Source organism: Acipenser ruthenus, chromosome 24 (genome assembly GCF_902713425.1).
Source record: "Acipenser ruthenus chromosome 24, fAciRut3.2 maternal haplotype, whole genome shotgun sequence".
NCBI lineage: Eukaryota > Metazoa > Chordata > Actinopteri > Acipenseriformes > Acipenseridae > Acipenser > Acipenser ruthenus.
This window is the reverse complement of record NC_081212.1, coordinates 16,390,747-16,462,835: the sequence shown is the minus strand read 5'-3', so window position 1 is coordinate 16,462,835 and position 72,089 is coordinate 16,390,747. Positions and strand designations below refer to the sequence as shown.

General features: G+C 37.1%; 2 protein-coding genes across 2 annotated transcripts in view; both read left to right on the top strand.

Annotated features, from left to right (window-relative positions):
- The window catches only part of LOC117429660 (neuronal acetylcholine receptor subunit alpha-5-like), a 25,728-nt gene extending 18,884 nt beyond the window's left edge, over positions 1 to 6,844 (top strand). Inside the window, exons 4-6 of the mRNA XM_034049435.3 lie at positions 29 to 138; positions 3,257 to 4,085; positions 4,468 to 6,844. Of these exons, the coding sequence (XP_033905326.1) occupies positions 29 to 138; positions 3,257 to 4,085; positions 4,468 to 4,626 (1,098 nt within the window). The 3' untranslated portion in view covers positions 4,627 to 6,844. The remainder of the gene's footprint in view (positions 1 to 28; positions 139 to 3,256; positions 4,086 to 4,467) is intronic.
- A 21,005-nt stretch (positions 6,845 to 27,849) lies between these two features.
- Positions 27,850 to 65,756, top strand: LOC117429659 (neuronal acetylcholine receptor subunit alpha-7-like). Its single transcript, XM_034049434.3, has 10 exons — positions 27,850 to 28,394; positions 32,646 to 32,785; positions 35,189 to 35,233; positions 40,579 to 40,688; positions 41,272 to 41,351; positions 44,034 to 44,201; positions 44,797 to 44,991; positions 56,262 to 56,348; positions 59,352 to 59,461; positions 61,320 to 65,756. The coding sequence occupies exons 1-10, from the start codon at positions 28,340 to 28,342 to the stop codon at positions 61,830 to 61,832; spliced, it is 1,503 nt and encodes a 500-aa protein (XP_033905325.1). The 5' UTR covers positions 27,850 to 28,339; the 3' UTR covers positions 61,833 to 65,756.
- The last annotated feature ends 6,333 nt before the right edge of the window (positions 65,757 to 72,089 follow it).

Genomic DNA, 72,089 nt, shown 5'->3' with positions numbered 1-72,089 from the left:
AGTTTGTCTTGTTGTTTCTGGTGCTCAGGTGTGGGTGGATGTGAAGCTAAGATGGAATCCAGATGACTATCTGGGAATAACGTCTATCAGGGTCCCCTCGGACACAATATGGATCCCAGACATTGTTCTCTATGACAAGTGAGTAACAAGTGTGCCACCTAGTGATTCAAAGCCACATATCAGATCATCTTTTTCTTTCTGGTGCGCTACAATTAGCTGGACCAAGAAAAATATATGAGGTCTGAGGTTTAGAAAGGAACAAGGAACTACAGCTCTGTGCCCTATACAGTGCAAAAGAATGGGGTGTTCAATTAACTGTAAACACAGGGCTTGATGCTCAAAGCTATTTGCTTGAATGGTCATTAGTAAGATTTTTTCAGAAAATAAAAAGTATAAAGTTATCAAATCAGCTCTACAAAACTCAGACATTTAATTCTAAATTGTTCCATATTCATTTTAGAATTGTTTCAGGCAAAAACAGGGATGTAAATAAGACTCCCATTGCAGAGAAGTTTGATCTGTTCCTGGTTTTACTATGAATTTATTAAGACACAAGTCAGCTTGTTACCTATACATTGGGGCTAATCAAGCACGTATTAAAACCTGGGATGGGTGAAGTCTTATTTTCATCTCTGCAAAAATATGAGCTTTGAGAATCTGTCTGCTCTTGTTATTATGAGCCATTCAATATAATTGATTGTATTGGGACAAGGTGTCACAGAAGTTACAGGGCATGTAGTTTTAAAGCTCATAGCGTTTATGCCATAACATACCACTATTTTAACAGTAACAAACGTTCACTTTAAGATGATGCATATAAAGATAAAGAAGACTTCTGTCTATTTTTTGCTGCCAGCAAGTGTCCTACTGTTTAACACTGCCAGAACTCTGTCACAAACTAGAGAGCCTATCTGTGGTGTGTCCTACCCAATGCTTTTTAACTATCCCCACTGGCATGTCACCCTTTAGAATTGTGCATATATGTCATACTTACGTTTTTACATCTGAAGAACCACTTGGTAAGGACCTTTAACCGCTATAAGGCTGGTTTCACATACCCTGATTAGCACTAGTCTTGGAGTACTGTACCTAAAATAACATTAGGTTGTCCAAGACTTGTTGTGATCGGGGTTTGTGAAACCAGACCACAGAGTGTATCAGAATCAGGGGATATATGGAAATTGTCTGTCTGTTCAACCATTGGTCTGCATATATCTACATAACCACTCTTTCAAGTGTTATGAAACGTGCTAAGGACATTCTTTAGCACAAGGTACTGCATGTCAGTTTGTCACATTTCTACCCATATCTACACAACCACTTATCCAAATGTGAAGTGTGAAAAAAAGCACTGAAAGGACATTAGAGTCTGGGGGTATATGGAGGCATCTCTTTGTATAACACGCTTCTATTTATAGATGTGGATATAGATCATAGTGGCCTTCTGTTCTTGTTTCTAAAGCGGTGGCAGGTGGGGTATGTCACAGTCAACATTATGGATGCTGGAGAAGTCTCCTGGAAAAGAGTGGATTTCTTACCCTAAATCATTTTTCTGTAGACATCTCCAGCATCTTGGTTGTCCATCTTTCAAGAAAACCACCTACAGCAAAAGAACGGTTCTAATGATATTTCAATTTAAGAAAGATATATTCACAACCTTATTTGGGAGGGATCTGTTAATCGTTCCAGAAAATAAAATGTCATTAAATGAATGTTATCTAACAAATGCAAATCAACTGTTTACATGGGATGAGCTTTGAATGTTCCTTTTACACCGTGTTTTAAAATCTGTGGTTCATTGAGTTATATGCATTTTTCTATAGATATTTCTAATCCCGGAAACAACAATACAATAATAAAAAAAATCACAATTTGCATTGGTCTTGTGATGCAGAGCTATGCTGGTACATTGCTAAGCTTATTCTATCTAATATAAAATCCAAGGTTATATCTCCAGGGATGAAAAAGCTGTACCCTTTGAAGCAATTCACAAGTGGCTAGTTCAATTAACAGGTATAATTAGGAACAGCATGGTCAGCTGTTAAACTGCAAGAGCTTCATATGCTCTAACATGTTTACATAATTAATTTTCACTAATTATTAAAATAAGCAAATGAGTCCTAATGGGTGACATTGGCTCTCATAATGAACCTGGAAGAGGACCCCTACCACATTTTTCAAGTTTTGGTTCTTGCCTTTCCAATAGACAGCATAGCGAAGCAAACCTTTTCCCCCTTTGTTAAAGGAGTAAAACTATACAAAACTTAGTTAGTTAAAAAGGGTAACAAACAATCTTTTTAAAATAATTACACAACAACAATTATGGAAGCAAAATCCTGCGAAAACACTATACAGGCTGGGCTCTTAAAACATTCACTACAATGTAGACAAACAGCAAGCACATTAATTTAAAGCCTGTTGAGGGGTGAGCTTGCAATGCACTACAGAGGCAGTTACAGTGATGCAAGCTTTGGGCGTACAGTAACAAGAAAATGGCAACACTGGCTGTCACACTGAAAAAGCAGTAATACTGTTTACACAACCTCCAAGCATCCGTTTTGCTTTATTATTCATTAATCAATGGAATTAACAACACATTGCTTGTGTCTCCTTGTGAGTTACACAGCCACAGCCACAGAGACGTATTCATAGTAAACGTGAGCACTATCACTCAGACACACCATATTTCTGACAAGCCAACTGGGATCTTAAGTATTAGAGGGAGGGGAGTCTGATTCTGCTTCCAATTTTATTAACTTATAAACTGAGCAACGTGCAAGACACATGGCAGTTTCTGAAGGACCCCTAAACCGTTTGCTAAGTAATATAACTGTCAGCACTAAAAGCTTTAGGGAGCAAAGTTAGAATGCCATAATACAAGTGTCAACAGCGGAAATGTATATTTAGACTAATACAAATGTAACAGGAAAATCTACTTGCGGTATAAAAATAACTCTTCATGAATGCTCATGGAGTATCCTCAATTGTTATTTTTTTAAATTAAAAAACCTAGATAATACCCCTTTGGCATAGCACCATAGCAGAACCTCCAGTTTAGAAGCGGCTACGGTTGGCATCTCTGCCAAAGACAGATAATGTAGGAGACCCTATGTTTAATTATTGAATTAGTGACATCATGGAGAGGTCAACTTTTTCTCATGTGGCTACATTGATAGGGACTGTCAACCACTACAAGACACATAGTTTTGGGCAGCTGTATTCTCAAATGATATATGTTTTCTTTATCTCTGCAAAGTGCCGATGGAAGGTTTGAAGGATCAGTCACCAAGACGGTGGTGAAGTACGACGGCACGATTACGTGGATCCCCCCGGCCAACTACAAGTCTTCGTGCACCATCGATGTCACCTTCTTTCCATTTGACCTGCAGAACTGCTCCATGAAATTTGGCTCCTGGACCTATGACGGCTCGCAAGTGGACATCACACTGGAGGACTTCCATGTGGACATGCGGGACTATTTCGACAATGGGGAGTGGCAGATTGTCACAGCCACTGGTAGCAGGGGAGTGAGGACTGATGGCTGCTGTTTCTTCCCCTTTGTCAACTACTCCTTTGTCATCCGCCGGCTCCCCCTATTCTACACTCTGTTCCTTATCATCCCCTGCATTGGGTTGTCCTTCCTGACCATCCTGGTTTTCTACCTACCTTCCAATGGCGGGGAGAAGATCTCACTGTGCACCTCGGTTTTGGTGTCCCTCACTGTCTTCCTCCTGGTCATTGAGGAGATTATACCCTCCTCCTCCAAGGTGATCCCTCTGATAGGGGAGTACCTGGTTTTCACCATGATCTTCGTCACCCTCTCCATCGTGATCACCGTCTTTGCCATCAACATCCACCATCGCTCCTCCTCCACCCACCACGGTATGGCTCCATGGGTCCGGCGCATCTTCTTACACCAGCTGCCCAAGCTCCTGTGCATGCGCAGCCATGTTGACCGATATGTCCCCCCTAATGGCGGGAGCAAGGGAGCTGACACTACATCTTCCAGGAACAGCCTGCAGGCGGCGCTGGATTCTATCCGCTACATCACTCTGCACGTGGTGAAGGAGAACGAGGTCCGCGAGGTAGGTGACACCAGAGAAGATGCTTGTTCAGTAAATGAATACATACATCATTACAACATTCAAATTGAGGGACATTCTTATTTACTCCATGTTAATGTTGATGAGGGATAGGTCAAAATGAGGAACAGTCACTCCTATAGATTGACATTTTCTTTTCAGTGTATTATAACAGTAGCCACAAAACAAAAGTATATCCACAAGGAATGTGAAATCTGTATATTCCTCTGTCTTCAGAATGTATTGCAATGGATGTGTTTACTTTTAAGACCCCAATGCTGTTCTCAATACTTTATTGAATTAGTGTAGTCTAGATAGTGTACTACTGCATTCGCTGGCTATTAAACCAGTGATATCTGACACTATTTGAATTGTGTTATTCTAGGTTGTTGAAGACTGGAAGTTTGTGGCTCAGGTGCTGGATCGGGTTTTTCTGTGGACGTTTCTTCTGGTCTCAGTCTTGGGGTCTGTACTTCTGTTCATCCCAGTCATTTATAATTGGGCCAACATTACTGTCCCAGCTTACGTGGGGAACACTGGCTGACCCCTTATTATGTGGATACCACCTATCATCAGAGTGGACATTACTGCAAGTGCTGAGTGACTTTTCACAGAAGGGAGTACATTCCAAAAGACACTGAAAAGAGACATCTTTCAAAACCACCATTTTATGAAAAGAGGAGACTTTTATTCTACACTTCATACATTATTATTAACAACTGGAGACAAGCTTTGAAAGCTGGTTTGGTGATATCTCAGTGGATAGTCTAAAATTCAACTGAGCAAAATTCAGATTTTACTATAATTGCTATTGCTGCTACAGTGGTTAAAATCAACTGGATTGTAATCCTAAAAATGAAACACATTGCAGTGTATAGAGGTAGGCATGGGTATGAAATCTGGGTATCCATTCTGGTAATGTTATGTCATCATCTTGTCGTGTTAAATTCAGGTTATTATCTTCATTTTGTGCCTGGTGTCTGAATTTCATATTTGCTGCACGTCTTTTCCCCTCAACATATTCCGTATTGTTTTCATATTCTTTTATTCACACATCATAGAGTAGGTAAATCCAATAGGGAATATGTTTTTTTCTCTAAACATCGTAGTGTATGCAGACAATGCAGGTGCTCTGATTAAAATGAGTGGCACAGTGCAGGAACAGGAAACAAGCATTGTTGTAGGAGGGACTGCGATACACTACAATCCCTAGAAAAAAAAAAGATTCTCCTGGCAAACTCTCCTGAGTAAATGTATTGCCCAGTTCACTTATGATGTGTGATTTAAAATTTTAGTCAGCAATACAGATTGTTATAAGTGCGATATGAACAATAGGGGGCACAGCAAAGGTAATGCAACTTGGGTAATGTTTCTCATAACCTTGCAAGGTGTTTGCAGACAAAAGTATTGGCACCCTAAGCTTATTATACCACAATTCAAGGTAACAGATTAAGAACAAGCATTTAGTCAATTTTAACAGGTTTTTAATAAAACAAATAACAAAATAAATTTTCTGGTAATATAACAAATACTCTTCATTAAAAATAATAATTCTTAACCAGTATGTTAGACCTTATATTTCTTTTAGCTCAGGATACACAATGCTTGGCTACAGCTTTTTGCAGATCAGTCCAAAGCATTTCTATTGGACTGAGATCTGGTGATTGCGAAGGCCATTCCGGAACTTTTATCTTCGTTTTCTTCAAGAATACCAGGGTTGACTTAGCTGTATGCTTTGGGTCATTGTCGTGTTGGAAGATGAACTGTCTGCCAATCATCCTCCGAGCAGATGGTATCATTGTACTTTGAGGAATGTTTTGATACAAGGCTGCATTCATTCGATCTTCAATCACAGAAATGTCTCCAGTCCCTGAACGCCATGTTTAACTGTAAGTACAAGGTTTTCTTCATTGAAGGTTTTCCCATTTTTTCTGCAAACGTACTGTGGTCCATTTTAGTCTCATCAGTCCAGAGAATTTTGTTAAATGCCTTAGATACCTGTTCATATTTCTTGGCAAATTTTAGACAGTTTCTTCTTTGGACATCTACTTCTTTCAAGAGTTTCAGTTGAATCTGTTCTCTAGTCATTTTCTTTGTTGTAGTTTGCTACGAGTGCTTTTCTCAAACATGAACTTTCTCAAACATGAACTCCTTTGTTTAGCATTATTACCAAATAATGCTAAACATTATTGCCAACATGTTCGCCTTCAAAAGATGTTGGAAATAATGACCACTTTTTCTGGCTGTTGACTTTATAATGCAGCTTAATTACGTGTAATGGTTTTCAATCAATTAATATATATTTTTATTAAAGAAATATTTGAAATTGCTAAACTGCTTTTGTTTTTTTTATAAAGATTGTTAAACTGTGAGAAAATGTCTTTGTCATATTAATTTGTGGCAAATGTTCACTGAATGCTTGTATTTAACATGTTTTATTGAATTATCTGATATTAACTGTAGGGTGCAAATACTTTTGTCTGCGACTATATATAATTTAATAGAACTGGTTAATGTGTTTTAAAAGCTAGTGGTAATTCTGACTATTAACAGTTTGAAGAAGTTAGAAATTCAGTTCTGTTCTGAAAAATGTGACTATCCCTTACAGAAAAATATATAATTTCTAATATATGGGCACATAATATAGTTTTGCTTTAACTAAATGTATTTCCTGCTATGTTTTGCCAAATCTGTTACCAGCTTTAATGCATATTAATCACAGCTTTATTTTATGTTTCATAGTGAAATCTGTAGTGCAATGCAGAATATATCAATATATTTAGCTATATAATAACATAATATATGATGCTTCTAACATATATATATATATATATATATATATATATATATATATATATATATATATATATATCTGCACATTACACAGTATTTTTCAATATATGGCAACATATTTTTATAATTAATAACTGGGTAGGAAAAATAAGGCCAGGACTACTTTGGTTTTACAAGCCGGTATCCAGATTTTCAGGTCCTTTGCCAACCAAGTGTATATCTCCTTTCATTAAATAAAACTTAACACTAAAAGTAAACACATCAACACTATGTGAACTTAAGAGAACTATATGATTGATCAAAAATATAACTGGCAAACTCCAGCAATAGAAAAATGCTGTACCTCTGTTGTGATTAGCTGTATATATGCTGTAGCAGGTTCTATAAACACATCAATCATTTTCTTTGATAAATGAATGAAAGCAATTGTAGAGAGAGATATTCAACTTCTTGTGGGAACAGGGGTCTGATGGTTGGAGTTATCCAGTTTGAATTGGTTTGAATTAATGTCCATGCTGTATACTAGTGCCAGTCAATTGTGTGTGCCCTAGCTTTTAATAATCTGCTGCACTGTCATTGCTGAAATGCTTTTTATTGTAGGTTACTGCAAACTTAATTGGACTGAATGGACCTGCATAGATGATTTTAAGAAATACATTTTAAAAAACGGTTGACCTTTTATCTATTTTCTTTTTAAAGCATTGTGTGTTTCGTGTTTCTATTTTCTTGAGAAAATAAAGTATTGTCAGAATTCTGTAGCAGCCGTTCTTCCTAAAGTTTAACACATTCTGGTGTTTTTTTTTTGTTTTTTTTGTTTTTTTTACCAAATCTTTTACCAAATTTGTTTAATGTTTAAAAATTTGAATGAACAAACAGAGATTGCACTGAGGTGCTGATATGGTAGAACACTGATATGGTACTATTGTCCTGAAGTGTATTACCAGAGTGAATTGGTTCATACTACAGTGCTACCAGTGGTAATCAGGGATGTAGTTAAGATTTCAAATAGTGGGGAATTCCAAGGAGATGGGGAACCTTATTTTAGGGCTGGGGATCTGTTTCTGGTCATCAATGCTCATTTATAGTACCATTGGACCAATGTAATTAGTGATGACACCTGCAGAGATGCCTTCAATGGTAGAGTGTGCTTTAATCATAGCTTCATCAGTGGATTTTTTATAGTGCAGGTTTGTACATCTCATGGTTTTTTTTATTGTCATGTTGATATGGACATGAAGCTCCCTTAGCAGCAAGCAACAAAACTACAATTTTTCAGTAAGGGATTTTTCCCGTTTTTTGAGCAGCAACCAGTAAGGCATAAGAGAAAGCACACTTTCTATAGGTTATCTGTCAATCTGTTTAATTGTATTTAGGTAAGGTTGATAGATACTTATTTCAAGATTTATTTAAACACCTTCATTTCATTAAATCTTGTTAGTTAGGGCCTGGGAGTCTAAATTTTTTTTTTAACATTTGACTGGTGATGTCATCAGTAGTGTGATTATCACTGGTCAAATGTCGGGCTCCTGGAAATATAGTGTTCTTGATTTGAAGGCTTTGTAAATGTTCCACAAAGCAGCCTTTTAGTTTCCCCAGTGTACAGTTTGTTGCATTTCTTGCAGATCATGCAGTATACTATATTCCTTTAGAGGTGCATGTGAAAGGTCCATGGATGTTGAATGATGATTTAGTGCCTAGTGATGATTTGGGTGTTAATGTATTTACATGTACAGGGTTTTCAAAATAAGATGGCGAATGGCAGAGACAACGTAACCCTAAACTTCCACAGATGACCTTGAAATTCTAATGGAGGAGGTTGTCTCAAATTATAATACCTTGTTTAGTCCAGCCTCCTCCAAAACAGCTGCTTCCAGAAAGCAGGCAATATGGGCAGGTATACAAGAGAAGGGCAATGCCCTGGGCCACAGTCAAAGGCCCATAGATAGGCTAAAAAAATGGATTGCGCTTCAAAGAAAAACTAAAGAACTGGTCTGGGGCTACAGGCCCAGGAGGAGGACCAGAAAGACAGATGGAACTGAACAGCCTGGAAAGGAGAATTGAAAGCATCCTCTCCCCAGAACAACTGCAAGGTGTGCAGGGTGTCGTAACACCTCAAGACTTGTGGATGATTCACAACCTACAGGTAAATTACATGGGACACAAACCACTTCACTACTTTTCAAAGTGCATTTCATAATTATACAACATATAACATCTTCATGTAAAACTTGTACCAATGTAATGAAATAATATTACAAAAATTCTAAAAATATCTAACATTCATTAACATTTATGGCTGTTGTTAGTCCTTAAATCTTAACATGACCTCTTATTTATCACTGAAGTAAGTTAATACCAAAACATAGTAAACTTATAATTAAATTGAAATGTAATTATATTAGAGGTGTAATTATATTGACAGACAACATTCAGAGGGTGTGTACAAGAACTGAGATTTTCTTTCATCAAGCAGAAAAAAGATAAAACACATGAATACTGTATTTCCATATTTTCCGGTGGGTTCATTTGGAACAGTGATTCAACTTGTTTGAAAGGTAACATTCAAGGTCCTTTAGCAGAGATTAAGGACCTCATATTGACCAATCAAGTCAAAGGAATCTCCAAACCATTATCAGGCATTGACTTTATCATCGCCATCAATAAAACCTAGAAACGATTGTCTCTTTATACTGTAATATATTTTACTTCACAACTCTAAAATGGTTTCATCTGAGCACTTCACTAGAAAAAACAAAAATCTGCCTCAAATGATATCCGGTTGGTGTTGCATTAGTTCCCTCTGATGGTCACTTCCGATATTGCACTTTAAAGACTTGTGCTGCTACCACCAGCCAGTAAATTTAAAGCAAAGGATGTCACCATTTCAGTTGAGTTTTACCAATGGCATAGTATTTATTTTATTACGAGGCAGTATTCACAGCTCTGACTGGTTTAACTATCACCTACCGGCAGACAGATGGGACAGAATACATCAGTTATTTGCAGGATATTCAGCTGGATTCATAGCTTATTTATTCATAATTCATATTTTTTATTCATTTATCACACTTTCATTTAATGAGTGATTCATTTTTCCTTAATGTATTCTTTGGTTTTGGTATTTTGTCAGTTCCCTGGTGAGCAAGAGTGCACACTCACTATATACACAAGCAAAATACAATTAATATATGAGCAAACACATTAATGAAGTGAATCATAATGATATACTGTATATTAATGTGCAAGGCCAGCAAGCTGTCAGTTTGCTACATATGGATAAATGTATTTCAATACCATGCATTTTGAAAGTATACATACTAATACTTTTTAAATTAAATCTAATTCAAATGGATGGTCATGTTGCTTAGTTTCCTGCTGCTTTCCTTTCTTCACCTATAAAATAATACCTTCCAAAGGGATGTTCTGCAACATGTGCTGTATTTTAAACATCCTTACAACACGGCTTGGAAAAATGAATGGTTAAACAGCATCACATGACCGTGCGTATATATGGCGTATAGGATGGCTTGCATACTAATGAGCCGCTTCACACTGAATAAATCACTACGCACCACTACATTCTGAATTCCATGACAAACTGCCATTTTGTTATTAGTTACAAAACCACAGCCAAAAATGAGTGGCATTTCACTTTAAATATATCATATCCTGCATTTACACAAATTCATTCCATTTTTTGTGAGATTGGTTTTATGGTGTTTTCACCTGAGTTCAGGAATTGTGATTTATGCTAGATCAGCCAAATTGTCTTCAAGAAGAAAGAACTAGCGCCATCTAGTGATCTGACAGTTTGGACCGAGTTTCATTAAGTTTTGCTGGGAATACACTGCTGTGCATTTGATGGGACTGACACTCACTAATACTAATCTAGCCTAAGTTATATATGTCTGGTTGGCAAGCAGAACTGAAGAGCAGCTTTTGAACTCCAAGTAAAAGCATTTTATGACATGTCTTCCTCTCTCTTCAAATGGCATCTCATTGATTGTGCAGAAAATGGACCAGATGGGAGTAGATGGATGATTTGAAGACAGATGCTCTATCACAGCTGAACCAGAGAGTGATGTTGTCAGGATCCTGGAGTCATGAAGGGTGGAACTTTACATTTTACCACAATACACAGATTTAATGTTATCACAAGGTTCAGTAAAATGGGATCTTAGTTGTTCTTAAATATGCGCATGAGCTAAAGTCAGCTGCACAGTCAAGGGCATTACAGAAACAAATCCATATCCTCAATGTTGCTTTTATTTCTCAGTTCTATTTGTTCTACATTCCAGTGGCTTGAAAAATGTTACCCTTTATAGCTTAGAGAGTCTGTGTAGCTGTGATGGATCTGATTGTCTGAAAGATAAAACAACGTCTTGTCCAGGAAAGATATGGAGCTATGTTAAGCAGTTCAGCAGTTCTTACAAGACCTGGATCCCTTTCTCTGACACTCCATGGTATATTGTATTTGATTCTCAAGGATTCTATATTAGGATTTGAAATCTGATCAAATCAGGTGGACACAGACTGCTACAGTAAATGTTTAATATATATATATATATATATATATATATATATATATATATATATATATATATATATATATATATATATATATAGACGTGCTCAAATTTGTTGGTACCCTTACAGCTCATTGAAATAATGCTTTATTCCTCCTGAAAAGTGATGAAATTAAAAGCTATTTTATCATGTATACTTGCATGCCTTTGGTATGTCATAGAATAAAGCAAAGAAGCTGTGAAAAGAGATTAATTATTGCTTATTCTACAAAGATATTCTAAAATGGCCTGGACACATTTGTTGGTACCCCTTAGAAAAGATAATAAATAATTGGATTATAGTGATATTTCAAACTAATTAGTTTCTTTAATTAGTATCACACATGTCTCCAATCTTGTAATCAGTCATTCAGCCTATTTAAATGGGTAAAAGTAGTCACTGTGCTGTTTGGTATCATTGTGTGCACCACACTGAACATGGACCAGAGAAAGCAAAGGAGAGAGTTGTCTGAGGAGATCAGAAAGAAAATAATAGACAAGCATGGTAAAGGTAAAGGCTACAAGACCATCTCCAAGCAGCTTGATGTTCCTGTGACAACAGTTGCAAATATTATTAAGAAGTTTAAGGTCCATGGAACTGTAGCCAACCTCCCTGGGCGCGGCCGCAAGAGGAAAATCGACCCCAGATTGAACAGAAGGATAGAAAAAGAACCAAGGATAACTGCCAAAGAGATACAAGCTGAACTCCGAGGTGAAGGTACGTCAGTTTCTGATCGCACCATCCGTCGCTTTTTGAGCAAAAGTGGGCTCCATGGAAGAAGACCAAGGAGGACTCCACTTTTGAAAGAAACATAAAAAAGCCAGACTGGAATTTGCTAAAATGCATATTGACAAGCAACAATCCTTCTGGGAGAATGTCCTTTGGACAGATGAGTCAAAACTGGAGCTTTTTGGCAATGTCACGTTTTCACTTTTCACGTTCTCTTTTATTATATTATTCGCTCTGCACACACTCTTAACTCAGGGGAGACGTTAAGGAGGACAGAGATGTTTAAAACTCCTAGTGGTTTATGTTCGAGCACTGGACGAGCGGTGTGTCCTTAAAACCTTTTTATTTAATCAAGAAAATCACTCAGACTCATTTATTCAAAGTTTTACGAATCAGAGCAACATCAGCGCTCCTTCGTTTTATTAAAATGCCTTCAATATTGGTTTAGTAGTTTGCGCATACTACCAAAACCCGAAAACATGTAACAATAATTAGCAATCCTAAGTTTATTACAAGCTTCAGCATTTAATACTTCAATAACATAATACAATTAGATGTATTCAGTGCAGCCCTCAGGCTGGTTAAGCACAAAGCCTACAAGCACCCACTGCTATGTTTTAGCACATTCAATATAACACTCTTAATACTAAAACATTGTTTCAAAACCTCATAGCAATATAACCAATAAATGCGAGATACAATAATACCATTAATATGCTTACCTCCTATTATAAGGAAGAGTAGCGTGAACAAAAGAGAAGGACTGTTCTGTAGAGATCTGCAAAGGATGGACCACATAGCTCTGCCCAGCTTGATTGTGGTACTCTAGTGTGATCAGTTCAGGGTTTTTATACAATTTTGTCCCATTGCGAGCAATGAGAGGCCCCAATTAGTCCAAATCATCAATCCCCATGGACAGTCCTTATCTCTTAGCAAACAGTAATCTATAAGGAATTCAACCAACTTTTCAGTCCCACTCATATACCAATAAATCAACACTGGCCCATGATCTCACCCACTCATCCTTGCCCCCTCCTTTATCCGAAGAATTCAGGTAAAGCAGAGTTCACAAAATCCTTGTTGTTTTGATTCACTACTTAATATGTGTGTATTACAAAAATAAGTGGTGTTTTAAATATATGCAACACCAATATAGGAAAAGTGGTGTTTTTGAATATATGCAACACCAACAGTTTATAATATAGCAGTTTATAGTTTATAATGGTTATAATTGAGTATATAAACTTGGCTTTCAGAAATATATTCCTTCATGTCAGCTCACTCAAATTAGTTTCCTTCTTTCCTTACTGGTGTACATTTAGCCGGTATTATAGGGAACTTTTATTCTATATCCCTTCTAGTATAGAGTTTTTTCCTTTTATGAAAAACCCAACTATTTTACTAAGCTGTGAAGTTGTAATGCCTTTTTCTCCTATGGGCCCCAATTGCCTGAACTCAATTGACACTTAGATGACCCTGTATTTTTCAGCTATATTCATACTGGCTAAATCCAGTTCGTTAAAGACATCTCCTCCCTTGCCAAGTTTGGTATTGATGGATGTTTCTATAAGTCTATACCTATAGCTCATATGCCGCCTTTTGCCCTTCGACTAGTTATTTTAGGTGTTAAGACCATCCATTCTAACTCCCCACATGTGCAGTCAGGCCTTCAGTACTATAATCCTTCTGATAAGAAAATTCCGGCTTCCTCCCACCAAAAAGGCCTTCCAGCAGCTAATATTAATCTCTCCAAGGGCAGGCTGATAGAGAGTTCAAGAAGACAGGTCACATAGTTTATTCTTCTAAAACCTATCTCCTGCTTTTTATTCTTCATTATTTATTCAATCCTTTTATTTTGTATGTTCTACCACAACTTTTCTTTATGCTGCATCTTTTAACTTCAAAGTCAAACTAGTACGTTACTTCTTATAGCATATGGCTGCTAACCTTATTTCTTTCTGCTAGCAGCAGTATATCAGCAATTTTACAATAGGTTCTTATTCAATTTCCCTACTCTCTATTTATTTGTCATCTTCTGACAATGCTTATTTTCTTAAGTTAGAGTCTACTTTTACTCTAGGTTGTTCTTACTCACCTACTTATTTTAAAACTAAATTACAAACAGAAACCTACTCAAAGCGAGGTCTTTTAATCCTTTTCTGTTTTTCTCTTTCCCTTAAGAATACTCCTAACTCCTTTTCCCTTTATATTCAGAAGTTATAATTCTTGAATGTAAGCACACAGTAATTCTTTTCATTGAATTAGGACTCAGTTTTTAACTATGCTCATCTTGATGGAAAACAGCTTCAGGTATGCTATCATATTAAGCAAAGTGAATCATATGATCTTATACATAAAAATTGTTCATAGTATTTCATACTAACAATAATTATCACTACCTATGATTATATGTTACCACAGGAATCTATACCATTTAAAACAAGCATATTAACATACATCTATTAGTACAGCATTATTCTGTAGTCAAGCTGAAAAGTCTTAACAGAGATTTCAGCACTAAATTCTGGGAATCGTGCCAATTTTAATAAGAGACTGCTCAAGGCCGGCCAGTGTATCAAGTTGTACCAGATTCTGTTATACGGTCTTACAGAGAGAGCACTTTACAGTATTTGTTACAGACTAAAGATTATTCAAACATTACAAATGGTTACAGCACATATCATCTCATTAATACATTTCATTTTTAAATCATCCAGTCCATGTCCAATGTTTCAGCTCGTTCCCAGCAGGACTCCACTTCTGTCTTGGGTTCAGCTCGGGTCGGCTCTGCAAACACCACAATACCTATTTTGCTCTACATTATTAGTGGGCAGACTTAATACAACTGAATCTGAATCAATCGAGGAGCCGTGAACTCTAGCCACTGAAATTCTCCATGCAAAGGAATCCAATTTCTTACTACACATAATAACTGGTTCGGGGTCACCCATGACAGCAAGTCACATCAGCTCTATGTTCACAGACGAAAAAATGAAGCTTTCAAAGAAAAGAACACCATACCTACAGTGAAACATGGAGGAGGCTCGGTTATGTTTTGGGGCTGCTTTGCTGCGCCTGGCACAGGGTGCCTTGAATCTGTGCAGGGCACAATGAAATCTCAAGACTATCAAGGCATTCTGGAGCGAAACATACTGCCCAGTGTCAGAAAGCTCTGTCTCAGTCGCAGGTCATGGGTCCTCCAACAGGATAATGACCCAAAACACACAGCTAAAAGCACCCAAGAATGGATAAGAACAAAACATTGGACTATTCTGAAGTGGCCTTCTATGAGTCCTGATCTGAATCCTATCGAACATCTATGGAAATAGCTGAAACTTGCAGTCTGGAGAAGGCACCCATCCAACCTGAGACAGCTGGAGCAGTTTGCTCAGGAAGAGTGGGTCAAACTACCTGTTAACAGGTGCAGAAGTCTCATTGAGAGCTACAGAAAACATTTGATTGCAGTGATTGCCTCTAAAGGTTGTGCAACAAAATATTAGGTTAGCGGTCCCATCATTTTTGTCCATGCCATTTTCATTTGTTTTATTATTTACAATATTATGTTGAATAAAAAATCAAAAGCAAAGTCTGATTTCTATTAAATATGGAATAAACAATGGTGGATGCCAATTACTTTTGTCAGTTTCAAGTTATTTCAGAGAAAATTGTGCATTCTTCATTTTTTGTGGAGGGGTACCAACAAATTTGAGCACGTCTGTATATATATATATATATATATATATATATATATATATATATATATTGCGACAAAGCACAACTCACTCGGGTTCGTTGCCCCTTTAAAAATACGACCCAGAACAATGAAATGGATTTTTAAGCGCTGGTGCGCTATTTTTAATAAACACAAAAAATCAAACACACACCTAGCTCTTATCGAGCACTAACTACACACACAGGAACCTAACTAACACAGGACGGCTAAGCCGTTTCCCTGCCCCAAAACTTAATTAAACCACACAGGTTTGACACAGCACTTACTTCTGTCTGACTGCTTGGAGACAGAGCACACTATCTGCCTCCTTCCATACAACAGCCTAGAACAGACTGGCTGCTCTCTTTAAATACCCTGCACCTGGCTCTGATTTACAATGATCACCAGGTGCAGGGGATAATTAAATAATAAAACAAAACAATTACATCAACCAATGTGCATTTGCACATGTTTTCTGCAGGGAGGATTTAACCCCCTCCCTGCTGTCTCACAATATATATATATATATATATATATATATATATATATATATATATATATATATATATATATATATTCATATATAATTATTTTTCTATATTAACCTAATTGCTGCTCCAGTATTACATTTTTAGACTCACCTTTTACAGCTGTGCGAGCTTCCCAGCTGGGCTAGTTCAGTTAATTGCTGCTGATTCCTATGAGTTTAGTGGGTTTTCTTTCATTACAGGGAAGCTCACATGGGTGTCGATGGTGAGAGTAATAATCAAATGTGTCACACTCTCTTTAGTCTTACATTGAGGATGCTCACATGCTTTGTGGACCCTCTCCAGAACCAGTCAATTATTAAATGTTTATTCACACACACATTGTGTAAGAGTCCAATGGGATCCCTGTGAAACTCCTGGGTTTAAAGGGGTGATTGACTTGGGGGTCGGAGGACTCTCTCGGACCTTCACTCCTCTTGAGTGGTTGTTGTTGGTAGTTGCTGCAATGAGGGCACATAATTGAACATTCTTATTTGGGGAGAAATTGGGCACTCTAAATCTTTTTCAATTCACAGCTAGAACTTTAGCATAAAGTTGATCTGATCAGTCGTGAATCACCTGCAAAAGCAGCTGCGTATTTTGGTCCACATCTTTTCCGACTGTACAACTTTCACCAGAGGTGGCAGTATGGTGGGCAGCTCTTCATCACCCTTGGCCACCGACTGATGGCTTCTGCTTGGTTGTTTTCTTTCTTTTACCATGTCCCTGGTATGCTTTATTTAAATCACTCTGCTGGGTGTCTAAAGTAACCTTTTAAGTATCTATGTTTTAATTCTGGCACTGCTGGGTGAGAGATTAGGTCTAAATAGATACACTAGACCAACTGGACCACTAAGTCACTATGTGTGATATGAATCCTCTGCATGTTACTAATTTCAAATGGTTTATTTGTAAGAAACTAATAAATAACATTGCAATGCAGAACAGTGCCAGGTTGCTGCCAATAACAGCTGAATGTGACTAGATCATGCTTTGCCGTATTGGGAGTTCTCTGTATTCACTCTTTGAACAGTTTGAACAGATGCTACTGCCTCAGTCAGTAGTTTTAGTTCCCTCTTCTTTCCAGTTGGTGTCAGTATTATTTAAGGATAGTGTAAAGAAAAAACATCAATTCAGTCGGCCCAGCTTGTAGTTGTGTTTCAGCTGGTCCCACAAAAAGGAAAGGTGTGGGTGAATAAATTGCCTTGTGTTATCTGCATTTACTATAATTCTCCCATGTTTAATATGCTTTACAATGTTTACGTATGCTTTACCATGCTTTCATGCTTCTTTATCACACTGTGCCAAGCTTTACTATAGTAAACGTTTGTAAGCATGATAACTGTTTAAAAAAAAAGAATACTAATGGAAAAACTTTAAATGGTATTGCAGTTTGAAAAAATAAATCAAAAAGTCTTTTGGTTGGGAAATGTTTAAAAGTAAAACCCAACATAGATGTAAGCAAAATAATTGAAAAACAGATTACAATTGTATCTATTTTACAAAACAATAAACAGACAGCAGCAGGCTGCATTATCAGTCGCATCTATGCTCTGAGGAATGCAAATTTCATCTTTTCACAGATATCATCGACTAGTAAACTTCTAAAGTTCTCATCACCTAAAGGGTTGTCTTTCTTGGAGAAAGATGTGGGCAAATCTCACATTACCCAGCTTTGTATTCACATACAAACAGGCTGAAATCCATGAACTGTTACAGTGTGGGTTAGCTCAGTCTGAGTAGTCCAAAAAGAGGGGCGACAGACAGGTATATATTATTGCAACCACAAGTGGGCAATGTTGGGTTTAGTTCATCCCTAAATTGTTAGTACTGTAAAACAGTGTGAATATTGAAATTTAACAGCTCTGTTTACAAAAGAAATACTGTGAAGTATTGTTAAAATAAAATACAACCATATCCCAATACTAAGTTGTGATACCCCCATCGCTATAGGCAAGTAGTTCAGTTTTTCAAATGTGGACTTATCGTCTGTTGGTGTGTAAGTGTAGATATCTTCCAAACAAGATAATGCTTTATGGTAACCAGGCGATAATTACTTGTTTTATCATATAAGATATAAGACGGTGGAAATGACTGCCCCACTTTCTTTAGTACATAATTGAAATACCCTGCGATAAACCAGATGTCATAAAGGCTTCTTAAACCTCAGCACCACTCCAGCACTGAATGAAACCGACAGCGGCCTGTAGTTTCAAAGCAGCTGTCAACATCATTTTGAAATCATAATAATAATACATACCTGTACCTGGTTATATCTGGACACTGTACTGGTACTTCCACTTGGGAGTCTTTTATTTCCTTGTACACAACCAACTTGAAAGTAATCGTTTCAATATTACCCTGATGGGCAGACATGATGCGGTGAAGTGGAGAACCTTTAACCCTTTATATCATGTTATATCATGTCAACCCATCCCCTAAAACGCAGCAAACCAATCAGAGAGCAGGAGTTTTCCAAGCAGATTTATAATGATTATTACTGTAGCATGACCCAAAACTATAAACCAGTCTTAAGATAATCAAAAAAGCATATCTTTACACAGGGTTTCCAAATGTGTATCTTTGTTACATTGCTGATTGCACTGCTCTGTATGTGGAATCAATTGAATTGTTACAAGAATTACAATCAGTATTAACTATTAACTTTTCAATGGGGCCCTATACATTTAGTATGAATAGTATGTTTGTGTGAGCTCACATATGTATGAAAATTGCAGCTTGAATTTTAGTGTTTGATTCCAGCACCTCCTTCTTAAAGAAAGGCAGCTAAACCACCTAAAACCAGCTATTGAGACTAAGCTATCCAGCAGTGACATACTGCATGGAATATATCTGATGACCTTGAGTTAGCAGGACTGTTCTTTTAGCCGCACAGTAAGAATCTTGTTTGGGTGCTGAGCTCAGTCCCCACTATCGGTACTTTGCATCCTCATTTAATAAGCATTTCCAGACCAGAGTAAGAGAACACAATAGTGTCATTAATCATGGTGATGCTAATAATCCAGTCACTGTACTTAGAAACAACACATATTGGAATATACTATTACTGCTTCAACATCAATTGATTTTACAATCAGTAATCACCCAGACGAAAACCAATTAACTGTGCATGATATATGTATTATATATGTATGTGTCAGAATATACTATCACACAATATGTCTCGAGGTGGGCTGTTGCTCCACTCATGTGTTACCAGTCCAGAACCTTTTTGTTTCAGAGTTATTATCATTCCATTTCTTTATTTCAAGTGTACTTTTTTAAAGTAGCTTACTGTGCTTCCAACATAAGTGAAAAATGGTTTGTTTATAGAAGCTTTATGATGTAAAAAGGGTTATATTAGAGGATTATATATGAACAATTCTAAAAGCAGCTTGTATCTTACAACAACCTATACAATATTTTGATATATCTGATAAAAAGTCATTTCAGATGGCAGTAGTTGGCTATATACTGTGTGTATATATATATATATATATATATATATATATATATATATATATATATATATATACACATTACTATTACTGGCATACTGGAACAGGGTATCTTTTAAGTCACAAGGTATCCTTTAAGTGAGGCATCATAGGGTTAATGAATACTTATACTCAAATGAATGGTCACTCGATTTAACAGAGAACATCCTCAGCATAATAATCTGCATAATATACAGTATCTTTGGAACACCCTGTATATTAAATAAGAGTGCTGTAATTAATTGTTATAGGGTTGATAAACAGGCTGTAGTTTCTTATGCCTCAATTTAGTGTGATGGTAATTGCCTCAGTGTAGTTTGATGGTGATTTTAAAATAATATAGTTTGCAGTAGACATGATATATTCCAATCTCTATATCACTGTTGGGCAAATGTAACCTGGGGATTTCATTTTAATTATATCTCTTAAAGAAGCAAACAAGAAAACAAACAGATGTGGTAAAGATAATTCATTACTCGTTAGGGGGCATTTTAGCAGTGTTGGCATTAAATAATTGCTAACGGTTGTCCTAGTTTTTTAATTTTATAAATATAGCTGTATCATAATTTAAAATGTAGTCCACATTCTCAGATCATGTAACAATGCAAATTTCATTAAAACAAAGATAAAGTGAGGCTCCCAAGTAGCGCATCCAATAAAGGCACTCCGTGTGGAGTGAAGGATGCGCCCTATAGCCTGGAGGTCGCCGGTTCAGGTTCAGGCTATTCCACTGCCGGCCGTGGACAAGGGCCGCCCAAGGCGGGGAGGGCTTAGGTCGTCCAGGCTGTCCTCGGCTCACCGCGCACCAGCAACCCCTGTAGACTGGCCGGGCACCTGCGGGTCTGCCTGCAAGCGGCCCACAGCTGCATGGTCCTCCGACTCTGTAGCTCTGAAGGTAGCTGCATGTTGGGCTTGCAGAGTGAAAAAGAAGTTGACGGCTGAGGGCACACGTTTCAGAGGATGTGTGTGCTCGTCTTCATCTCTCCCGAGTCAGCGCGGGGGTTGCAGCGGTGAGCCAGGCTTAAAATTGGGCATTTCAAATTGAGGAGAAAATGGGGTAAAAAACCCAAACAATTGCCGATTCCAAACTGGACAAAGCAAAGGTAGTGTAACGTCTTCCTTGTACACTTTGCAGGCTGTTCTGTAACACTTTCAGCAGTTCATTATCTATTGTAATAATTCAACAAGAAGCACTAGTGGACATGACATTCCGGATATGTCTAGACACAGTAACTTCGTTTCAATATTATAGACTTCATTTGCTGCATAAATTGATAACTAGGATTATGACTACGTAAGCAATGTTACTTCAACCAGGCAATAGCTGCAATGTAGTGTGAGTATTTAAAAAATATAACCCTGCTGTCATTGAAAGCAAAATGAGACATTCACTGCTTTAATTCTTCCAGGAACAGCCAGGCTGCTTGATAAGCAGTGCATGTGATAACCAATGAGTCATTATTGTGGTGCAGTAACTAAAGTAACAATTATTCTGAACAAAAACCATTCCATCTTTAACTCTTTCCTCTTCCAATGCAACTTGTAAATGTATCTCTTGTGGGGGCAGCATTGTGGAGTAGTGGTTAGGGCTCTGGACTCTTGACCGGAGGGTCGTGGGTTCAATCCCCGGTGGAGGACACTGCTGCTGTACCCTTGAGCAAGGTACTTTACCCAGATTGCTCCAGTAAAAACCCAGCTGTATAAATGGGTAATTGTATGTAAAAAATAATGTGTAAAAAATAATGTAATTGAATGTAAAAAATAATGTGATATCTTGTAACAATTGTAAGTCGCCCTGGATAAGGGCATCTGCTAAGAAATAAATAATAATAATAATAATCTCTTGCTTGTATTTAATCACCAGTGTTAATTTCGTCAATGGAAATATTCGTGGGTAAGGTGTTTTAATTTAATCAACAGTGACAACGAGAGGATGACAATAGATGGCTAAGACGAGGATGAAGAGCCAGCGACTAAGACTAAGACTAAACGAAAACCATTTAACTGCGCTTGATGAAGACAGCAAAGCATGATGGGAGACTGGTGATGACTAACACAGCAGTACATTGACAAAGACAAAAAATAGCAATTAATTGAAGTAAAAAAATGACACTGTGTATTGATTCGCTGATCTCTGACAAAAGAAATATTGTGCACGCCCCGTGGATACCATTCTTAACTACACATGACAACGAAAATGCTTTCAGTTAAAATCTGCTTTCTGGCAGCTCTTCTCTTTCAATAAACAAAATCATTTGTAAAATAATTATTGAAGGTAGAGGAAGAATGTCGCTAACAGGAACAAAATAAAACCTGAGGCACCATTTAACTCAGTGGCATGCAGGTGTTGCAAAATTAGAATTATCTTTGAAATGAATTCAGATTTAGCACATACATATTGACATATAAAGGGTGAAACACAACCAAACCATGTAGATTTGGGTCAAGCTAGCAGTTAAATAAAGAAGGATTTGCAGAAACTGAAGTTTTTTTGTTAAATCCTAAAAGACATCTAAACACCTATTAGTGTACAACAACTTTTACACTTATAAATTGTTTCAAAGCTATTTTTCAAAATGGCCGCTCTAGTGCACTGATAGTGTAAGGATTATTGTCCACATTGTCAAACAGGTAACAGCAATAACGATCCATGATGTGGTAGGGAACAGAAAAGCCAGAGCACTTGTTATGTTTTTTTGCTTTTAGAGTTCAGAGTTTACTACAGCGGCCATTTTGAAAAGAGCTTTGAAACTGAGTTTAGTTATAAGTGTAAAAAGTTGTCAGGATGTTAACAATTATTATTATTTTATTATTATTATTTATTTCTTAGCAGACACCCTTATCCAGGGCGACTTACAATTGTTACAAGATATCACATTATACCGATATCACATTTTTTTTACATACAATTACCCATTTATGCAGTTGGGTTTTTACTGGCGCAATCTAGGTAAAGTACCTTGCTCAAGGGTACAGCAGCAGTGTCCCCCATCGGGGATTGAACCCACGACTCTCCAGTGAAGAGTCCAGAGCCCTAACCACTACTCCACACTGCTGTGAAAAGAAAATTACAGGTACATTATTTAAACAGTTGTAGCAACAAGTGGGGACGTGTAACACTATATTTTTCGGAACCTCACTACTTACTCTTTAAGCATTCCTCACAGAATTTAGTATCACTATTTATTTTTGGGATGTACTTGTTAAATGTCATTGCAATGCCTGCATTGCTATTTGAAAGTATAGTTCAACACTAGTACATCATTAAAAGCTTGCCTGTTCATACATGTCTTTGGAAATATTGGAGTACACAATTGCAATATAAATTGCTTCAAATGCAAACAGAAATCATTTCAACCTTCTTAAAGCTTGGATTAATAAGACAAGCATGAGCAGCTATCTTTGTAGCACATGTGTTTCTGTATTAAATGTGCCCTCCCCCAGGCCAGGCATCTTATTGGTTTGTGTAGATAACCAGACGAGTCTGTGCCACTGGATTGGCTGGCGATTGCGTTAGTTATGCAACCTGTGCCACTCAAGCTTAAGTAACACCTTCTAGTTTTGGCTCATGAAAACACTTCTAGGCGCACAATGTAGGTACGTACAATATATGTTTAAACCAAGTTGCATCTGAAATACTTCATAGACTGTTGTGAACTGCAGTGACTCATAAGGGAATTCCATAGGGTTTTTAGAAACCAGTACTGTGTTCTACAATAAGATATTATCTTTAAAAATGCTGATTTTCAGCTCCTACAACACACCACTAATTTGAATCAGATCAACCAACATTGTTGAAGGGTGGACCATGAACTAAATACACTGCAGTGCTTGGCAAACGTTTCTGAGTAGAAGTTGAAAAAGTAATTCATTAGTTTATTTACCTATGCTGTGTGAAGAAAAAAAAAGATAGAAATGATCAGGAATAGTTTAATTGTTATCCATCTGTGTGTATTATGTTACTGCACTGACGAAGGCCAGTGGCCGCAACGCGTCTGCATGAATTCGCTTCATTGTTTTTTCATAATGATGTTATAATAAGAAATATATAAGCTTAACAGCAGATACCTGGTGAGTGCTTGACTTTTTATGATATCCATTTGTGTGCACATGGCTTATTTATCTTATACTCGGTTTCGAATTAATATCACTCAATTTGCATATCTTGCTCATTATCGCTCCAGCTGGTTTGATTAACTGTCTGATTGCTCTGTGTCCATCTGTCTTTGGGCCTGTTTGTCCGTCTTTTAATATATATTTGCATAAAACAAAGCAAGTTTGATTGATCCAGTGGTTTTGTACAAATAAAAGCCCTACTATGAGTCAGCTTGGCAATTAACTCAATAATACATTGATGTATGTGGTAGATTGCAAACATTAATACCCTCCACAGTTTAGATTAAAAAAAAAGCTTGTGCAGTTTCCAAATGAAAAACCTAAGCACTTAAAGTGCTAATGAAAAAGTTATAGCAAAACACATTGCTTATTTTATTTCCCAGATGGCACCTAATTTCAAACAATTCTAAAAGATGAAATACCTCTTTACATCAAAACACGGCCTAAAATGTTCTTGATAGGAGTTTGTATTAAATGTCGGATGAGAGGCAGCACAGGTTTGTTTTTTTAAATTTAAAATAACATTTGTTGTTCATAAACACAAACTGTGCTCCTCCTTCACACATTGTGTTGGTAAACATGTGGTTTGAGTACTGTACAAGTACTGACACAGTGCTGGGATACAGGGTGTGCAATGCTTGTTTGAGGGTAGTATATATACGTACAGGGATGGAAAAAAGATTGGAAATTGTTCCATATTAGACTAGAAGATGTAGGGCTATGTGGGCGGCCAGTGGCATGTCTTCAAGGTGTTTAAATTGCTGTGAGGGGATATAAGAGCATTGTTTTGGCCAGTCATGGAAGCACTTCTGAACCAAAGCACCTATAGCACAATCAACCCTCAGGTGTACTGTCTGCTCTATCATAACTAATGCTGACTGGAGGTGTGGATTTGTATAATTCACAAAACATTTTCATTTGCCCACCCCTGTGTCAGCCTGTATTCTTTAGTATACAACAGGAAAGATACCCTTGTGTAGTGACCTCCATATATCTTGTTTCCTACAGAATTGTATGTAATCTATATATTTCTATAAATCTTTAGCAACCGTTTTACAGAATCAATGGGGTTCTATCGATAACTAGCTGCCGTTTTCTTTTGCCAATTTTAGAAGTCCATACATCATTTTTATGAGGAGTGTAACTCTTCCTATCTATAACACTGTGCAATACATTTGTTTGCCTACAAATCCAGCTGTCAGCCTCTGAGCTGTGGAATAATATGATATGAACTGAATCAGACATATTGATCTCTCAAACTATCGACTCACGTGTTTAATTCATAAGAATCTTTATTGAACACATGCATTCGATTTTACAAGGCAGTGTTCCTTGGTTGTAGTTGGATATTGCAATAGATGTATATTAAGATCTAAATGAGATGTGGACTTGACCCTGTCTGCTGTAATTTGCAGGCCAGTTTTTACTTAATGTTTAGACCCTGAGGGTTAAGAATCGAGGGGCATGCTTGGCCGAAATATGATAAATGACATCGCGTTGACTGCAAAATAAAAAATAAATTAAAAAAAACTTAAAAGATCTTATTTTGTAGTCAATTAAGTTTAATTTCTACTTTGTTTATAGTCACACACACACACACTCATATATATATATAGAATAATAGATGAGTTACAGGAAAATAATTTCATCTAGGGTTTCTGTGACGTCATAAATTATGTGACTGAAGGTGACATTTTGTGTTTGAATTGAAGTGATGGTCTCGTGGAGTCCAATGGGTCAAAGTTCAAGTATATTTTCCTCTAGAGGAATTATCACTTTTTGACGTCACTACTGTGGTATTATATATATATATATATATATATATATATATATATATATATATATATATATATATATATATATATATACACACTACCTGTCAAAAGTTTTAGAACACCTCAATTATTCCAGTTTTTATTGAAATTTATGCAGTTTAATGTCTCAATGTACTCTGAAATTAAAGCATAGAACAAATAAACAATTGGAGATAAAAAAAGAAATCTTGGAATCGTTTTGTTTAACAAAATTTAATCTAAATTTTTTACTCAAAGTAGCCACCTTTTGCAGATATAACAGCCGAGCACACTCGTGGCATTCTTTCTACAATGGAAATCAAATATTGTTCGGAAAGTTCTTCCCAACACTGTTGCAGAAGTTCCCACAAATGTGTTGCACTTGTAGGTTGCTTTGCTTTCACCCTTCTGTCCAGTTCATCCCAAACCAGCTCGATGGGGTTTAAGTCTGGAGACTGTGCTGGCCATTCCATGATTTGAAGCCTACCGTCTTGATCTTTTCTTCTAAAGTAATTCTGACATAGCCTGGAGGTAGCCTGCGTGATGAACCGAAGGGTCCATAAGACCTTCTTCCAGTCTTCAGTAGTCCACTGGCGGTGCTTCATGGCCCAGGCAAGCCTCTTTTTCTTATTTTGCCATCTTAGCAATGGCTTTCTTACTGCCACTCGACCTGTCAAACCTGCAGCTCGAAGTCTTCTCTTCACAGTTGAAACTGAGACTTGCTTACTTCGACCAGTGTTAAGCTGTGCTTGAAGCTGTTGTCCTGTGAGCCGCCTATCACGCAAGCTGTTGACTCTCAGAAAAACTTGTCTTCTGATTCTGTTGTGGCTTTGGGTCTGCCAGACCTCTTCCTGTCAGAGTTTTCTCCAGTTTCCAAGTGCTTTTTGATGGTGTAGGAAACTGTACTCACTGACACCTTGGCTTTCTTTGCAATTTCTCTAAAGGAAAGACCTACACTTTTAAGGGTTATAATGGTCTGTCTGTCTTCCTTTGTTAATTGCCTTTTTCTCGTCATTATGAGAGCAATATACTACTTCCTGCAGTACAATACTGTCCAAATAATGCTTAAGAGGGTGTAGTAACACAGTCTGTTCCAACACTGCTTTTATACAGGCAGAGGGTTTGTAAGTAATCAACAAAAGTTGGGACACCTGTAGGAATTGTTAGCATCAACTTTCAAGGCTTAATTTACTTCCATTGCTGCTTGTTCCCTGAAAAAGGCCTTTTTGTATAACTCTGAAATGTACATTATTTTTCAGTTTTTAGTAACCTAAACTTTTTTTTTTAACCTCTGGCAGTTTACTGCTTACCTTTGTACCATTTCAGGTTATTCACTGGACTTGAACTGCTTAAATTTCAATAAAAACTATAAAACTATAATAAAAAATTGGGGTGTTCTAAATCTTTTGACCGGTAGTATATATATATATATATATATATATATATATATATATATATATATATATATATATATATATATATATATAATGTTCAAATGATATATTCAATATTTTAAGCACTAGATTTCATATTTGCATCTGGAACTTTAATAACCACCAGGACCCTGCACTCCTCCATCACTTCCACCCTGTCTGGTGTTTATCACATTTTCACTTCATGGTGATGCTCTTTAATTAAGGTAGCTAATGTCATTGCTCATATTTTGATAGTGTTGACCCCATTTTAGATCACTTTGTTTTGTGCACAAATATATTTAAATAATTGAACTCCTCTTTTGTTTTAACCTATGCTTACACCATGTTTATGTGCGTTTTTTGAGGTTGTCTGGTATTCCAAAAAGTCTGTATTCTGGCCAGACAACGTTAAAAAAAACACTGCACAGTAACAAAAAACAGGGGCAGAAAACAGCTAGGTGGCCCGATCAACATAACTGCCAGGAATATGAGGGTTCAGCGCTGGGGTGAAGTGCGCTTGATTTGGATTGGGGATTGCTTTCTCCGTGGGGAGGGGAGGAGGAATGTGGTGACGCAGGGGTTAATGTCGTCTACTCTGCTTGTGTGGTGTCGGTTTTTTATTTGTGGCAGCAGGCTTGATAGCAGTGTGACTGAGAAGACCTATTTCTCTTTCGATTTGGTTTTGTAATAATAATAATAATAAAAAAGTATATTTTCATTGTCTAGAGTTCTAACTGTATTTAATCTGTACAATAATTACCATATTTTGCCAGAGAAGACGGACGTCTCTGTTGTGTTCAAAAACATATGGTCGTACCACCGCTGTCTCTTTTTTGAACGTTTGAAGGAAGGTGTGGGGAATACTCTCTGTCCATCTTTACCTCACTCTCGATTTCCTTGTCTCGTCTCGGCTTTATTGGACCTCAAAACGGCGCTCACACAAGCACACTCACGAACACAAAAGTGAATCTGATGACAGACTAGCAGATTTTACCTGGCTAGCTCCATAATAATGCCTTTTTGACCGAGACTTTATTTAAAACGCAGAGGTCTGGATACGGGATTATAACTTCAGAGGAAGAAGATATCATTTATATTTATTTTTAACAATGTGGACTCCGGATTTGAACCTATCAGTAATTGGTATCCTCTGTTTGGTGAATGGTAAGTGGTTTATGTGTTTAGACTCTCCTGCGTTTATTTAAATTAAGTAAAATGCCCATAACTTTTTCTTTATTCACAGCAGGTCCATTGGGCATAAATATTTTCTTACCAGTTATTGTAAGTCATTGAACCTGCGTCCTGTTCCTCAGGTAGTCTCTACAGGTAGTTGGGTTGACGTGGTGATTTGGTTTTATTTTATTTAAGACTATTCTGTATTATCAAAACCAAACTATAATGGATGTACAGTAGTTATGTTGATAATTGAAGATGCAGTCCACTCCTTCCCTGCCTTAGACTATCCGTAACAGTGTCGATTGTTGGTAAGTGTACAGTGATGGTTGTTTTGTGGCATCGTTCTTCCCAGTAGTCCCGAGTTTACTAACTGTCTACGGTGCAGTACTCTTTTCTCCTGTTTTATCATTCGAAATCCAAAACAAAAACAGGTAGGCTACCAAGCCTCGATTGTGTGTTCTATTTCAATCAGTACGTTCTTCTTCTTCTTCTTCTTCTTCTTCTTCTTCTTCTTCTTCTTCTTCTTCTTCTTCTTCTTCTTCTTCTTATTATTATTATTATTATTATTGTGCTAGTACTTAAAAACAAAAAGTAGTCTGTAATGTTTTAAAGTATGGGTAGTACTATTTTTACACTGACACCAAAAATAAAAATGAACACTATCGTGTCCTGTTCATACGGCATGGGTTTCAAAAGTGCTTAACAAAACTGCGTTTCTGACATTCACTTTAAAAACGAAATTCCCCAAAATATTTTAAAATACCCAGCAATGTATTTATTTATTTATTTATTAAAATCCTAAAATTTTAGCGCTCTACATGGCCCCAACCACGATTAGCAGTCACTTATTGAAAGTAAATCTTATAATACGAATTCACTGCTACTTATTTTGGAGCTGAGTGTAAATGATATTGGGAACTCTATTAGCGTGCGTCCAGATTAGACTCTCTATATGTTTGTGCTGTTTTGGGACTACTGATCCTATGCTACACTTTGAGTTACCCCATAGTGCTCTCATCAGTGTCATTTGCATGATGCATAGAAATGAGTGTCCAGCGCAAAAAACGTCTATTATACTTGCAGACAAACGCGGAGGTTTGTGGTGGGTAGTGCACCAGTGTATAAGAAAAGATGTCGATGCATGATATGGCCTCTAGAGGGAGACGGTCATAGGTTACTGTTGTTGAAACTGAAGACAACTGAAGACAATTTCTGAGATTTTGGCATGTATTTGGGATCCCAAACAGTCTGGATTAAAATTCAGTTCCCGCATTGCTCCCTGGTAGTGTGTATTCATACATGATGTGGTCATGTTAAGTAATTAGGAATCAGACCCATGCCTGGTGGATATGTACTGGGCTCTTGTGTATCTTTTCTGGCTATACCCAATTCACCTCTCTGCAGCCTGTAACAGGGAGTTCCTTTTGTGCTCCTTGTACAAATTATGTTGCCTATCACATGTATATTTCTTCAAAATGTATTCATTTTATAATTCTTTTTTTATTTCATTTTTATTTATTTTCCACCCCTTTTTCTCTCCTATTTGGAATGTCCAATCATTCTTTCCCCTCACCGCAGCAATTCCCCACACAGCTCAGGAGAACCAAAGCTTCGGTGGGCGTCCACCGATCCCATGACCGAGCCAGCTTCCTCTTTTACACCCAGGAACTCGAGAGCGGATGTCAGCGAGCTAACGACCTCTGGAGAAAAATGCCAGCCCTGCAGGTGTCTGCTTTAGCTCACTGGGTGCCTGGCCAGCAGGGTTCTCTCTGGGGCGATGAGGAGAAACAGCCCCTGCCGGTTTTGCCTCCCTAACCCACGGGAGTGCCAGAGCCAATGGGATGCTCCCTTCGGAATCCCCAGCGAAGACCAGGGACTTTGCACAACCAGGATGTGAACCTGAGCAGTGTGACTCACCCTGCGCACCACGTGGCTGCGCTTCTACCAGATGAGCCACTTGGGGACCCAGTAACCGAAACTCCTTTTAGCATAAAATGGAAATATCTCTTTTTTAAAAAAAAACATTGTGAAACATTGACTCAGGTGCTGCTTTAGGTTAGAAAGGCTTCAGCAGACCCTACTGGCCAGGCACCCCTATGAGCTCAAATGGACACCTGCAGGACTGGACTTAGTGTGTCAACATCTACTGTCGACCTGGGTGTAAGAGGTGACAGGCTTGGCGCGGGTTGCAAGCTGACCTTCAGTTCTCCTGAGCTGGTTGTTGCAGCAGTGAGCAGCGAACTTTCTAAATTGGGGAGAAAAACAGGAGTAAAATAAATAATAGTGAAATCGAAATTAGTTTCTATATTATTGAAAATGTGAACTACTGTGCCCTATTTACCAAGCAAGTTTGATATTGTTCTGGTTTTTACATGAATATCAGCTTGTCAGGAGCTCTCTAAAAGGGGTACAGACTAGTTTTGTCTACACTGAACAACATTTCATTTCTCACCTGTTTAATAATATTAAACGATGTGTGTCCTCTATAATTATCTCATTGTTTCTGTACATATCATTACCTACCATGCTTAAAAACTATTCCAGCATTAAAAAAATGTTGAATTAGTGTGAAATGTCAGCTAATGCAATATGTATTGCCACTCTGTATATTTAAAACTTTAAAGAATATTGCAGATTAGAGCAAAAACCCAGTTAATAAAACAAAACCGCACTACAGTTCTGGCTGCCCTGCAGAAATGCAGACATCAAAGAAGCAAGATCACACAGAATAGCTCAGTGGGAGCAGGCAGTGCTCAGCACAGATCAACACTAGGAAGGAAGCAGACTGCAGAACAGAGAGCCACGGCTACCCCAGGATTCATAAACATTGCAACTCACTAGGGAAGACTGGGGAGCTTCTGATTGTAACTGCAAACGGGTGCTTTGTCTGCATGCTCAACAATGGCTTAATACGAACAAGTCGAACAAAGTTTGCAAATGATGGTCCCTCTTTTTTAGGACACCACACCCTCCAGATTTGTAAAAAGATTTGTTTCCTAAGGATGTGACACATCAAGGTCCTTTCCACTTATAGGAACCAGCCACTGCCCTCCCTTAACAGTCTCACAAATAGCTGAATTCTCCCTTTGAATTATCTGCGCTGTTGTTTCTGAGTCCACTACTCCTGCTATTTTTCTGTCATCTGCAAAGTATTTGCTTTCCATTTTTTTAAACCAGTTATTTGTCCAATTACAGATATTCCTGATGATTTTAATTTAAGTTTCAGTCTTTTTGTGTGGGGATTTTTGAAAATCAAGGTCAATTATATCATAAGAACTCAGAAAAGTGAAGTAGGTTATTTAAGTACAACCTCCCTTTTCTGAATCGATGATGGATATCTCCTATTACAGAACATTGTTGATGTACAAATAGTCTTCACGATTACCTCTTGATATTGCTTTCCTCAGTTTGCATTTTGCAGGTCTGTAATTACATGGGTCTGTTGTATCTCCCTTTTTAAATATTGGCACAACTTTTGTAAGCTTCCAGTTAACAGGAACCTCATTTGTTTCTATAGATTTTGTCATGATAGTAGCCAGTGGACTACATATTTCTACACCTTTCCTTAAGCACTCTGGTATACATTTCATCTGGTCCAGATGTTTGAGCTCCTGTAGCTTATTTAATACCTCTGCTTCTTCCCAATGGTCTGTACTGGTGGGTGTTTTATCATTTTTATCGGTTAAAACCGAAAATCAGAAGCCCTACTTGTAGCTCATATGGGTTCCGTCTGTTAAAAGCTTTTCAAGTTTAAATGACAGCTCTCCAACATAAACGTGGTTGTTTCCTCATGAATAAGTTGTTCTGACAGGATTTCTTGATCAATTGCTTCATTTGTTAAAATTGTAATATTTTTTTTTTATAACTCAGATTTTTTATTATACTTTGTTAGCTGCCATTTATGTAAAAATAAATAAATAAATAAAAAAAACTAAACATTTTTTTCCCCAACATAGGCATTCACCTCAGAACTAATCTTTTTTGGCCTTTATAATTAATCAGAGAAAAAAAAGTAGTATCTACCAAATCATGAAAAATGATGCGCTTACTGGAGAGTTATGAGCTTGTCCATTAATAATATGCATAGTTGGATAAATCACACGACACATGCTGTATACTGGAATGCTGGTAAATAAAGAAGGGCCAGAGTGACCCTGAACGACTGTAAAAACAGGACCAGATTCTGCTACCTTGAAAACCTGTATCACTCTCACTCATTTTCTGTTAATTGTCCTCCAGTTTCCATTCAAGGAGAGTATCAGAGGAAACTGTACAAGGAGCTGATGAAGAATTACAACCCTCTTGAGAGACCTGTGGCAAATGACTCCCATGCTTTAACCGTCTCCTTCAGTCTTAGCCTAATGCAGATAATGGATGTGGTAAGTAAAGTCAATGACAACAGTGATTATTATTACAAAATGGAATCAGTGAAATACAGTGCTCCCCTGTCACACACAAGGCTTTCCTTTCTACTGTTAAACAGGTTAGAAGGTCATTCGAATTGCCCCACAATTCCATTCCACTGCCACTTGCATTTTTGTTATAAGGCTGAAATAGATACCACAGTCTCTTAACTATGGCTACAATGCTGTAAAGTGGAGCACTGAGCTAAATAAATGACACTCTTAATCCATGAGGCAAGGTCAACTGTACATATTAACTTTATATAAATCATGCATAGCTAATGCTGTTATCCATGTCTTTAGAATTCGTATTAGTTGGTACTCTACCATGCACAAGACAACACTTATGGCTAAGTAAGATAAACTGGAATGTTTTGAAAGCTGGTGTTTTTATTGGCTTCGTGATTGAGGTTTTAAAAATACCTGCAGTACCAAATTTAGATGTTCAGCTTTATGTTTCCAATATGTTACCTTCTTGAAAAGCCTCTGAACAGTACAGCATTATCGAACAGCCCTTTCCTCCATAGGATCCAGTAGTCATATTTTAACAACACAATGACTAAAGTTGCTAACATTATTATTTATTTTTTGTTTGCACAATTTGTAATATGATCTTGCAGTTATAATCTTCCAAAGCAGAAACACATAAAACATGTCAGTTAACTTAATAAGATACAGCAGTTTGATCATGTTTTTGGCATCTCAATGCTGTCCAGTCTCATCAAAATGTAAGGTCCCTTGTATCACGCTTTTCCTAGTTCTTAAACAATACTTCTAATGTGGGGATGTGTTAGTTTGAACAGGCAGGGCTAGATGATGAAGTCCCATAGAGTTGAGAGATTAGTTTTGCAAGCGATAGTAGAGTTCTTACTGTGCTGAGTCAGCCTTTGATTACCATATTCTAATATTCAGAGCCTGAACACTTCCTCGGAGTGTATTTTTCAGCATGTTTTTTTTTTTAACTCCAGGAGATATATACAATATTGGCATTTTAATTGAACACTTGAAGGCAGTTATCAGCATTCTAGAAAGGAGTTAAGATCTCATGCACATATAGATATTGCACCTACAGCTGCACACAACATACATATTTGGGTTTTTTGACTGAATCCTTTTCGACACTAACAGGCATTAAGAAAGGCAACTAATAATTTATGAAGAACAGCTGTGTTATGTTGAAGTATTTTGGAAAGCTGCAGTCATTTGATCCGTGGTCTTGCTCTTGGAGCAATCTGTCCTGCCAGAAAGCTAGCTGAATGATGACAGAAAGAAAGAATTGATAGGGTCCCCTGTGGCTCATCCAGTAAAGGCATCTCTCTGGTTCAGATCCTGGTTGCAGCTGATAGAATAAAGCTTACCAGTTGGACAAGAGGTGGTGGGCTGCTCAATAATATTAGAGGGGGTGTTTATGACAAGAACCACCACCACACAGCTGACTGAAGGGTGGAGGCTCAGTTTTCTGGGAAATATAAACCTCACAAGCATAGGCTTTTCAGGTGATCATGGGAGCCTGCCTCTCCTATCGATCCCTGCACTTGAACTTATTTAACCCTCAAACAAACTCATCTAGCAGTTGCCAACAGAATATTTGCAGACAGTTCCCTTGCTGGAGAGGTAGTGTGCAGCTTTGTCCACCCTGCTCACCTGGCCTCCCCCGATTCTTTGAGTGTTTGGTGGCTGCCTTCTCCCCTTGAAATGCAGGACTGGCATCCACAGCTATGAGCACTAACATCACCCATACCCCGAAGAAGTAACCATGGCCCAGACAATGCCTCTGCTGTACTCGATATGCATAAACATTAGTCAACCCGTGGAACAGTCTGTACCATAAAACAGACCCAATAACCCCACCCCACTCAGAACCACTCAGCATTGCTAGGCTTCAGTGACACATCCTACTGTTCATTTTAGTGCACCACATTGTCCATCATGTGACCTGTCCCAGAACCTTTATAAACGTGTAAATGTCTCTGTTTAGTTTATTACTGGTTATCACTTGGAAAGTCCACAGCCTAGAAAAGGATATTACTGACAAATAATTTATCTCCAGCTGGTTTCTTCTCAGTACTTTGCAGTCTCATACTGACTAAATGTAATTACATTTGAGTTAGTTGCAGTGGATAGTCAGGATGGCAGAAACTGATTATTGAGAGAGGCACATGGGTGTGCTTATGTCATTAATCAATCCAAGTGTATTAGTCAAAGTGTATTATCAATAACTGACAGGCACTAATACAGTGTTCTAGGATATAAGATTTAGAGGCTGCAGTTCTGTTAAAGGACAGGTCAAAAGGTGATGTCAAATCTAAGCTTCACTCCTTTAGTACTCCATTGACACCCCACTAAAATCTTCAGCCAATTTATTCATTTGTTTTACAGGATGAGAAGAATCAAGTTTTAACAACTAATGTCTGGTTACAGCTGGTAAGTAATCATCAATTTAAAAAGTCATTATCCACACACCCTGGATACCAAGCCCCCCATATGTTTAGCCATATTCACCCAGCAACATAATTACATTAATCTTATCTGTTATGCACTGCCTTTCATTATATAGGTCTCAAATGTGTAGTTTTGAAAGACACACTTTTAATTTGCTTTAATGAAAAACGGCTTAACAGGGGCATATTTTAACATTCATGTTCTGATAATATAAGTTTGTACATGAGTTGCTTATAACATATTTTTTTCTTGCGAGTTTTATTTCTGTTACTTTCATACAACAGTAATGTAAAATGTATTTTTGCATGCTGTGTATGATTTTCTGTGACTAATCATTTGTTTAGTTTGATTAAAATGGTAATGATTTTTTTTCCTTCCTTACTGAGGCACTGAGAAAACATGTCAGATATCAGCATTCAAACAATCCCTGAATTAGTTAAAGTGGTTACAATGTCACACTACAATTCATATATGTTTTTTGAGTCGTACTACCTGTATATTAAAACAGGGAGTGGGAGAAAGCAGTACCAAGACAAAACTGCTCTGACAGGGAACTAATGTGAACTGTCCTGAAAACTATACTACACGATTACTCCATCTCTAGAATCTAGATATTAAAAATAATTATCATTATATTCATTTTCATATACATTTTTATTAAATTAAAATGCTTCCTGCCAAGAGAAAACTGCCAGACAGGTCCTTAAAAAAAACTGTAATGCTACAGTGCCTTGCGAAAGTATTCGGCCCCCTTGAACTTTGCGACCTTTTGCCACATTTCAGGCTTCAAACATAAAGATATGAAACTGTAATTTTTTGTGAAGAATCAACAACAAGTGGGACACAATCATGAAGTGGAACGAAATTTATTGGATATTTCAAACTTTTTTAACAAATAAAAAACTGAAAAATTGGGCGTGCAAAATTATTCAGCCCCCTTAAGTTAATACTTTGTAGCGCCACCTTTTGCTGCGATTACAGCTGTAAGTCGCTTGGGGTATGTCTCTATCAGTTTTGCACATCGAGAGACTGAAATTTTTGCCCATTCCTCCTTGCAAAACAGCTCGAGCTCAGTGAGGTTGGATGGAGAGCATTTGTGAACAGCAGTTTTCAGTTCTTTCCACAGATTCTCGATTGGATTCAGTTCTGGACTTTGACTTGGCCATTCTAACACCTGGATATGTTTATTTGTGAACCATTCCATTGTAGATTTTGCTTTATGTTTTGGATCATTGTCTTGTTGGAAGACAAATCTCCGTCCCAGTCTCAGGTCTTTTGCAGACTCCATCAGGTTTTCTTCCAGAATGGTCCTGTATTTGGCTCCATCCATCTTCCCATCAATTTTAACCATCTTCCCTGTCCCTGCTGATGAAAAGCAGGCCCAAACCATGATGCTGCCACCACCATGTTTGACAGTGGGGATGGTGTGTTCAGGGTGATGAGCTGTGTTGCTTTTACGCCAAACATAACGTTTTGCATTGTTGCCAAAAAGTTCAATTTTGGTTTCATCTAACCAGAGCACCTTCTTCTTCTTGTGTCTCCCAGGTGGCTTGTGGCAAACTGTAAACAACACTTTTTATGGATATCTTTAAGAAATGGCTTTCTTCTTGCCACTCTTCCATAAAGGCCAGATTTGTGCAGTATACGACTGATTGTTGTCCTATGGACAGAGTCTCCCACCTCAGCTGTAGATCTCTGCAGTTCATCCAGAGTGATCATGGGCCTCTTGGCTGCATCTCTGATCAGTCTTCTCCTTGTATGAGCTGAAAGTTTAGAGGTACGGCCAGGTCTTGGTAGATTTGCAGTGGTCTGATACTCCTTCCATTTCAATATTATCGCTTGCACAGTGCTCCTTGGGATGTTTAAAGCTTGGGAAATCTTTTTGTATCCAAATCCGGCTTTAAACTTCTCCACAACAGTATCTCGGGCCTGGTGTGTTCCTTGTTCTTCATGATGCTCTCTGCGCTTTAAACGGACCTCTGAGACTATCACAGTGCAGGTGCATTTATACGGAGACTTGATTACACACAGGTGGATTCTATTTATCATCATTAGTCATTTAGGTCAACATTGGATCATTCAGAGATCCTCACTGAACTTCTGGAGAGAGTTTGCTGCACTGAAAGTAAAGGGGCTGAATAATTTTGCACGCCCAATTTTTCAGTTTTTTATTTGTTAAAAAAGTTTGAAATATCCAATAAATTTTGTTCCACTTCATGATTGTGTCCCACATGTTGTTGATTCTTCACAAAAAATTACAGTTTCATATCTTTATGTTTGAAGCCTGAAATGTGGCAAAAGGTCGCAAAGTTCAAGGGGGCTGAATACTTTCGCAAGGCACTGTAATTATTTTTTAATATGTAGATTAGAGTAAGCCACTGGACAGGTGGCAACCCTACACTGAGTGTCTTAATGTAACCAGTTTATTGCATCATATGTATTGTTTTACACGTCTACTCTACTTAACAGGCTAATCAACAAATCCATAAACTGCTTGGTCATTGATTCAAACATTACCAAATGAATCTTTCACTGCAATACAACCATTTATAAGACAGGCGATCTGATATCCTGACCGCACTGTTAAATCGGGTCAGTTCATGTGGCTTATAAAACGGTCTGCAAGAATCCTATAGGATATTCTTCTATGCTGTAAAATTACAGAAAATACAACACTGTAACTGCTGCTTAAACTTAATGATAACATTTTAATCTCAGCAGAAGCTGCATGTGAATGGCTGGTAGTAGATTCTGATTTGGGTCTAAGATCCTTGCATAATTGTGGTATTGCTTGGCGTGTTTATTCGGGGGTCTGATGTGGGGCACACAGGAATTACATCTTGCAATACTTCCATGTGTAAGAATGGGATTAATAAAAAAAATATATATTTTTGCCAGCCATGCTGTTAGATTATATTTCACTTCCTTGGCCACACACCTTTAATAGATTTTTATCTGACCTAAAACAACCAGCTGGTTTTACTGACAAGCTTTCAGTCAGTAACATTGACCCCGAAGACACTGCGGAGGTGTAATGACCTAGGAAGTGCAGATGTAACATATTTCTTCAAGCTAAGGCATGGGAACTCAGAACTTTATTTTACCTGGTGTAGTTTGCAGTCTCCTGGAAGGTTATTCATGTTAATTTTCAGCAGTCTAATCCAAGGCCTCTCAGATCGGAGGCATTTCATTTCCAACTGTAGGCCTCATTCTTAATTTACTGAGCCTGGTCCAAGTGCACCCTGTTGCAGCCAGCAGTCTGGAGTCCTCTTGGCTTCTCACCAGTGGAAAGCCAGTGCATTATGGAAATGCATTTTTTCAAACGAAACTTTTCAAAGAAAAGGTCACTGTGAGCTGAAAAATGGAAGTTGGTGTTTGCACTTTTAAAAAAAATGTTAAGTGATGACAGCTTTTGCATACAATAAGCACACTCCCTTAGGATTTGTGCTCAAATCCAGGGTAGTTTAGCTAAGCCAGCTCTAACAGTATACATTTTAGTCACAATACCACGATTAACAATGTGAGTTTGAACTTCTTTTATACAATAGAAATTATATTTTGTGTTTTATCTTTATTCCATCCCTCAAATTGCTTTAAAATAACAAATGGTTTCCCGCAAAGCCTTTTACATACCATCTTGAATAATATATTGTAGACTTTTGCCCCTTGTAAAAAAGAACCAATCATGAAACACTGACTAGCTCACCATAAGAATTGTTATAAAGTCATTTATTTTTTGTTAACACTCTTTTGAGGAGGCTCCTTCCGTGAAACTTTCTTCCCAAACACAGCCCCTCAATGAGAACCCTTGCTTCCAGGCTATTAGGTATAATATTTGGTCACCAGCATATCCCTACCTCATGCTTCGCATATCGTAAGGTATGACTAGATACTTATTGTTCCCAATAATCTGGAATTGGCTATCCTATACTAATTACATCCCGTAAGATTTGTTTTCTTGGTTTTAAAAAAGTGCTTCAACTATGAATGCAATAGTATATAGAATACAACAGCAACTTGGACCACTATCTGTAAAGTTTTCCTTGGTTTAACATTATAAGCCCAGGGCCCTGCTAAGCACTAACATCCATGCCAGTGTTTGGATCAGTTAACAGCAGTTGTTTTCATATGAGCAGACCAGATCCTAAGTGCTGGGAGTCATTTCCAGATTATTATTATTATTATTATTATTATTTATTTCTTAGCAGACGTCCTTATCCAGGGCGACTTACAATTGTTACAAGATATCACATTATACATTATTTCACATTATACAGATATCACATTATTTTTACATACAATTACCCATTTATACAGTTGGGTTTTTACTGGAGCAATCTCGGTAAAGTACCTTGCTCAAGGGTACAACAGCAGTGTCCCCCACTGGGGATTGAACCCACAACCCTCCGGTCAAGAGTCCAGAGCCCTAACCACTACTCTACTCTTGGCGTGCAGAGTTTCACAGGGATTGCGCCGTAAAACATTTCAGCATGTCATTTTTGATTCATTGGTCTACATAATGCAATTTCTTGCCCTTTCCTGCTACAAAGGGCCTTTTGAGCTCTATTTATTCTTATCTCACAGATGCTTTGCAGATTAGAAACTTAGAGATTTTACAAAACTGAACTTCATCTTTTATCCTCATTGTACCCTGTGAAATGTTGTTTTTGGTAGAAATTAAAATTTCAGTGGAACTATGTTTAGGAATAGGCATTTTTATCTTTGTCATGTTTTTATAATACTGTATAGTTTTACATTAGTTTTATACATTTTAATATTTTTAATAGGAGTGAGCAAAAATAGGAGTAATAATAATTTAAAAAAACATACACATTCGCCTTCCTTAAAGCTCGTCTGAGATGCTGGACTCCCGACCGATGAGGAAGACGATGAATATGTCTAAAAACATATATACTTTTTTCAAAAGTTTGATTTCTATTCAATTTAGATTTAGTTATTTAATTTCTGTTAAGTAGGAATAAATAAAATAACAATTGTTTGCATGTTTTATATGTGCACTAACATTAAAAGTGATTTGTGTGATTTTTGTTAAAAAAAAAATAATATAAAGCAACATAAATAACTTTTAGTGCCCCGTCTGCACATTTTTGACTTTGAAAAAAATATGAAAACTAATATAATGATATATTTTTTTAAATTATTGTTTCTGTCACCGCAAGACATGTAGCCTACGCTGTAAATAGTAGATTAATACATAAAATCCATTTTGTATAGCTACTCTTAGAATTAGGCTGTTGCTGCTGTTATTTTGGGGTATGAAGTATGTTCTATACAAGTCATTTCATTCTTCTGTCCTCTGTGTGCAGTACTGGCAGGATTACTATCTTCAGTGGAACATATCTGAATATCCAGGAGTGAAAAAGGTTCGATTTCCAGACGGGCAAATCTGGAAACCAGACATCCTTCTGTATAACAGGTAAATGTGTCTCATCACATTTCATCCAGAAAAGAGAAGAGGTCCAAGGTAGATCTGTAGATGGTTCCCACTGGCCTCTCATCTTCTCTGTACTGGTGAAAGATGTTGTTTCCTTTACAGCCTGGGAAGTGTAGGAGCCCCGTTCTCTTTCAGTACAGTAAACAAGTATATAAACCTCCATCTGGTCTGTGCCCGACACATTGCGCTAGTTTTTACATAAAAAATGGGAGAATCCAAGCCATTTTTGTTAAGGTATCCCTTGAGTGATGAATGATTCTTGTTTAAAAGATCATTTGTTGGGTTCCATAGCACACCCATACTACGAATGAGAATGCTGGAGCTGCCACAGTTTGTACAAACTAAACAGCTCATTTTAAACCAGAGCACGAACCCACATAAATGTTTTATTGACACTTAAGTAAGTGTTTATTTATTTCTAGGGCTGGCTAATGGGGTGATTTATGGCTCTTCTTTAGCAGTGACTGTAATAGTGCCTTACTGTAAGCCATCTAAGATTGGTTTGGGGAGCAGGGGTGTTAAGTAAGCTGGAATTCTTGTTGATAAAGCATTGTGTTGTTTACAGTGCCGATGAGAGATTCGATGCCACCTTTCACACCAATGTCTTGGTGAATTCTACAGGGCACTGTCAATACCTTCCTCCAGGTAAGACAAACATCCATCTTAATCACTTTTTGAACTACACGCTATATATATATATATATATATATATATATATATATATATATATATAGTATTCCTCATAAAATATGTATATATTTTGTGGAAATGTATAGTGGAAGGTTTTGTGCTGTGTCTGCTATAAGGAAATTCAAGATACCACATCCGTGTTTCATACCCCCTTTAGTATTGAAAACTATGGGAGGACCAATTTACAAAATGGCTCCAAATTTTCTATTATAAGACTGTGTGATTCAATAATATAAAACTAAAGCTTGGAGAAGTCATTATGCTGTTACTGTGCTCCAGTTTCACAAATGTACTGTTGTAGCACATACTGTAAATGGTTAGAAAGGTGTCTACCAGATAAAGGAGTTGCTTTGATCAGCCTATACCTGAGTCACAGCTAGATTTGCGGAGCAGTTTAGAGCTCCCTGGATTGTATCAATGTTCTCGTTGGTTTCGTGCTTATACTATAAGGTAAATTGTTAAAGTTTATATACAGCTTTGACCCCGTAGGCAGTCATTACGTTTGACCTTGAAATGCAGACATGTTCAGACTTGTTGTCTGCAATCATGCAATCTGTGCGGCTGTCTGAATATATAATAGACAGCACCGCTAGATTAGTCAGAGATGCAGGTTGGGCTCAGTACAACAGCCAGGTCCCTGGATTTCCTGACTACAATATTAAAATGGCTGTCCTTAGATTCTACTGTCATAATGTGACTGACAAAGGAATAATACAGCAGCATAGCAACATAATAGCAATACTGACGCAGCTCCACAAACGTATGTAACAGACTATTTAAATACTGTAGCTAAAACGTCCAAAAAAGCATTACAACATCTGTATACAGAGAAGTTAATTTGTGTTCTTTTTTTTTTTTACCTGTGTAATTTACATACTGTACACACCATTGAAATAGCCGTGTTTTCCCTTGCTGTGCCAATAGTGCTACACCAAAGGCTGAAAGCTAAGCCCTGTACTGTATTACAGGCACCCATATTAGAGTTGTGACAGACTGTGGGGTGGTGCGGGGGTGCTACTCTGAGATTGATAGGGGACAAGACAGAAAGGTTATTAACTGTTGTAGTATAGTTTTTCAGAACCAGCAACACACAACACTATGAGTACAGCATGACACCACTGGAAAAAATGAACACATCTAGAGGTTACATCTCAATGAACCCATCCTGCTTAAATATCATCAATAATAAAACAAGTTAGTAATGTCTCTCTCTTAAAGTGGCTGCAGCTAACAAAATTATTCATAGGTCTTACCTATCATGAGCTTACGTTGACATTAACGCTAGAACTGCCACAGCAGACATTTTGATGGTTTGAGGTTTTCAAATTTATATACAAAAATAAGGGGAAGTTAGAAAATAAACCCTTTTATGTTTAATTGTTCATTTAAATACGCCGTTTCGACTGTACAGATGTTTGATATGACGTGCTTGAATAAAACTTTTGAGTTGTTTTGTCTTTCATTTTATTATGAATGTTTAAAATGTAACCGTCGTAATGACTGCTGGTGGTGGTTTTAGGTATGAGTATAACCACAGCGTTTCTAGTGTCTCAAATGTGCACATAGTTTTCATTTTAAAACATGGTATCTGGTACTACACTAGGTTAAATGAAGTTTGCTTGCCTTATTATTAGGAAGTCTGTTACTATTTCACTTCATAAGTCTTTTCACCTCAGCAGTGTCTTTGGGGGTAAAAGGTTGGTTAATGACTGGAATTTAGTTGTTGGAGGAGTGAATTTTACTCTCTGGGTTAAATGACCAAAGAAGTTCAAGATTAATGGAAAGAAGATAAATACACACACGTGACCTATATAATGAACCATGAAAATGAATGTGCATTGACATGGAGATGATGGCATGATTGGGTTAGCTGCAATCACTTTAAGCAAATTAAGTAAAATTGAACATAACATATCAATTAATGCAGAGATACAGAGATACGCAGCTTAAAAAATAATAATACTTAGTTTCATATACAGCCAGACCACACAATGCTTTAAAATCCATTGATTCATTAAATTGATTAATCAATTAACATCACTTACTGCAGTCAATTAAAATAAGTCAATTAAAAATGAAAACAGAGAGTACTGCAAGAACATAAGTGGCAAAAGCACTTTTAAAAGTCAATGAGAAGAACTGTTCAAGAGCGCCATGCACTGAGTATGATCTTATAATTAGGCTCCTGTCACCCCTGATTCTTTAACACTTCATATTATAAAGTGTTTGAAATGCCAACTTCATATCTGCTGTGAAACTTCACCTGCAACCTAATATGGCTGCCATACTATGGTCATGTCACATTTTGGATTCCAGATCTATGAAATGTTACCTACACATTTATTATGTTTAGTTCAAGTTCAGTTATGGGAAATGGACAAGACACCCCGCCGTGTCTATAAAAGATCTGTCGCCTCCACACTGTCATAAGCCTCATATCTCAGAGAGGCAGTGAATACATAAGTGCAGAGTTATATAAACATGCTAAAAATGTATGTGACCATGATATGTTATTGGTTATCAGAGGGAATTTGAGAGTCTGCTTATGCTTTCATATTTAGATCTGATTACAAAGCTAAAGTGTTTTTCAATGGGAGCCTATCCTCGTTGCAGTGCTCTAATTGCAGTCCTGTCTAGGTATCTTCAAGAGCTCCTGCTATATTGACGTGCGCTGGTTCCCCTTCGATGTGCAGAGGTGTGACCTCAAGTTTGGCTCTTGGACCTATGGAGGCTGGTCCCTCGATCTGCAGATGATTGAAGCTGATATAACCGGCTATATCCCCAACGGGGAATGGGATCTTGTAGGTAAGACAACAGATGAACTACCTGAATCAGAGGTTCACAGTCTGGACTGGGAGTATAACCCAGGCTGACCCTGAAAAAGTGAAGCTAGTGCATCTACCCATTTCCACAAACTGAAAACATATTAATCTACTATATTAAATAAACACAGCGCATTAACAAATAAGCTCTACTTGATATTAATCTATTTATTACAAAGATTGACCCATTTATGTATAACCACATGCTACAATTTGCACATTTTATAAGCTATTTAAAGTTCTGGTAGTATATAGTTTTATGTATCAAAATACATAAATATGGCGTGTATGTTTTTACTTCCTCAGTAGGGTGTATTTTTATAAAACAGAGATTCATGCCAGTTAAATTTCATTGAAGTCAGTTACCGTAGTGCTGGTTGCAAAACAAATCTGTACACCAATATCTTAACGTATCGCAGAATATTCCCATTGAGTTCTTTTTTTGGCGTGGACCTCAAAGAGGTGCTCTACATTCCATCAACACATTATTCCAGTTGTTGTCCACGTCAGTAGAATTCTCTTTTCACATTGAGGTCCATGGCGTAGCGTATGATTTGCTTGTCTGTGTGTGTTTTCAGAGGTCCCGGGGCGGCGCAGTGAGAGGTTCTATGACTGCTGTAAGGAGCCGTACCCGGACGTGACGTTCACGGTGGTCATGCGGAGACGGACTCTATATTACGGTCTGAACCTGCTCATCCCCTGTGTCCTCATCTCTGGCCTTGCCCTGCTCGTCTTCCTGCTGCCTGCGGGCTCAGGGGAAAAGATCTCCCTGGGTGAGCTTAGTATTCATTTAACCAGAAAAATAACCCATTTCAGTATTCATCTCATTTTAAACCGGTTCCTAGCAAGATGGCAGAACACGTAGTAAAAATACAGAGCAACATTACTTGTGTTAATGGTGACTTGGAGAGCAAAGTTCTTTGATAATCAAGGGCATTGTTTTACAATTCAAGTGAAAAACAGTCAAAATGAAACTAGAGATGTTAGTTTAGGGTTTAAACATTTTCCAAATGTTAAACCTTTTGGAATTGCTCCAAAACATATAACCAATGTCAAAGATATGCTTGTCAAAATATAGATCGTAGTGTTTGTACAAAAGGATGTGTACCGTCAGATTTGCACGTACTTTTATTGATGTGAGCACGCTCTTAAACTCAGGGGAGACGTTTAAGGAGGACAGAGATGTTTAAATTCCTGTAAGTGGATCGTTCATGCACTGGGCTTGCAACGTATCCAGACAACTTTTAATAATCAAGAAAATCACACAGACTCATTTAATTTGATGTTTTAACGAATCAGAGCAGTAATAGTGCTCCTTCTGTTTATTAAATGCTTAATAATGGATTGAGTGCTTGCAAGCCACTTTGGTTCCCTGCTAATAGGCAATCTCGGCGTTTCCAGTGCCTTTACAGTTTTAACAGCATTAATACTTCAATACAGCAATACAGGTATAGTCATCACACTGCTAGATCCTAAAACATACAATATATCATTCTCCAAAGATAAAATATAATTCCTATACCTTATAGCAATGCACCAATATAAATGATATATAAATTCAAAATTGTTCTTACCTTCCACTATATGTCAGAAGATCCAATTAAATCAAATTATTTGCTCTGTTTTGACAGCTCCTATCTTTAAGTGAACAATATATCTAAAAAGTACCAGTGACTCCTTTTTCAAAATGAATTGAATGTGAGCTCATGGTTCACTATCTTCCACCCCTCCTTTCCCTAAAAATTAGGTGAACTGGAGATCACAGGGTCCTTGCTACCAAATACAATACAGATATATGCGTATATATGAGAGAAATGTTTGTTTATTACATAACACCAGCTTGTACATATATATATATATATATTCAAAACAGAAAGATAGGAGACCCAAAAATAGACATGGTACCAAATACACAAAAGAGAAGACAGAAGACATAGTATTTAATTTATCAAGTAAAACTTTAACCACATCCCAAAAAGCGGTACTGAGTAAATGACTTAAGTTTGTACCGACTAAAAGATACATCGATAAAGATAAACTGGCCACTGAATTAAAGGAGTGGGAGAGACGCATGAGATTAGCAGAATATTTTTTCAATGAAAATATCTCAGATTCAGAGGGTAATTATGAGCATGGGATTAAGGTTAATAGTACAAGCACATGGACTCCTCCGGATGGAAGAGATAAGTGGTTAGATATGTATATTGAAGTAGTTAAACAAGAAATAATAGTAGGACTAAAGAAAAGATGTAAACTCAATTTAACCAATACTGAAGAACAAGCTATGATTGAGTTGTTAAATGATGATGATATAATGATAAGACCAGCAGATAAAGGCTCAGGAATAGTGATAATGAACAGAGATGACTATATGAAATCTGTAGAATGTGAATTAAATAATAGATACATATGAAGAAGTTAAAAGCAATAAGATCAATAAATCGGTAAAAGAGGTTTAGGAAATTGCGGAGAGACTATACAATAAAGGCATTATATCAAAAGAATTTAAAAAATACATGCAGCCACATAATGCAAGAACAGGCCTAGCAAGAGGAAATCCTAAAATGCACAAAGAAAATCACCCTATGCGAATGATAGTCAGTACAAATGATAATCCAACACACATAATAGCTGAAATAGCAGAAAAACAACTTAGGTCGCACGTTGAGAAATTACCAAGCTATGTTAAGGATACAACACAATTTTTTAAAAGACTTGAATCAATAAAACACAACCTTCCAGAGAATACAATTTTATTTTGCATGGATGTAAAATCCTTGTACCCAAGTGTCCCTTGTAAAGAAACTTTAGAAGCTTGTCAAAAAGCACTAGATAATAGACTAGATAAATCAATACCTACAGCAGAGGTACTGAATATGATCAACATAGTTTTAGAAAACAGTTATTTTACATTTTGTTGATAAGAATTACAAACAAACGATGGTACAGCAATAGGATCTAAATTAGGAATGCATTTTGCCAGTACATACATGGGGAAATGGGAAGAACAATTACTTAGAAAATCGGAAAGAGAACCTTTAGAATACATTCGGTTTGTAGATGATATTTTTGGGGTTTGGACACATGGAGAAGAGTCTCTTTTCCAGTTTCATAAAATGGCAAATGAAATAGACAGTAATATTAAGGTGGACCTTCGATGGACAAGGAAAGAAATAAAATTTTTAGATACCATAGTAAAACTTGAAGAAGGTTCAATTGAGACTGACCTCTTCTGTAAACCTACTGACATGCACCAGTATTTACACATGTCCTCTACACATCCGATACACACTAAAAGGGCAATCCCAAAGGGTCTAGGAATAAGAATACGAAGAATATGCTCTAAAGAAAGTGACTATGTAAAACAAAGAAATGTATTAAAAACAAATCTTAAAAAAAGAGGATACAAAGAAAGAATTATAGAGATGGAGTTAAGAAAAGTGGATAAACTAAAAAGAGATGATCTACTAGATTATAAAAATAGAGATAAAAAGGTCAAAAGAGTACCATTAGTAATGACTTACTCTAAACTTTTGCCCAATATTTCTAAGATAGTTTGGAAACACTTGCGGATTCTGCATAATTCAGAAAAATTAAAAAAAGTATTTCTTAAGGCCCCAGTTGTAGCATTCAAAAGAGAAGCTAATTTAGGTGATATTTTAGTTCACAGTAAACATAAAAGAATAATTGACAAAATAGGTTCTACGAACATGTACACCAGTAAATGTAAGGTGTGTAAATACATAGACAAAAGTAAAAATATAATTAAACATAAGAACACCACATATCCACTAAAAACGAATACCTACTGTAAAAATAGCAATGTCGTTTATGGAATAGCCTGTGAAAAATGTGATGAAATCAAATATGTTGGAGAGACTGGAACTACTTTATATAAAAGAATTCAGAACCACCTTTCATTAATTAGAAAATTATAAAAAAATAGTACAGCACTTCATCAGTCAGGGACATGACATAAATGATGTAAAGTTTGTAGTATTAGAACAGCTCAAATTAGACAATGCGACATATAGAAGAATAAAAGAAAGTAAATGGATAAATAGACTGAACACGATTATGCCAGCGGGACTCAACAGAAAAGAATGAACTAATTAACTTCAATAAATATATAACATTTAAATAAATAAACAAAATTCATTCAAAAGTTGTGCATGCTGATGCGCTGGGGAGGCCAAATCTAGACTGATCCTCAGAGCCAGCATTGCATGATATAATAAAAATATAAGTTTATATAAAGTAGTATTAATTAGAATTAATACAGATTCAAAGATAGAAGTAAAAATGATGCCACAATATATAGAACACCATTACATCATGTAAGAATAAATCATGGATTTGAATGTAAACAATAACAAGTAGTTGTCATGCCGTCAAAAACCTATAAATACCTCCAATGTTTTGTTTCAAACACAGGCTCCCTTGAGAAAGATATGTACAACATATCGAAACGTTGGGCAGCTGGCTCTTTGAGCTAATATATATATATATATATATATATATATATATATATATATATATATATATATATATATGGACATGGACATTGAGAATACATATAGAGAGATGTTTTCCAACACCCACTCTGTTTAATCATTCCAATCCGGGTTTAAAATATATTTCCCTCAATAGGTTGGATTTGCTTCACATATTGATGTGTTTTAACAAAATATTAGACAAAGACTGTAGGGGTTTATCACTGAGCCTTTGAATAAAACCACTAAGCATACAGTGACCAGTTCTGTTATTTTCATTTAAATTCAGGCTATAATGAACATATTAACTGTACCATGCTTGGACTAAGCCTGACCTCTCTCTGTTTCTAAAAAATCCCCTGCACAAGCAGGTTTCAGGCATGCTGTTTACCTGCCAAAGCTAGTTTTTTAATTAATATGAAACTCTACTATAAGCACTTGTCCAAATTCACTGCATGAAGTCATTTTTTGGCCAGATTCAAGAGAGCCTTGAACCGGTATCTTTTCGGACAAGAAAAAAGCATACACCCTAATTTTTATAACTAAGCTTAACTTAATATAATGAGGTACATACTCCTGTCTTTCTTAAAGCACCTTTCATGGGTTATCATTCAAGGCTAACAAATCCCTCTTTTAAGAACCAACACCAATCCTGCTTTGAGGTGCCAAAGACTAAGGCTTATCTTTTGAAGGTCTAATGCCCTTCCAGAATTCTACTGTGTGTCTGAGATGGACGTTTAATTCTTTCACTTGTAAACTCTACAGTAAATAAATACCTCTGTTTATTACTGCAGTAAAACTTAAATAATTGCAGCACTGTGGCTTGTTTACTTTTAAATGTAATTCTGTCCAACAGTTGCTTTTTCTTTTGTAATACAAAAGCCTCTGTATTTTTGGCTCACAAACATCATCCCAATTAAAGTCGCTACCTTCCTGATAAGAACTGATTCTCAACTTTTGTAATTTAAATGAAATGCTCGCTTTGGCTGCCAAGTTTTCAATAATTTTGATAGTATAATGAAGAGAACAGACATTACACCAAAGAGATTAATTGTAATTAGGCACCTGCTTGGCAGCAAGTGCAACCTTGACTATTAAAACTAGGACTGCTATACTTTGATACAGACTAACATCCTTATGCATTTACTAAAGTTATTATATTAAGTTTCTTATTTTAAAATCTCAGTTTTCTATTTATTTTTTTCTCTTACTATAGTAGAACCACAAACCTATTTTAGTTAAATTGTTTCTGGCATATTAACTGTGCTCCATAGAGTTTGCCATTCTGTTCTTGCTGGATTGGAATGTTTGAAGCTCTGAGTCAAATTAAAAAGGATGCTTTTGTCTGATAAGGGAGGTTTGGAACTTTCAGCAAGTCAGCCTCACCTTACACATTCACTGGTATTTTTCTACTGTTATACTAGAATAAACAGGAATATGGAATATTCTCATAGACTAATACAGAGTACATTATAACATTTTTTTTTATGAATAGTGTGTTTTAACAATTTATTTTATATTTCTGCTGACTTTATATTCTTTAAAATATATTACAGTCATTACAATATTTATTGCAGTTTCACAAATGTTCAATTTGCATCCCAAAGATCAGCCTGCTTCCAGTAGCTGTCACAGTCTTGGGTCAGTTTCTGCTCTCAGTGAGTCTGTCAAAGCCACCACAGGTTTGTCTTTAAAAGCCTGATACCTGCAAAAACTTAAATATTGTTAGCTGGGTTCCCATCTCTACATTCTCATTCCCATCATCAGTGGGCAAACAGATCTTAACTGAATCCGGGTCCATCAAAGAACTGCACACCCTTGCAATTGAAGCCTTCCATGCAAAAGGATCTAATGACTTATAGCACAAAAGGGACGTGCCAGAACCATCTGTGACAGTACAGTCCAGAGTTATTTTTTCAATAGTCTTTGCATGTATACTGTAAGACAGCAGGGAGGGGGTTAATTCCTCCCTGCGTAAAACATGTGCCTATGCACCTTTTGTTTAATAGGTTTGCTTAATTGGTGAATTGTTTTATTGCTTAATTATCCCCTGCACCTGGTGCTTATTATTAAATTAGAGCCAGGTGCAGGGTATAAAAGAAAAGCAGTTAGTTTGCTCAGGGCTGCGGAGGAGGAGGCAGAAGAGGTGCTCTGCTTCCTGGCAGTCGTGAGGTGAAGAGTGTGCGGTATGAAACCTGTGTGGTTTTTGTTTATTGTTTGGTGGGGAAACGGCCTAGCTGTCCCACTTGTAGTCAGGGTGTTCCTGTGTGTTAGTTTGTGCTCGTAAAGAGCTAGATGTTTATTTTGTTTATTTTGTGTTTATTTTGTTTTGTGAATTAAATATAGCGCAACCGCACTTGAAAAACCAAAGTTCCTGTGTTGGGTCATATTTTTAAAGGGGCATGAACCTGTGTGGCAGCAGTCTATTTACAATACATACATGTTGTACACATGTAGTCTTATACACATTACTGTTAAAGTGCATCATAAAAAAGTAAAACCTGCCTTAGCGACCACCTCTGAAGAGAGACCACCTGTCACGAGCAACATTTGTCCCCTATAATTTAACTGTGAAGACCACATTTTCTTACTCCCATCCGTAAAAACAAACCTGTAGGAGAAACCGATCTCCGCTTATCAGTCTGTGCTTCTTTGAAGTTTCCAGTTACAGTTTCTGCATTATACGGCTTCATACTCAACATGAACCAGAACTTGAACTTGAAGAAGCAGGAACTTAAACTTGAAGGAAGATGTGAACGTGTTGAAACGAAAGATGTACACGACTGTAAGTTACAGTTTTAAAGTTAAAAGAAGTCAACATGAAAGCGGAAAAAAAGCAAACCCAAAGTGTTTCTTAACCTAAAGCAACGTGCTAAAGCAATATCACAGCTAGAAGCCGGTACCAGCTGCCGTCAAGTTGCCGAACAGTTTGGAGTTGGAAAAACAGTAATCCAAAACCTGTTACGACGGAAGGCAGAAATCCTTGCCAATTATGAGTGAAATGAAAACAATTCAATCAAAATTAAACGTGCTATAATTGGAAATGAAGAAGTCAACTTGCTCACTTACGAGTGGTTTAAATCCACTGTCGCTCGTCGTGTAAATGTCTCTGGTCCAATGTTAAAAGTGCAAGTCATGAATTTAGCATAAGTACTACTGTATTAATAAACCCACCAAGAGATTTTAAATTCAGTATAGTACTGTAATGTATACTATATGCAACGTTCATTTAAGATGAAACATTGGTAACAATAGTAGCCTTTCTGTACATTGTAAAAGTGCCCATTTTACAGCAAACCTTTGAAGAGAGACCTCTGACAAGCAACCGCTTGACTGGTTTTACACGACTGGAGGGCTTCTCTTCTTGGGGTACAAACATTTCCAAGTTCAAACGTTTGAACATGCTTAATTCTAAAGTTTAAATGTTTCGGAAATTAAACCAAATCTAACATCCCTACTTTAAATAACTTTAAAATGCCCCCTGTGTACAATACAAATTTAGAATGTGATTTTTCAGCAGAAATAGAGAAGAAGCTTTAAAAGCTACAGCTATAGTCCTCTGTGCCGAGGAAGCAGTCTCTGCTGACTTATCATTGAATGCTACCCTGCCCATTATTATTTATTATTATTATTATTATTTATTTCTTAGCAGACGCCCTTATCCAGGGCGGCTTACAATTGTTACAAGATAGCACATTATTTCACATTATACAGATATCACATTATTTTTACATACAATTACCCATTTATACAGTTGGGTTTTTACTGGAGCAATCTAGGTAAAGTACCTTGCTCAAGGGTACAACAGCAGTGTCCCCCACTGGGGATTGAACCCACAACCCTCTGGTCAAGAGTCCAGAGCCCTAACCACTACTCCACACTGCTGCCATTACATCTCAAAATCTATGCTAAAGGTCCAACCCGGATGCAGCTGAGTTATGGGTGTTATGGCATTTCCTCACTTTTATGGCTTCATGCTGCACCATTAAAGTACATTTAATTGTCATTTTTATGTAAGTAATTTCCTGATTTTTGTGGCTTCAGGCTTAAACCATAACTATTTGTTAATAGTTTTTTGTAATGAAGTTATTACATATATTTTAAACCAGAATATGCAACTCACACTGCACATAATAATGTATTGTGGGTAAGTAAATCTTATGAATTTATTTTCTGAGTTCCAGAAGACATAGACAACTGTCAGTTGCACTGATTTAAATACAAAGGAGACTAATTGAAAAACAACAGCAGAAGCCAAGGAATGATACTCTATTAACATAATAGTGTTTGGTTCCCAGCACTATGAATCGCTAAAGCCTGATTAGCTCAGCTTGTAATGCTCAATCACTGAAAGTTATTTGTGAGCCAAAGAGTTGTCAATGCGACTATTCATTTTGAGTGTGGTTCAAGAAATAAGAAACAGAACTTCCATACCTGCCACAGCCCACATAATCCACTGATTTCAACCCAACTAAACATAAATCTGCACAATAAAACATCTTCTTCCATATGTCAGAGAGTATATCAACCTATATAACACAAATCTATTATTCATATTTAATAGTTTATACCACTTAATTAACATTAGTATCACAAATGAGAACCGCTAATGAGCTGCCTGTGCTGTCATTGATCCAGTTACTGCCTCATTGACCCTGCAAATGGCATACATGCAGTGAATTTTTTATCTTACCCTTCTTGTAGTGTTATGGTTATATTTTTGGAAGGCACAGGTAGACAATCTGGAACGTAGCACCGGTCCTGAAACATACCTGGGAACATTTGTTGGTACTTTCCAAGTCATATCTGGTTGACAAGCATGAAATTCATTGCACAGCCTCTATTATATTGGAAACTACTAGAAATTTAATTTTATCCAGTGCTGCAGCAAATACTTGAAAAATACAAAGAGGAGAATTATGATGCAATTTGTTGGGTCCCCATACATACCTGTAGTTTAAAACAGTGGTTCTCAAAAATGTTGGACCATGCCCCCCTTCCTTTTATCTGTGGTAGTTGAATATGAAATATTTTAGCATATTAGACAAATATTAGAAAAAAAAAAACATATTTTATTCAAAATGTAAATTTACCAAATGGTTGTGTATTTTACTCTGTTGCATTCAGCTACAATGATTATTGGGAACATAACAAAAATATGAAGTCAAAACAATAGACTAAGAAACCTAAGAATGATTTATCACTGAACAGATAGGCGCAGTATGGCTCTTCATTCAAGAGACGCACTTTTTGCATATGAACCGTTTCAACTCCCTTGATGAACAGCTACCTCAGCTGCCAGCAAGAATTGCACAACAGCGATATGAAGAGGGTCCTGCTATTAGAGATGCACGGCTATCTTTATTTTTGTGATATTTTATATTACATTTTTGTTTCATTGGCTTGTTTTGTATCTCTTTATACCAAATATAGCATCCTCATTTGCGCAGTACTTGTATGACTGCTTCTGCTAAATCAAATATTGGAATATTAAGTAGTATTGTTGATTCCCAAGAAATAAGTCACGAAAATTCAACACCCCATTTTATTTTGAGAGTGGGTTAAACAATGTTCGTGTTGTGCATTGTATCAAGCTGCCTCATCATATCCTCTTCTCTTATGGATATTAAACACCCGAGCCTCTTCATCGCTCCAACGGACGTAAGTGGAGGATGGATATGGGTTTTGCTCAGACATAAGTAGGAGAAATTGCATGGGAGTATAGTTATACACATTTTAAACATAGTACTTAGTAGTACTTCACAATAAAGACAATTTGACAGTTGTTTGAAAAGCTATTTGCAATTGTATTCTGAAGTACTGTACAGTAGCTGTCACCATCTGAATTCACAAGCACACGATGCAGTTTACCAAACAGTTTTAAACAGTAAATACAACCTGTATAATACTTTACAAATGCATTTAGATCCATGCATGATTAGCATTATGCAAAGTTTTAGGGAAGACTTAAGAAAAAAGTGGGGTTATCTGCAACATCACTCTGATTAAACAATAACTACATTAAAAACAAATTAAATGTTCAAATACCATTCAATTACAACAATACTATGAGGGGTCAAAATGAGCCCTTGGACCTTCTCGGTGTCAGTGTGTGTTACTTTAAGATATAGATAATCTGGTTGAGTGTAATCTCATATAAAACCATAAGCTAAAAGACAAATGTGCCAGAGTAGGTGGATCTAATATGAAGTTTTGTGGATTTCTTAAATACAAATGTTTTAAAATGACCCCTCGGTTGTTCTAGTGTTCAGTTTGTAGTTTTGCTGGTAGTAAAATGCTGCTCTGCAGCTGCTGTGAAATTGAATTGATGACTCTGATGATATCACATGAAGACTGCCACCTTACAATTAGACTTGTCCACTATTTGGTTCTACCACTGTTTCAGACACACTTATTTGTATATGGGCTGCCCAGTGGATATACTACACCATAGCAGATAAACCTGACACCAGACCCTGCACAACTGCTAAACCCTTGCTATGTTTAGCTACATCATGCTTTCTTTTATTAAGAAGACCACATTCATCACCCGATATTAAACACAGACTTGCATCCTTTTCCTGTAGGGGGTTGGGTGCGGTTGAAGAATGCATATATCTATATCTATATATATCAAGCTAATGGCCTGAGCTCCCCGGATTCCTATATTACTGAGAAAGTGAAGAAGATGGATCAATCTCTGCTGCTCTGCATGACAGTAATGTGCTCAACAGAGTGGCAAGAGACAATCCCCACCTCTGTGATGCTATTTTATGTGGTTTGCTTCTGGCATCAATGCAATTAAGATAAAGTACTGTATATACTACAAGGACGTATTGAGCACAAAGTTGAAAGAATATGCTGTGATAAAAGCAACCTTTCAGCCCACCCTTGTCATATGTCATTATGACAAGCTCTGGATAATAATGTAGTGTCTTTTAACCTTTCAACTGCTGATTGCTTTTCCAGAATGTCATTATTACTCTCAAAATAATATAACAAGCATTAACTCTCCTGGAGTCTTACATCAAAGGAAATATGAGGTCTATCAGTGACTCAGCGTGGGTGTCTGGGGGTGATGTGAGCTTTATTATAGGGATAACATGCTGTGCCGTTTAGAACAAACCTTCATGGTTTTCATCTGCTAGTACCCCAACGTGGTGTGTGAGTGTGTTTTGCTATTGTAATAGAATCTAAGTGCAAACTGGTGACCATTCACAAAAGTACCATGCTCGTTAGAGCTTCATCATCATCTGTACGGTGGGTCAAATCACACAACACTGCCTGTTACAGCATAGTGGTATAAACTCAAGACAGGAGAAATACTACTGTTTAAAAAAAAACAACCTTATGTATTTATCTTTATGAACTATTTCCTGTTCACGACAATACACTGCAAATGTAAGTATTGTTGTTATATTTACAGTACAGTGCACATTTTAATAATTGTTGGGTTTCTGAAGGTATCCAATCTTATTATTAAAAGGCTGTTCATTGTGAGTGGGAATGTGTTGAATGTCCATGTCTGGACTCCTTGTGTTGTCTTACAGGAATCACGGTGCTGTTGTCTCTCACTGTCTTCATGTTGCTTGTAGCAGAGATCATGCCTGCAACGTCTGATTCGGTGCCTCTGATAGGTAAGTTTCATTATCAAGTGTATTGACTACGGTGCTCCTGTGGGTGGGTTAGAGAGGCAAAATCGTCAGGGACTGAGTCACCCGTACAGGCTGGAAGACGGTGAGCTCAAGCAGACTCCTGCAGGGCTGGTCTTTGTCCTTCAGGGGCCGGTAGGTCAGGTATAAAGAGGAGGGGCTTGGTCGTGAGATCAGAGGGAACATTAGACAGCCTGCATGCAGTCAGGCACACCTAGTCCACTGCCTGCTCCAGGCAGCCCCTTAGCAGACATGTGTAAACCCTGTACGTAAAAGTATTGCTACAGAACCTGAAAATATGAATACCCACTCAATTTTAGGAAACTACAAAGACAAAACAGACCACCTGATAAAGAAATAGGTTTGTCGTTAAAAAAAAGCCAACACTGTTCTGTAACACTAATTTAAAATGGAAGTAACCGTGTGTGGCAATGTGCCCCGCCCCTGTGTGCATATTATGTGTTGTGTGTTGCGTGCGTGTGTAAATGTTGGTGTATAGTCATTGGTACACGGGATATAAACGGGTCTGTGTTTCACGTGTATTTAAAAAGGTAGATTTGTATTTAGGCACGAGGAGAGCACAAATCACTTCACGTGCTGATTAAATGTAATATGTGAGCACAGGGTTGCACAGAATTAATTCACGTGCTGGGATTCAAGTGAATAATTAATTAGTAATTGAATCCCAGCACAACAGTATATATAGAGACACATAGCATTCATTCGGGGTTGGGTGTTCGTGAGTGGAGAACGGGTGAGAGAGAGAGGAGAAAGAAAGAAAAAGAAAGATCGTAACGTTTGTTTTGGCTTTACTCACCGTGTTTGTCTCCGTGCACCGTTTGTGTGTTAGTACGTTTTGTTTGTCTATTTATTTTGGCGCAAGTGCCGTGTCCAGTGTTTTTGTCTGTTCAAACCTTTTATTTTCTGTTCTGTTATTAAATGCTGAGCGAAAGCATTCGCTCAGCTTCACCAAACCCCAAATCTCTGTCTGTTTATTTCCTGCTTCTGGTCTGACGCCACCCACTCCGGCCGTCTTTGTGACACGTAGTGTCAGAAGTGGGATAAACAGCGCCTCCAAGCGTCAGACCAGGAGAGGGGGTTTTGGATTACAAAAAAAAAAAAAAAAAAAAAAATAGTAAAGCGAGGATGGGAAGAAAGAGCTGCAGGAAGCAGCAAAAGCTGCAGCAGCAACAACAACAGCTGCAGCACTCATCCTGCATGCCGGGCTGGGAGGACGACAGCCACAACAGGGCAGTAGCCACCCCTCTACCCCCACTGCCACCGGGTTCCCCACCGTCCCGGGAAATATGGGACTGGCTGGTGCACCCCGAGGGGAACTTCGCCAGTGACCTCCCCTGGGTTATTCACGCGCTGCAGATGCGAGATGGGAAACGATGGGAGGACTGGGAGCAACAGCACAACCCGGCATCCGTTCGTGACCTCACCATGGTGGTGCTGGGGTACCTAGCTGCAGACATGGGAGGGATGCCTTCCAGTGAGCAAGAGGGAGAGGAGCAGTCGCTGCCCTCTCCAGTACCTGAGTGGGAGGAGCTGAGCGAATGCTCACATATTACATTTAATCAGCACGTGAAGTGATTTGTGCTCTCCTTGTGCCTAAATACAAATCTACCTTTTTAAATACACGTGAAACACAGACCCGTTTATATCCCGTGTACCAATGACTATACACCAACATTTACACACGCAACATACACACAACACATAATATGCACACAGGGGCGGGGCACATTGCCACACCGTGCCATTAGACTGAGCCATTAAGCAACATTATGCAATCAATCTACTGTTCCTTACTGTTAATTAGCACATGTCAGCCCTCCAATGGTAAGCTGCTCCAGCCACTCACTGGCTGAACAGCAGTCGTTCATTACTGTGCTAATTCATTGGTCTTTTTAAAAATGATTATTTCATTGTATGCATTCCCAGCTGTCGCATGCTAGAGATTTTTCATGCTTAAGTTGTAGTAACTACATATTTTCTCTCTGTGGTTTTGTGTGGTTTAATTATAATGAGGTTCTCTACTGTTTCTTTCATTCTCCACATATTGTAACACTTAGAGTACTTCAGTTAATTGAATACATGTGTTAAAGGTTCACTGTAATTCTTATTAACAATATCAACGTAATTTAAATGTAATATGATGGAAACAGCAATGCCTGTTCCGCATGACTGCAGCTGGATTTACCATTTCTATTTTTTGGTAAATCTCTGAAGATTTGGATACATGCTGTATGTTTTTCTTTGGTTTGAAGATATTTAGCATCAGACTAGACACTGGTAGTCTGTAGATGAGTTGCGGTAATTCAGTAATATCACAACCAGAGGTGTGATAGTGGTAAAAATCCCACATTTTATTGTCTGTCCAACATTTAGTAGGGGTTGTTTAAGGTTTGGGGAATGAGGGAGTGTGGTTTTTACAACCAAATATCTTGAAACTGTAAAATCGCTAATGTTTTATATATTACTATAACTATTTTAATACATATTATGTTCTCCTATTTATCAATAGTTGTTTTTGTCTTATCAGTAAAACTACAATAAAATAAATACTTACCATGTTTCACACAACGATACACCCTACATAAACATTCCACAGTGTTTATGCAGTATTACTACAACAGTCTCCAGTATAATGCAGTTTTCATTCATATCACTGAGGTGTTAAATGACTAGCTGGTGATAAACCTTCTGGTCAGGGAAGCCCTTATAAAAGCTTCCCCAAAGTAAAAGCATACCAAATTGTAATAAAGCATAGTGAAAGCATGGTAAAGCAAAGGTAAGAATTGTAAAACCCAGTAAGGTATGGTAAATCATATTACAAAAGATGACACATCGTATTATGTAAAATGACCGTAGTGCTTCCTTTTAACTCAAAATCGGTGTTATTGATATTCATTGCTTCTTTGGCTTTCTGTGAAAGCCCATTCCATATCTTTAATGACCCCGAGTGCTGTGTTCTCGCTGCAGCTCAGTACTTTGCCAGCACCATGATTATTGTTGGCTTGTCAGTAGTCGTCACTGTCCTGGTTCTACAGTTCCACCATCATGACCCTGACGGGGGGAAAATGCCCAAATGGGTAAGTACAGCTACTACTACAGTGGTGTTAACCCTAGTAATTCACATTAAATATGTCCCTCTTCCTTAGTGTGATCTTTTAAGGGTAGAGCCTTACATTACTGGAATTATATTGCATTAACAGTGAAATGATTGGTACATTTGAAGGTAATAAAAATCACAATAAGGACATGTTTAGGCATATCAAAACATAATAAGCAACAGACTTTTACACAGCTGGTGAAAATATTTTATATGTGGCTGCCACCTCCCTCAATTCCTGTTAAGAGCTTATCTCTTGCCAACTAAATATCCATTGGGAACTGTCTTAGCGTGATTAGGCGTGGGGCAGGCATGTAGAAACTTGAAGAGCAGGCTTATTCTTGATGGGGACTTTGTGGAGACCCACAGAAAATATAGAAGAGGTGTGCAGTCTGGAAATGTGATTAAAATATTAAATTAGCAGTGCCACATTGCAATAGGATTTTCATGTAGCGCAGAGCAAATAATAGCCACTAGGCGCTTTGCCTTGAGCTGTGGTTGTGGTTGGTTTACCTTTCTTTGTTTACTTAAGTGCAGTATGTATGCATATATGAATTAATGCCGTGTGCATGTAAGAATGTGCCCTATCACAAAGCTTTACCTCATCACCTAAATATCAAACCTTTCCATTGTTCTTTTCAAATTGCAGGTAGTTCATTTAAAAATACAGTACAGTGAATTGAAAAATCTAACCAAAGATCACACCTTTGTGGGTTATCTTTATCTTGCCTCAACCTTTAATTAAGTTTTGTTTTATTAAAATTCACTCTTTTAATTGCAGTTAGTTCTCTGACTGTTTAAATAAAATATATGGTGAAACCTGCTTCCACAATCACTGAAGGCACCACCCGAAAGTGGTCTTTAGAAACTAGTGGTCCCAATATATAGGTGATATTTACAAACATGTTTATTATTTTTTTTTTTTTATTATTTATTTCTTAGCAGACGCCCTTATCCAGGGCGACTTACAATTGTTACAACATATCACATTATTTCACATTTTATAGATATCACATTATTTTTACATACAATTAGCCATTTATATAGTTGGGTTATTACTGGAGCAATCTAGGTAAAGTACCTTGCTCAGGGGTACAGCAGCAGTGTCCCCCACTGGGGATTGAACCCACAACCCTCCGGTCAAGAGTCCAGAGCCCTAACCACTACTCCACACTGCTGCCCTATGTATGCATATATGAATTAATGCCGTGTGCATGTAAGAATGTGCACATTTGTACCCCTGAGCAAGGTACTTTACCTAGATTGCTCCAGTAATAACCCAACTGTATAAATGGGTAATTGTATGTAAAAATAATGTGATATCTATAAAATGTGAAATAACATGTTTGTAAATATCACCTATAACATGTTCAATAATATATGTATAGCTATGGCCAAAAGTTTAGCATCACCCTATAGAATCAACAAATTTTGATTCATAAAGTCGAATGAAACCTGCTGAATAATGTTATAATATGTTAGCATATTAAATTACATACCGCTTTGTAGTTTTCCATATACTGACAAAAATGAAAAAATGTGACATTTCAAAATCTAACATGAAATACTGTACTACAATTATGGCTTCCGGTAGACTTTTGCAATGTCATTTTTTGTAGTTTCTTTGATTACATGATGTTAAATAAAATATCTAAATATGTTCATAGAGTTTAAAAAATAAAAATAAAATGATGGCTCAATCCTAAAATTCTAGGTGACGCAAAACTTTTGGCCATCGCTGTACATAGTAAGAAACAAATTGCAGTTAAATGTGATTCTTTTTTCTAGCTGTTTTATTCCTTTTGGCAGTTTAAATGCATCTTTACCTCTTGCTGCAGACGCGAATAATCCTCCTGAACTGGTGTGCCTGGTTCCTGCGCATGAAGAGGCCCGGAGAGGACAAGGTGCGTCCAGCCTGCAACATCGAGCAGCGACGCAGCAGCCTCTCCAGTGTGGAGCTCAATGCCAGCACCAGTGCCCCGCACTCCACCAACGGAAACATGCTGTACATCGGCTTCCGTGGGCTGGAGGGAGGGCCCTGCAGCCCCACCCCCGACTCAGGAGTGATGTGCGGGCGGATGATGGGGGGGGTCGAGGAGGACGTGCTGCTGCCAGCGGAGGGGGGTGGGGACCCCGATCTCATGAAGATCCTGGAGGAGGTGCGCTACATCGCCAACCGCTTCCGAGACCAAGACGAGGACGAGTCCATCTGCAACGAGTGGAAATTTGCTGCTTCCGTCATCGACCGGCTCTGTCTCATGGGTTTCTCTGTCTTCACCATCCTCCTCACCATCGGTATTCTCATGTCGGCGCCCAATTTCGTTGAGGCCGTCTCAAAAGACTTTACCTGATCCCTGACCATCTCCACAAACCACAATCCGCGATCCAACCCTTAGACAGACTGAGAACAACTCCTATTGCTATATGGTTGTAATCAATGACTGAAATGCAGTACCTCCTGTTATCTCAATAAATAGCTCATATTCTCTCATAAGTTTTTTCTTCATTTGCATAATAAAACCTTGTAGCAGATGTTTTAACTTAATATTGATATTCTAGAGTCAATTACGTAAACGACATAGGTTAATACATCAATAATTACAGCAACTCTAAACAAAATATTATCTAATTATCTGCTATTTATCAGTCAATGTAAATAAATTAAATTAAAATACCAAGATGAACTTACTTCAATGTATCATTTTTTTATGTTTGTTGTATATAGCTAATTTAATATTTTAAACAATATTCTCCATTAATTTAATAGGAATTATATCTTAACAGTGCTTAATTAACATCAGACAACTCAGTTTAAAAGTACAGTTACTTTTATTTATTTCTATGTTACAAAACTAGGTAAGTGAAAAGTATCAGCTAGGATTTGTATTGTGTTCAGAAAATTATTAAACCATATATTTTATCAGAATTCTAAATATACCTAAAACATTCATAAATGTATTCATATAATTTATCCGATTAAGAATTCCAGATATGTTCAAACAATGGATTATTTAACATTTAATTATACAACATTTACAAAGTAATCCTATAATTTCTATGTACCATGAACATTATAAATATGCATATTTACCATACTTGGTTTAGAAATAAGTTGAAAAGTCTTAAAATAAAGTTTTGATTCCTCGTGTTAAAGAAGCTATAGCAAAGCCCAAAGAATGATTTTGTTCCCAATATTTGCAAAGATTGTTCGTTTTCCATTTTCCTCAAAGAAATGAATTCCTGGCGCTGGTCTTTTTAGAAGCTTGCAGTGTTGTTCAGAAGGAAAGTCTGCTGTTTTTGTGCTCATGTTCCTTATGAGTGCAGCCAGTTTGTTTTTGGAGAGCACAGCTGAATGGAACAGAGAGGGGGGGGGGGTTATTTTATTTTGAGAGAGAGCAAGGAGAACAAGAGAGAATCCTGTGTTTTACAATCAATCCTTAGAAAGAGCCAAAAGCCAGTACTTTATAAATAAGTCCTCTACAATGGCTTCAGAACTCACATCAATGATTGGTTCAAATCGAATTCTGGGTATTTATAAAAAGTCACGGGATACAAATTCTGGTCCACGATTGGACAGTTTGAAAACAAATACACAGTACACAATTCAATACACGAGGGCAAGTCTCTTTGAAGTATCATCCAAAGATGAATTGTCTTAACCAGACCAGTTTTGTTTATTCAAAACAATAAAACTCGCTTGTGCTCACAGCTGGAGCATCAGTGGGGGGTTTTTTCAACCAGAAAGAGACAACAGTTTTTTGAAAGCAGGCTTTCCAAAATCTCCCCCCAGCCAGAAGGTGCTATTTCCAAAAGATCACATTTACGTTTGATCAAATCCATATAATCCAAACACTATATGTAAACATTAATACATTGCATCCACAACCTTTGTTTGTTTCCTTATTACAAAAAAAAATGGTGCGGAATACTAAAGCAAGAAGCATGACAACAGCGTTTTGGTGTTGTTAATAATGCCTCAGATTGGGAGCTCCCAGGTGGTGCATCCGGTAAAGGCACTCCGCATGGACCGCAGGATGCGCCCTATAGCTTGGAGGTCACCGGTTCGAGTCCAGGCTATTCCACTGCTGACCATGGATGAGAGCTTCCAAGGGGCAGTGCACAATTGGCCGAACATCGTCCGGGTGGGGAGGACTTAAGTTGGCCAGGATGTCCTCAGCTCACCGCGCACCAGCAACCCCTGTAGACTGGCCGGGTGCCTGCGGGCTTGACTGTAAACTGCTCAGAGTAGCGTTGTCCTCCAAAGCTATAACTCAGAGGTGGCTGCATGGCGGGCCTACAGAGTGGAAAAAAGCAGTTGGCTGACAGCACATGTTTCGGAGGACAGCGTGTGTTCCCAAGTCAGCACGGGGGTGGTAGCGGTGAGCTGAGCCTAAAATAATACAATTGGCCATTTCAAATTGGGAGAAAATGGGGTAAAATTCAATTGGCGACTACTAAAATTTTTTTAAAAAAAATAGTGCCTCCGATTGTGGTTTCTATGGCTGTTCCTGAGGTTTGTTGGTCATTTTAGTGTTTTTTTTAGCAAGGAGGTTTAACATCACCTTCAGATGTAAACATAGCATCACACATGATTGTAAAAACCACTAAAGCAGTAAAAAAAATCTCTTTCAGTCTTTATTCTGTAAATTATAAATAGGGCTTCTGATTTTTGGTTTTAACCGATGAAAGCCGATAAATCACCCCCGATACAAAAAAGAAAATTAAATCGGTGTATATCCAATAAACACTGGAAAAACACTGGAAATGGTTACTCAATTCACACTGACTGGACCCGTTTTCCATTTCAGACTTGTATCTTGCATTGATTCGTTCTGAATGCTTTAAACCCACCCCAACTACTGAGTGACAGCAAATTCTCACATTTCTATTGGAGGATTGTAACATGCTTGCAACATTTAAAAGGAGATGTTCTTGCTTGCGAGATTTAAAGCTATATGACAGTACATAGTATTTACAGGCTCGTGGAATTTAAAACAGAATTGCAAATTGTGTCAAAATGCCTAAACACACAAAAACCCCAGAAGAATATGCCAGTGACCCTAAGGATTTCATTGTGGAAGACAGTGAAGGAAAGAAGGTACAATATAAGATTTACATATAACTTGAAAATAGCTAAAAATAAGCACCAAGAAATGATATTAATAAAAACTTAAAACCTGAAGCCCTAGTTATGCAACATGCACACATGCCCACTCATGCATTTATAGACTGATACTACTTTAGCAGTAATGTCACAATGACAGCTTCGACAAACTTTGGATTCAGAGCTCCCCACTGCAATGTTTAATCTGCACCAATATAGTGCTTAATGACATCTAGCATCATTCTAATTATGTGTGGGATGAAGAGAAAACACAATTGTTCTTCATGGGTTACTCAAGCATAATCTATCTGGGGGTTCATTGACCATGCTTTTGCACTGACCAGAGCAGGTTGTTTAGGTGTTCTGCAGGTTCAAGAGATGTCCTTCTATATGTTTACCAAAGTAGGTTATGTACCATTGTTATGTATTTACTATTATTTACAATGTGTTTCGCCTTTGCTGTACATTCACCACGATATGCCACATTGCACATTTATAAAAACAATTGTCCCTTTAAAGTCCTTTTTTAACTAATCATTTCCAATGTAAGGAAAATACAACTGTAACATTTAAACATTAGTCATAAAATACATATACTCCACATATCTATTAAAAACCAGTTATGTTGGATCCCAATGTTTTGTCTTTCTATTTTCTTGACACACTTTTACCTAAGCAGAATGGATTAGGTGGCGTATGTGTCTTTGTTTTACGTTTTCTACCTGTGCTAACATTTTGTTTTAGGTACCATTAGATGTACAGTAACATTATACAACAAATTGACATTTGAGTACAGAGCAGTTGCTTAAAACATGTGCTGTTTTTTAATAAACAAACTATTAAATGTGTGTTTCAATGTCTGTGTATTCCACGTTTGACCTGATTTACAAAGCTTTCGATTCAATCTACAATGTTGATATTTTGTTATTGAAAGTAAACACTTGTGTTAATATCCCTTTCCTCACAGGCTGGAAGTCATGTTTCAGCATAATTACAGTATGCAAATCATGCGCAATCTCATGTCAGCTGACCTGAGGTACTGTATATACAGGTTGAGTCAAGCCAGAGGAAATTAAATCCAATCTGTTAAGCTTCAGCACCAGTAAGAAACAATGTATTCATGTTTTGCTAAAATATTATCCCCAGAGTAAGGTCAGCTCAAATACCAGAAATGTGAGCTCCCCACAATTAAAGCAAACTTGGCCACTCATTTTTATTGCATTTTTAAGAAATTAAATAAAGAAGTGGGGACCGAGTGTGTCTTGTTTAACTGTTTCTGGATCACTTTAAAAAGAATAATGTAATCCAGACATCCAGGTGTGTTGGATACTTGGCCACAGTGCTTTGGACAGTGCTGCACCATGCTGACTCCTCAGTTTTATGTTTTATTCTATATATTTTCTAGAGTCACACATTGGAATGCTATTGCTCTTCAGTCCCTAGTGGCCACCAGAGGCAATTAAATATGTCAATTCAATCAATAATAATAATAATAATAATAATAATAATAATAATAATAATAATAATAATAATAAATCAATGCAAACTGAATTTTCTAGTTCAGGGGTTCAACCCTTTTCAATCCCAGCAACGAAAACTAAACAGTATTCTGATGTCATTCTTTTTTAAAAGAACTGCTTTCTCGATCTCATCATGCCTCTAACACCTTTAGAGGTATGATTCTCCTGTAAATCGCACAACCTGCCATGTCTTAATGCTTCATTAGCTCAAGCACCACGTACATGCCATGGTTATCTGTTATTCAAACTTCCAACCGCCCATAATCAGATGGCACCTACATTGTTAATTGCTTAGGTATAATCCCACCTATAGGACAACTCTTCATGTACATATATGATTCTGATTAGTATGCTATTCCCAGACATTTTGGGTGTTTTTTTACACACTTGTACTGTAAAACAAGCATTCAGCTTCCCTGAGAGCTTTGTGAATTTGTTCCTGATGAAGAATTGTTTCACGTATCTGAGAACTAACCGGTTTAGAAAGTTTCCAGTTTGAAGAAACCAGTTTGAAGATGGTCTAAAAACGTCTCTACAATTAACATGGGCTTAACATACACTGTAAAAACAACCAAGATACACTAGCTTTCTGTTGAAACAGTCGAGGAACGGGAGTAAATGGAGTGATCTGATAGGATAGGGATGTTGAGGATTTATAATAAAATATAGCAAGTGTGTTGTCATGTTTGTTTAAAATGTTTTACCATATGGTCTATGATATGTATCCTGTTGTAAAGAAGTAAAATGATCAAAACTGAAAATAAATGCTGACTAGAAACATTCTGATATTCTTTCCAAAGCTTTTTATATGTTTATTTTGTATTTGATGTATCAGTCAGTTACACCAAATGGCAATCCAATATGTATAGTAAAATAAGACAACTTCTCTGAGCATTCAATTATTGCAGAAACAGCAAAACATTAGAAATTAAATCTCAGATCTAGGAATCAATTTTTCAAAGTCGAAACTAGCCGGAGGCTTGTTTTACACAACAAGCATGTCAAATAATGACTAAACCATGTAATTATTATATTAAATCTGACTTTATTTGTTTCACATGTTTTATTTAGCTTTTTGTTTTATGAAAAACCATACTTCTTGGGAAAGGTGTATTTATTTGGGAGAATTTATAGTTGCACACTTCATATACATATAGTAACCCATGTGTCTCAACACTATTCCTAACCAAAACGTGCTGCTCCACCAGGTGCACATCCTTGTATAGACATGCAATCCAGCCTAATGCAAATGAATACGGGTACCAACACAAACAAACAGCCCGACCTGTATAGAACTGCAGGTAGGAAGCACTTTTTTACAGAGTTATAAATGCATGGAATAGCCTACCGCGTGAAGTTTGTAGGATCTGAAACACTGGGAACATTAAAAAAGGACTTGATTCTGTATGTTAAATTAGATCCCTCTGATAGGAGCAAATAATGTGCCAATAACAGACTAGCCTTGTCATGCTGAACCGCGTCTCTGTCCCAAACGGTTCTTTTGTACCGATGTTCACGTTAGTGCGAAACAAGGTTTGGTTTGTGATTTTATTACTTACAATTACTTTAGATACAAAGACTGCAATGTGGACAACATCTATAATTTCTAACTTTGCTTCAGAAACAACCCATGGCCAAATAAAAATCAAAATTCAATTAAGTAATATGTTTTTCTTCACTACCCACGAGGGTTTGTGTTGCTCTATCGGCTCAAATTGTAGCTTTCAAAGGCTGGCTTCGTTATAAATTGATTTTTTTTTTCAGTTTGCCCTTTTGATAAAGAAAATAAAACTCAGCTGACACTTTACCTTATGATAACCCAGCAAACACATTTCATTAGCTAGTAGAGCCTGCGTCATGTAGAATTCTGGTTTAAAAGTGTAAAAAAAATAGTAAATTGCATTTCATCATTTATAATACGCAATAATAAAGTAGCTGATGCATGTGTACGAGGGATGCTTCTGAAAGCACACTTGCAGCTGTCAACACAAACGTTTACCGTGGTAGATTTGTATGGTAATGGTTTCCCCATGCTTTCCCCGTGTTTATGTTATGAATGCCATGGTTTGACATGTTTTTATTATTATTATTACTATTATTATTATTATTTGCTTTACCATACCTGTGCTTTACAATGCTTTCATTATTCTCTGTTACACTGTGCCATGCTTTTACTATGGTACATTTTCGATGCACAGGGCATCATCTGCAATAGTGTCTCTGTGGCAGGACGGCTGAGTGGTAACGTCCCCAGACTAGAAAGCTGACAGAGACACAAAGCAGGTACCTGCGGGTGAAAGCGCTGCGGCGTGTTTTTATTCAATAAAATAAAATAAATACTTAAACAAAAACACTGCTCACAGAGCGAAATAAAAAGTTTAAACCAAAACAAACTCGCGAACATATAAAGCACCACGATATCTAGGTCAGGCTGGACAGTCGCATTCACTGACCCTATATCTGGTTACTTTACTTTCGTTTGTTTTATCTCACTCTCACTCTCACTCTCACTCTCACTCTCACTCTCTCGCACGCACGCATGCATAAGTTCCTCCTCTTGAATACAACCCAAAACACAAGCTTATATACACGTGCACCTTACATTAATTACAACCCCCTTAAACAATAATTCAATAAAAGGCTCCAGCCACATTCTTACATGTTTTTGACAGGGATGGGCATTAACCCCATCCCTGCCAACCACCACCAACACACAACCCAAACAATATGTTTCTTTTTAAATCCTAATACGTTTTTAAATAAAGACAAAATACATAAACCCGTTTGAGTAAACATAAACAATACACCAGACAATAATATTTTTTTTACATGCAGGGCTTTGCCCTTCCCCTCTAATTATGTGCAGGGCTCTCTTCTACCCTGCTACAGTCTCCAAAAAGGTTTTTCCTTTTGATATCAACCTCCAACACTGCTGAATGCTTATGTTCAAATATTGAACATGCAGCATTATAAAAACCAATGTGTCTTATTTTTAGCACATTGACTTCAATTGTGGGATAAAAGGACTCTCACTGGCCTTCAGTTCTCTTGAGATTTTGCATAGGATTGCTGCAGGGACAGAACGGAATTGGACATTCTAAATTAGCAATGAACTCAGGAGTAAAATAATAACAAAATGGAGTTTGTCTGAGTTTTAAATAATGGACAAGCACCATTATGAGTAGAGCCCTTTGTTCCAAGCCTTTTTCATGTTCCTATAACTGCCCTCAGTATGAGCTATATTTCACGGTTAAACCAATACAATAACAATTTAATGACCCACTGCGGCAAAATACCAACTCCGAGCAAGTAATTGGCAATATTAATTTTATACTGTATGAAAGAAATTGGAAAAGTAATCCACGCTCCTCTTCGCATATTCATTGTCACATCTCAAATGTGTCCAGCATGAAAAGGATCTTTATCAGGTGGCAAAGCAATGCACTACACACTGCACAGCATGCACAGCGAACAGCTTAGAAAAAGATTTAGACTGTTTGTTAAGAGCGGGATTGCCAGAAATGAATCTCTATTGCCTGAAAACTTGTAAGAAAGCCGTCAGGGTCATTATAAGCCTATTAGCTGGTGATGATTGTACTGATTAGATGTGCTCTATACCACAGCAGCCTTGCTAGTTTCAGCAATTAAAATCAAATTATGGTGACATACCCCCACCAGGAATGTAATGTGCGTCCTGCAAAAGCACACTTGCTTGCCAATTCCCTTTAACATGTTTTTGCAAGCAGGTAGGGAAGGAATCCTATTTAAAATGCAGTCATTTCATAACACAAAAAGCTGCATTTCCCTCATCTATACAATTGAGCACCTACCTTCCGCACTGAGTGATTTAAAAGCCGATTGGAAGCATATGTTCCTTTCACTTGCAGCATTGACATTTTTACTGCTATACTGAAAAACTAGAAAATTCCATTGATTTGTTGAAGTGACCTTTCCTTCGAACTATATATTGTTGTATACTGTGAGATGTAGTTGTTGGTGAGTTTAATCACAGGTTCAATCTTGCCCAGGAGTTCAATCACAATTCACTGCTCACAGAGATGCATTTCTATGGAAAAGTGAAAATAAGGAAGTGAAACCAAAATGATTTTATATCACACAGATAAAAGAAAGGTAAGACAAATAATCACAGGGAAATATATAAGTGGATTTAGTTGGTAATCAGTGGTGGCTTTTAAATCACTCAATGCAGAACTTAATTGTCATTGATTGGTACTCAATTGTACAGACAAGGTAAATGCAACTAGAAAATGAAAACATTTAAAATATCGGTAGGCTTAATTTAATACCTTTTTGATTTAATATAATAAACCAGAAGACCCTGCAGATCTCCAGGACCACGGATGCAGACCCCTGGGGCCGGTTACTAAAACTTTGGTAATTGAATTTACATGTAATAATATTTACATATTTATTTAAGTTTTGTATCCATGCAAGCAAAAAGTTAAACACGTATTTAGTGGTTTAGCTTTAATAAAAAGCATACGCATACGCCTTCACATACGCCTCCTTAAAGCTCGTCTGAGAGATGCTGGACTCCCGACCGACGAGGAAGACAATGACGATGTCTAAAAACACATAACCTTTTTTCAAAAGTTTTATTTTTATTCAATTTAGATTTAGTTATTTAATTTCTGCTAAGTAGGCATAAATAAAATAACCATTATTTGCAAGTGATTTAGATGTTGTTAAAAAAAAATTAAAAAAAATAAATAACGTTGTGTATTAATCATTATTACCACAATCTTATTTCTTTTGTTAAATTAGGTTATATCATAAATAAGGCCTCTTAAAAAAAATATTAAGAACTAGCCTACTTCAAAAAACTGGACTTTGTAATCGTGATTATTTGTTATCTGGTGTCAGTTTTTCAAAACTTTTAATTTGTAATCCTGTATTTTGTGATTGAGATTACTGTTATCTGGATCACTTTGATCCGTTTTTTCAGAAAATGTCACTGCTGGATTATATTTATCTAGATAACAAATAAACAATTACGAAATCCAGTTTTTTGATAGGCTAGTTCTTAATATTTTTTTTTTAAGAGGCCTTATTTATTATGCTATACCATTAAATACATTTTCCTTTTTGCTTGCATGGATACAAAACTTAAACAAATATGTAAATATTATATTCTAACACTCTATTTGGACATATAGCGTGTGTTTGCTATGACAATTCAAACAAAACATTGCTGTTCTATGATCATTTAAAAACTAAATCCACCTCCGCAGTAGGATCACAATAATCCTGGTATTTTGGATCAAAGTAATCCTGGCTCCTGTTTAAATTCTGAAAAACCCAATTGTAACATTTAATCGTGACTAAAAGTGCGATCGTATTTCGATGTTTTGAAAAACCCAATTGCACAATATAATCCAGATCAAACACGTTAATCCGATTATCAACATTTTGAGAAACCGGCCCCTGGATAAATGTAATCCGGCAGTGACATTTTCTGAAAAACTTGATCAAAATGATCCAGATAAAAGTAATCTCGATCACAAAATATAGGATTATAAAATCCGGATCACTTTGATCCAGATTAAAAGTTTTGAAAAACTGGCCCCTGGTGTATAGTAATGCACAGATTAAAAATGTCTTGTATTTGAACTCAGAATGGTGAATGGACTTATATATGAACTGCATGTTCTCAAAAACTGCATGTATACAAGTATATTTGCAAGATTATATGGTAAAACGTAATGATCAAGTACTTCAGGAACTGGTTGCAATTAAAATTGGTTCAATTTAGTGAAAATAAAAAACACTACAAGAGATACCATTAAGCCTGCTGTGAAATTGCCTCCCAAGTTTTAAAACATATATATGAGCTTTGTAAATTTCAACAGCGTTCTTTCTTACAGTTACCTAGCCCTCAGTCCTCCACTCTTAATCACCATCACTATGTAGACCACTTCAATTTAAATGTCAGACCAGATCCAAGTTCAAAGACAGTGATAAAA

Coding starts and splice junctions, on each gene's coding strand:
- LOC117429659 (XM_034049434.3), top strand. CDS start 28,340: ATGTGGACTCCGGATTTGAACCTATCAGTAATTGGTATCCTCTGTTTG. Junction 44,202..44,796: donor CGGGGAATGGGATCTTGTAG/GTAAGACAACAG, acceptor GTGTGTTTTCAG/AGGTCCCGGGGCGGCGCAGT. Junction 56,349..59,351: donor TGATTCGGTGCCTCTGATAG/GTAAGTTTCATT, acceptor TTCTCGCTGCAG/CTCAGTACTTTGCCAGCACC.